Source organism: Cherax quadricarinatus, chromosome 4, assembly GCF_038502225.1.
Source record: "Cherax quadricarinatus isolate ZL_2023a chromosome 4, ASM3850222v1, whole genome shotgun sequence".
NCBI classification, from domain to species: Eukaryota; Metazoa; Arthropoda; class Malacostraca; order Decapoda; family Parastacidae; genus Cherax; species Cherax quadricarinatus.
Window position 1 is genome coordinate 64456293 of NC_091295.1, and position 72089 is coordinate 64528381.

General features: G+C 42.0%; 1 protein-coding gene across 1 annotated transcript; it reads left to right on the forward strand.

The window, feature by feature from the left end:
* Window positions 1–4820: 4820 nt before the first annotated feature.
* Window positions 4821–56955, forward strand: LOC128684493 (zinc finger protein 268-like). The gene is made up of 2 exons (XM_070097020.1): window positions 4821–5042; window positions 53929–56955. Exon 2 carries the CDS (start codon window positions 54319–54321, stop codon window positions 56230–56232), a length of 1914 nt encoding a protein of 637 aa, XP_069953121.1. The 5' UTR covers window positions 4821–5042; window positions 53929–54318; the 3' UTR covers window positions 56233–56955.
* Window positions 56956–72089: the final 15134 nt, after the last annotated feature.

Genomic DNA, 72089 nt, shown 5'->3' on the forward strand with positions numbered 1-72089 from the left:
TTAATCCGTTCCTGACACCCCAAAGTATTGAAAAAAAAAAATTTTACAGCATGAAGTATTAATTTTAATACACACAAACTGAAGAAGACATGCACAGTTACATGACAATTACCTTTATTGAAGATCTGGTGATGATTGATGGGATGGGAGGAGGGGAGAGTGTTGATCTTCTTAGTGTTTAGAAGGGGAATCCCCTTCCATTAGGACTTGAGGTAGCAAGCCTTTTTCCGGGGTTACTTCCCTTGTTCTTTTAATGCCACTAGGACCAGCTTCAGAGTCACTGGACTTCTGTCGCACAACATATCTGTCCATAGAGGCCTGTACCTCCCGTTCCTTTATGACATTTCTAAAGTGTTTCACAACATTGTCAGTGTACAGGTTGCCAACATGGCTTGCAGTAGCTGTGTCAGGGTGATTTTCATCCATAAAGGTTTGCACTTTAAGCCACATTTCACAGATTTCCTTAATCTTAGAAGTATGCAACTTCTTCAATTTCTCTATCCCCTCCTCCGAAGTAGTTTCCTCAGGTGTGGCCTCTTGCTGTTGAAGATGATCTAGCAGCTCATCAGTGGTTAGTTCTTCATTGTCCTCCTCCACCAACTCTTCCACATCCTCCCCACTAACTTCCAACCCCAAGGACTTCCCCAATGCCACAATTGATTCCTCAACTGGCATAGGATTCTCAGGGTTAGCCTCAAACCCTTCAAAATCCCTTTTGTCTACACATTCTGGCCACAGTTTTTTCCAAGCAGAGTTCAAGGTCCTCTTAGTCACTTCCTCCCAAGCCTTACCTATAATGTTTACACAATTGAGGATGCTAAAGTGATCTCTCCAAAACTCTCTTGGAGTCAGTTGAGTTTCTGAGGTCACTACAAAGCACCTTTCAAACATAGCTTTTGTGTACAGTTTCTTGAAGTTGGAAATGGCCTGCTGGTCCATGGGCTGCAGGAGAGGAGTTGTATTAGGAGGCAAAAACTTCACCTTAATGAAGCTCATGTCCCCAGAAAGTCGCTCTGCCAAGTCTGAAGGATGACCAGGAGCATTGTGTAATACTAGGAGGCACTTAAGGTCCAATTTATTTTCCAGGAGGTAATTTTTCACAGTGGGGGCAAATGCATGGTGTAACCAGTCATAGAAAAAGTCCCTAGTGACCCATGCCTTACTGTTTGCCCTCCACAGGGTGGCCCGGTGGCCTGGTGGCTAAAGCTCCCGCTTCACACACGGAGAGCCCGGGTTCGATTCCCGGCGGGTGGAAACACTTCGACACGTTTCCTTACACCTATTGTCCTGTTCACCTAGCAGCAAATAGGTACTTGGGTGTTAGTCGACTGGTGTGGGTCGCATCCTGGGGGACAAGATTAAGGACCCCAATGGAAATAAGTTAGACAGTCCTCGATGACGCACTGACTTTCTTGGGTTATCCTGGGTGGCTAACCCTCTGGGGTTAAAAATCCGAACGAAATCTTATCTTATCTTATCTTATCACAGCACACACAATTTAGCCTTGAGGACATTGTTTTTCCTGGGCACTCTGGGAGTTTCAGAGTGATACACCAATAAAGGCTTCACTTTGCAATCACCACTAGCATTGGCACACATCAAAAGAGTAAGCCTGTCTTTCATAGGCTTATGTCCTGGGAGTGCCTTTTCTTCCTGAGTAATGTACGTCCTGCTTGGCATTTTCTTCCAAAACAGGCCTGTTTCGTCACAATTAAACACTTGTTCAGGTTTCAGTCCTTCACTATCTAAGTACTCCTTGAATTCCTGCACATATTTTTCAGCCGCTTTGTGGTCCGAACTGGCAGCCTCTCCATGCCTTATCACACTATGAATGTCACTATGCTTCTTAAATCTCTCAAACCAACCTTTGCTGGCCTTGAATTCACTCACATCACCACTAGTTGCTGGCATTTTTTTAATTAAATCGTCATGCAACCTCCTAGCCTTTTCACATATGATCGCTTGAGAGATTCTATCACTTGCAATCTCAGTTTCGAAAACATAGTTGCACCTTTGGCAAGAACAGCTTCCTTGATTGCCGTTTTCTTGCCCACAATAGTAGCGATGGTTGATTGGGTTTACTATACAACCTGACCAGCTCGGAGACACGCACTCCACTTTCATACTTAGCAATGATCTTTTTCTTCATCTCTATAGTAATTCTCACCCTTTTTGCTGTAGGGTTGGCACTAGAAGCTTTCTTGGGGCCCATGGTGACTTATTTTGCAGGTGCAATCACTACAAAGGCTGTGATAATATGAAATGTTCCAGTTATATGTTTGGAAGCGACTGCGGTGGCTGGCTGGCTTGTAAACACTGGCACCCATGGGACAAGTGAGGCGCGCTCAGGCCAAAGTGGACGCGTCTCGAACGGAACGAATAGCATTGGTCGGGTTTTTTAGCACTAGTCGAGGCAAAATTTTTGCGTTAAAATGTATCGCTAGTCGGATTTATTGTTAATCGATGCCATCGTTGGTTGAGGGTCCACTGCACTAAATTTTAAGAACAGTTATTTGGATTCAATATTGCACTGGTAATTATACTAAAGCTTAATTGGTAGTACAAGGTTTTTAAGAGTAAGGAACTACAGTGGACCCCCGCATACTGTCGTCATCACATAACGTTCAATCCACATACCCCTCGCTTTTATCGCAAAAATTTTGCCTCGCATACCGCTCAAAAACCCGCTCACCGCTGTTCGTCCGAGACGCGTCCAATGTGCGCCCTTAGCCAGCCTCACATGTGCCGCCGGTGGCATTGTTTACCAGCCAGCCTCCGCGGTAGCATCCAAGCATACAATCGGAACATTTCGTATTATTACAGTGTTTTTGGTGATTTTATCTGCAAAATAAGTGACCATGGGCCCCAAGAAAGCTTCTAGTGCCAACCCTACAGCAATAAGGGTGAGAATTACTATAGAGATGAAGAAAAAGATCATTGATAAGTATGAAAGTGGAGTGCGTGTCTCCGAGCTGGCCAGGTTGTATAATAAACCCCAATCAACCATCGCTACTATTGGTGGTACAGCTGCTGCTGCTGCTGTACCACCGTCAGCTGCTGCTGCTGCTGCACTGTCAGCTGCTGCTGCTGCTGTAGCACCATCAGCTGCTGCTGCTGCTGCTGCTGTACCACCGTCAGCTGCTGCTGCTGCTGTAGTACCGTCTGCTGCTGCTGTAGCATCGTTTGCTGCTGCTGTAGCATCGTCTGCTGCTGCTGTAGCACTGTCAGCTGCTGCTGCTGTTGTACCGCCATCAGCTGCTGCTGCTGCTGCTGTAGTACCGTCTGCTGCTGCTGTAGTACCGTCTGCTGCTGCTGTAGCATCGTCTGCTGCTGCTGTATCACTGTCAGTTGCTGCTGCTGCTGCTGTAGCACCGTTGTTGGTGTGGCTTATTGAGAATACCAAGAAACAATTAACCCCAGAGGATTTGCCACCCAGGATAACCCAAAAAAGTCAGTGTCATCGAAGACTGTCTAACTTATTTCCATTGGGGTCCTTAATCTTGTCTCCCAGGATGCAACCCACACCAGTCGACTAACACCCAGGTGAACAGGGAAAAATGCCTGGAACTAGTGCTCATATTGGTGAATTTAAAGCCAGCAAAGGTTGGTTTGAGAGATTTAAGAATCGTAGTGGCATACACAGTGTGATAAGGCCTGTTATGGAAGAAAATGCCAAACAGGACCTACAGTACTCAGGAGGAAAAGGCACTCCCAGGACACAGTGTCTCATCAGTCATTGCTGCATCTTCAATAAAGGTAAGTGTCATTTATTCTTCATTTAGTAGAGTAGTACATGCACAATATATATTGTGCATGTACTACTCTACTATTGTGCATGTATCCTTCTCTTTGTGTGTAGGAAAATGTATATTTCATGTGGTAAAAATTTTTTTTTCATACTTTTGGGTGTCTTGCACGGATTAATTTGATTTCCATTATTTCTTATGGGGAAAATTCATTCGCATACCGATCATTTCGCATAACAATGAGCCCTCTTGCACGGATTGAAGTCGCTATGCGGGGGTCCACTGTACTCTAAGATAGTAAATGTGGTATTAAAACAGGTTATGGCAATTAAACAAGTAATGGTAATTAAAATAATGGCAAAAATGTTAAGAGTAAATTGTACTGATAGTAAAAAATGGTATTTGATAACAAATTTGTTAAATAAAAAATGGTATTTGATAATAAATTTGGTAAGTAATAGTTAATAGTATTTAAAAATATATGAGGTTGTAATATGGACAGAGAAAGTATTAATTAAGCAAATATTTAAGCAAACAATAGTAATTAAGGATATTATATAACATAAGGTGACTTATGCTTACTAGTAAAATCACATTACTGAGGTAGTTGATTTTTGATTACTAAGAGATTGTACTGTAAAATTTGTACAATAATGGAGCAAAACATACACTACACGTAGGCTTTTAGGTTGGACATTGTTTAGTTATTCTCTGTAAGATTAATGTCCCTGAGAAATCGTGATAGATGATTCTCGTTTGTGATTGTGTACAGTTGACTTACATTTGTTTTCCTAACTAGAATTTTCCCATCCCGTGTGAAGCATTGGTGTATTGTGTCATTATTCTCTCGCTTAAGTTTTCAGACTCTATACAGGAGGTTCTGACGTTTTTTGGTGAGACACTTGTTTATGTATACATCTTTCTATACTGTAATAGATGTAATAATTAAGTCTTTTTTCATGTCATGTGAGTGGAATCTAAGCATAACACTTTTTCTACCATTGGATCCTAGTAACCTGGCTTCCTTTATTTCTGACTCTTGTACTGTAACTTTTGTTTGGTCCTTAACCCGTAAACGGTCCAAACGTATATACAGTGGTCCCCCGCTTTTCGTAGTTCCCGGCAATCGTAAAATTCGCCAATCATAGGGGTATTTTCGTATAAACATGGACTCGCTTTTCATAGGTTGACTCGCGAGTCGTAGTTCGTCCGGGACGCGTACGCACGGCGTGAGCCAGGGCGGCAGCCAGTCTGGCATTGTTTACCAGTGAGCGAAGGTCCCCTCGCGTGCTCCAGGTAAATATTTCATAATATTCCATTTATTTTAGTGCTTGCAAATACTAAATAAGCTACCATGGCTCCAAAGAAAGCTCCTAGTGCCAAGCCTGTGGTAAAGAAGGTGAGAAATATGATTGAATTTAAGAAAACCATCATTGAACAATATGAAAGTGGTACAAGTGTGGCCGAACTGTCCAGGATGTATAAGAAACCCTACACAACCTTATGTTCCATAGTGGCCAAGAAAAATGAAATAAAGGATGCTGTTGTTGCAAAGGGAGTAACTATGCTGACAAAAATGAGATCACCAGTACTGGAAGAGGTTGAGAAGTTATTATTGGTGTGGATAAATGAGAAACAATTAGCAGGAGATACTCTTATGACTTCGTTTATTTGTGAAAAGGCTAGGCAGTTGCATGAAGATTTGGTAAAGAAATTGCCTGCAAATAGTGGTGAAGTGAGTGAATTTAAGGCCAGCAAAGGCTGGTTTGAGAGATTTAAGAACCGTACTGGCATACACAAGTGTGGTAAGGCATGGTGAGGCTGCCAGTTCGAACCACAAGGCGGCTGAAAAATATGTGCATGAATTCCAGGAGTACATAAACAGTGAAGGACTGAAACCTGAACAAGTGTTCAATTGTGACGAAACAGGCCTCTTTTGGAAGAAAATGCCAAAGAGGACCTTCATTACACAAGAGGAAAAGGCAATGCCAGGACATAAGCCTATGAAAGACAGGCTGACGCTAATGTTCTGCGCTAATGCTAGTGGGGATTTCAAAGTGAAGCCATTACTAGTGTACCATTCTGAAAATCCCAGAGTGTTCAGGAAAAAAAATGTTATGAAGAGTAAATTGTGTGTGTTTTGGAAATCTAATAATAAGGCATGGGTCACGAGGGAAATTTTCGTCGAGTGGTTCAGTGAAGTGTTTGGCCCTAGTGTGAAGGAGTATCTCCTGGAAAAGAAATTGGATCTCAAGTGCGTGCTAGTAATGGACAATGCACCTGCTCATCCTCCAAACTTGGATGACCTAATTTTCGAGGAGTTTGGGTTCATCACAGTAAAGTTCTTGCCCCCAAATACCACTCCTCTCCTCCAACCCATGGACCAGCAGGTTATTGCAAACTTTAAAAAAACTATACAAAAGCAGTGTTTCACAGGTGCTTGACTTTACCACAGACACTCACTTGACCCTAAGGGAATTTTGGAGAGAACACTTCAGCATCCTCCACTGCATAACCCTTATAGGTATGGCTTGGGAGGGAGTGACTACCAGGACTTTGAACTCTGCCTGGAGAAAATTGTGGCCAGATTGTGTCGACAAGAGGGATTTTGAAGGATTTGGGACTGACCCTAATGAGCCTATGTCTGTTGTAAAATCAATTGTGGCACTGGGGAGTTCCATGGGGTTGGATGTGAGTTTGGAGGATGTGGAAGAATTGGTGGAAGACCACAATGAAGAGCTCACCACTGAGGAGCTGCAAGAGCTTCAGCAGGAAGAGCAACACATCGCAGCTCAGAATCTTGCTGCAGAGGAGGAGGAAGAGAGATGGAAGAAGGTGCCTTCTTCAGAAATTAAATAGATTTTTGCTATGTGGGGTAAGATGGAAAGCTTTATGGAGAAACATCACCCTAACAAGGTTGTTGCGAGCCAGGTTGGCAACATGTACAGTGACAAAGTCTTGGGCCATTTTAGGGAAGTGTTAAAGAGATGCCAGAAACAGAGCTCTCCCCACATATTTTGTGAGACAGGACTCCAGTGACTCTCAAGGTGGTCCTAGTGGCATTAAGAAACAGAGAAGAGAAGCAACCCCACTCTCTCTCCTCCTCCAGTCTCCCATACACTAAGAAGAATCTCTAATAAAGGTAAGTGTTATGCTGTTAATGTTTCATTCATCATTTCCCATTGTATTGTTTATGTACTATATGTATATTTCATGTTAAAAATTTTTTTGTTTTAATACTTCTGGGTGTCAGGAACGGATTAATTGTATTTACATTATTTCTTATGGGGAAAATTGATTCGTAAATCGTAAATTTCGTTTATAGTAACGGCTCCAGGAACGGATTAATTACGAACAACGAGGAACCACTGTATACGTTTTTTCAACATTTGAAAGTATGTAAAAAAAGTAGAACTTCTTTTTGTATTTTTACATTTGAAAATGTGTAAAAAATCTTTGATCTACTTTTTTTTTTGTTATATTTGAAAATATGTAAAAAAACGTAGATCTACTTTTGTAGCACTAAACATGTGAACGTAGATCTGCTCGGACCATTTACAGGTTAATGATCTGAAGAGTACTTTCTTTACTGTTTGTTTGGTTCATATCACTGGGAAAAAGTGGACTGTTAACCCTTTGAGGGTTTTGGTCGTACTAGTACGTTTTACGTGTAGGGTTTTTTGACGTACTAGTACTCATAAATTCTAGCGGCCTCAAATCTAGTGGGAGAAAGCTGGTAGGCCTTCATGTGAAAGAATGGGTCTATGTGGTCAGTGTGCACAGTCTAAAAAAAGTCCTGCAGCACACAGTGCATAATGAGAAAAAAAAAACTTTGACCATTTTTTTTTAATAAATCAGCGACTTTGCAGTGTATTTTCGTATGGTATTTATTGTTGTATTCTAGTTTTCTTGGTCTCATTTTATAGAATGGAAGACATATTACAGAAATTGAGATGATTTTGACTGGTTTTACAATGAAAGGTGCCTTGAAATTGAGCTCAAAGTAGCAGAAATGTTCGATTTTTACCAAAATTTAAAAATAAACAAATCGTGCCAAGCGTGCAATACACGTCAACTGGTGAGTCTAATATTCTTTTACAAGTGCACCAATAATATTTATACCATTTTTTACACTAATGCAGTAGTCTGCATAACAGTAAATCTTATATTTTTTGTGAGAATAAAAATTCAAAGTGGAAAGCAAAAGGATATAAGAGGGCCCTTGAGACGTGACTAATGACTAGAGGAAATGTCATTTTAGTGCCAGGAATGTCTTTCTTGTTTATTCTGGACCCTATTCGGAAATTGGCATCTTTTGAAATTTGTGTGAAATTGGCAAAATTGCTAAATTCTGACCACTGTACTGGATAGTTGAATTTATAAATGGGTGGTTTCTTGAACCCATTCGATAGAAAAAATGGAGTTCTAGCGAAATATTCATGTTTTTTGTCGACTAGTACAGTGAAATTGGCCGAAAATGGGGCTCAAATTGGGCAAAATCGCCGATGCGTAAATATCGCCGAGACCGCTAACTTTGCGAGAGCATAATTCCGTAAGTTTTCTATCAAATTTCAAACTTTTGGTGTCTTTATGATCGGGAAAAGATTCTCTATCTTTTCATAAGAGAAAATAATTTTTTTTTTTTTTTTAAATTTGGCCGACCCTGAGAACGAGTTTCGGAGAGGGCCTGTCGACCCTCAGAGGGTTAATTATTACTGCGTCCGATAGTTTTTCTTACTCAGTTTTATCTTCTTGGAGAGCAAAGTAGTCGCTGAACTGGTTATCCAAGTTGTTCTTCCAGTCTTTTACTGCTTCTTCAACCTTTGTATTAAGAGATATTATTTGTTCTGTATGGCTGTCTATGACTGTTTGGATGGTCTTGCCATAGTTAGTCATTTCTGGTGTTGATAACTTTTGTTCAAGACTGAGGATTTTGTTCTCAAGTTGTGTCATCCTGGTGTCTTATTTAGTTAGGGTCTCTCGAAGATTCATATTTTCAATAACTAAGGTGGAGATGCATGACTTTAGGGTATCTGGATCGTTGGTCATACCTGAGGGACTACTTGGTAGGGTGAATCCGGAGAAGAGAGAGGTGGTAGAGGTGGAGGCAGCCATGTTTGGTGTTATTGTTGTGGTGTCGCCCTGGGCGGTGGTGAGAAGGGTGGTAGATGAGCCAGCGTCGACTTGTTGAATAGTCGATTTTTCGTTGTTTCTTACTGGCCTTGGTGCTGTTTCTTCTTGAGATTACGCCTCATAATACTACAGGAATTGTTGTAGTTAAGAAGAAGTTGTAGTTATACAAAGCTTAGGGTTATGTTATTCAGCTGGCAGCGGGGTGTTGCTTTGGGTTTGGGGGCAGTCTTCCTTTGATCTCTATGATTTTCGATTTGTAGGCTTCACTGTTGGTAATCTTTGGTCATTCTGGGTGCTACATTGGGTAGTGCAGTTTTGCTTGCAACTAGGTCATCATAGGAGCATTGGTGGCTCTGGTTGTTGGAGAAAAGTACGGAGCTTGGAGGTCGCTACTGTTGCTGCCGCTGTGATGTGTTGAATGTATGAGGTGTTAGGTGCTCAGGGAGCAGCAAGTGTTGAATGTGTGAGGTTTTAGGTGCTCAGGGAGTAGCAGGTGTTAAGTATTTGAGGTGTTAGATGCTCAGGAGGCAGCAGGTGTTGAGTGTGTCAGGTGTTAGGTGCTCAGGGAGCAGCAGGTGTTCAGTATGTGAGGTGTTAGGCATTCAGGGAGGAACAGGTGTTGAATATGTGAGGTGTTAGGTGCTCAGGGAGCAGCAGTTGTTGAGTATGTGAGGTGTTAGATGCTCAGGGGGCAGCAGGTGTTGAGTGTGTGAGGTGTTAGGTGCTCAGGCAGAAGCAAGTGTTGAGTATGTGATGTGTTAGGTGCTCAGGGAGCAGCAAGTGTTCAGTATGTGAGATCTTAGGCACTCGGGGAGCAGCAAGTGTTGAGTATGTGAGGTGTTAGGTGCTTAGGGAGCAGTAGGTTTTGAGTGTGTTAGGTGCTCAGGCAGAAGTAAGCATTAGTGTGTGAGGTGTTATGTGCTCAGAGAGCAGCAGATGTTGAGCGTGTGAGGTGTTAGGTGCTCAGGCAGCAGCAAGTGTTGAGTATGTGAGGTGTTAGGTGCTCAGGGAGCAGCAAGTGTTGTGTATGTGAGGTGTTAGGTGCTCAGGTAGCAGCAAGTATTGAGTATGTGGGGTGTTAGTTGCTCAGGCATAAGCAGGTTTTACGTTAGTAAGTTTTTATGCCTTTGTTTCATGTACAATTTTTTTACATTGATTTTGGCAGCACACTTATGTCATATACAAGGTACATTATAAAAATTTAATTACAGATAACCTAGTAAGTTACATATTTATATTATGGTAACTATTAATTTACGCCAGTACATTTGATACTTTCTGAATTGTAATGTCAAAAAATGTTACATTGTAACCATATTAACAATATAAGAATCATTTTCTGCTCATTCATATTCTTTGAATGGACAAAAGATGATTCGTATATTGTTTGTATGAAGACTGGCTTTAATGTGAATAGGCATCCCATCAATTTTCTTCAGCTTTATACAATAGGGTCCCACTTATACAGCAGGTTAGGTTCCAGGCTACCACCGGAAAGCAGACATTGACAGAAAACAGAACGCCATTTTTTTCCACTTATAAATGCATATAAATGCCAGTTAACAGGTTTACACTAACATATATTAAGTTAGCTATAGAACTAGGCATTACAAAACAATAAAAAGTAAAATACACACACAGTACATTCATTACCCCAAAATATTAGTAGTCTTAATGTAGGGTGAGAGATGAGTAGTGTTTATTGTAAGTCAGGTGTAGGAGGTATGGTAGCCCTCCAGGTCAACCCACCCACACATAATATACTGTGACATCTAAAGTGCCCTAGAGTGATAAAATGCATATGCAGTACACTCATTACTTACCTTTAAATATTTGTAGTCATAATGTAGAGTGAGAGGTGAATAAATGATATAAAAACAAAGTAACGAGAGAGAGAGAGAGAGAATGAGTAAATGAGAGAGGACAGACCCATAGAGTATGTGAACAAACAGATGAACACATCAGGTTTTGGTTGAATAACGTTCATTCCCATGTCTGTGAATCTTATACCATAAATAAAGAGCAACTCTCCCATTCTCATGTAACACCATTTTTAGAGGGAATAACACTCTGAGTGAAGGCATATGAAAGGAATAATTTTCTGCAGTTACCCCCAGTAATACTATTGTGCACACATTTTCTTTGGCATTGAACTAGAGAAAACATTATTTTTTCCAACAGTCTGACAAGACGACTGGAAAAACATCTCATATACATACAGTGGAACCTTGTTTTTCAGCCATAATCCATTCCAGAAGGTCGGCCTAAATTTGAAACAGCCTAAATTCAAAACAATATTTCCCATAAGAATTAATGTAAATGCAATTCAACCGTTCCAGACACCCAAAAATATTAACAAAAAATACATTTTTTGAAGATTAATTATAGTTTTACATGCACAAAACAATGAAAACTAAATAAAATAAATAAATGAACATTTAAATCACTATTCTTCTTCTTCTTCTTATGACCAGAGCTTTGGTAAGATGGGTAAGGAAGAAGGATGGGTAAGGATAGAAATATTGGAAAAGGGTGGCTTATGTAAGACAGGAGAGGAGGAGAGAGGGAAGACTGATGATTTTTTGGAAGGGGAATCCCCCTCCATAAAGACTTCAGGTATCAAAGCCCTCTCTGGGGCTTTGGTAAGCCTGTCTTTCATAGGCTTGTGTCCTGGGAGTGCCATTTCCTCCTGCATGATGTAGGTCCTCTTCGGCACTTTTTTTTTCTGAGAAAATCGCGTTTGTTTCAGCATTTTTCTTGCTACACTAGTGATCTAGTGTAGTTAGCCTCTCCAAAACTGTTTTCTCTTATACAACAGAAGGGGAAGCATGGGAAGCTATGGTCAGAGGGATAATTACTTTACCTCGGGAGTGATGGCGACCGCTCGCCATATAATGGCATATTCTATTCATTCTAGAATGTATACTATGTTTCTATGTTGTTTATTATGTCATATTAGATCAATTGTGATAGATAAATAAGCCGTAGAGTTGATATTAGCATAATAGTGAATAATATTCTGTCGCCTAAATAATATTAAATAATAATACAGTGGACCCCCAGTTAACGGTGGCATCGGCTAATGCCAAAATCGGTTAAAGGCATGTTTTTGAGGCAAAATATTGGCTCGGTTAATGCCCAATAACTTGGTTAAGGGCATTCGTCCTGAACGTGACCATGCGGCCTGAGCTGCAGCTGCCCATCCACTCCATGTAGTGTGCCATTCTTTACAAGCCAGTGAGGATGATTCGACACGTACATGTGATATATTTTGTATTCCATTGTTTTTAGTGCTTGTAACTGCTAAGTACGGCATGTTGGGCCCAAAGAAAGCTTCTAGTGCCAGCCTTGTGGTAAAGAAGGAGAGAAGCACAATGGAATTCAAGAAAAAAGTCGTAGCAAAGTACCAAAGTGGAGGAGGAAGAGAGGGGGAGAATGTGCCTTCTGCAGTGATTCAGTGATTCTATGATGTGTACGATACTAAAGCAGCAGGTATCGATAAAGCTATAATAATAATAATATAATAATAATGATAATAATAATAATAATGTTACAATGTGTAATTACAATTTTGATTTGCTAAGTACAAATTTGATTTGCTAAGTAGTGCCAGCTAGTGATAAAGTGTAGAATTAACAGTGTAGCAAGTAAGTTAAGCGAGTAAGCGATAGAAAAACGACATGAAAGTAACTCTCCAATGTTGATGGATGTGCATAGGGCCACTGAACATACGCCGCCCTACTACGTATCTTCTACCACCCTAAACCTCTGCCAGCATCTCCTCCATCAAACTAACTAATTAAACTAACATCTTCTCTAAGGTAAGTGTAAATATAAAAGTGTAGTATAAAAGTAAATATGTGTAAATATAAAAGGACCCCAATGGAAATAAGTCACTCTTGACTTTTTTGGGTTATCCTAGGTACTTTACACACATGCTGCTGTGTATGATAATCTATGTACATAACTGTGTTTGTGTATACAGGAATAAACTTATTTATTTATAAATTAAAATGTAAATATTTCTTATTTATAAATTAAAATGTAAATATTTCTTACTCATAAATTACGTACATTAAGTGTGAACAGTGGTGGTGGGTTCTGCTGCTGCCTCACCACTATATACGGCTTCTCTCAGTGGCCCTTATAAACCCAACAACAACACTTCCACCACTTACTCCTCACATACATTATGACATACATTATTTATTTTAGAGTATATATCATGTTTCTATGTTATTAATATTCTTTATTATGTCATACTAGATAAATTGTAATAGATAAATAAGCCATAGATATGATATTAGCGTCATATTGAAGCATAATGAACTCTCCTTCCTCTTGCCTCCTACGTGTCTTCCGTACACCAAGAGTCAATAAAGGTAAATGTGATGTTAAATGTTCATTTATCCATTTTATTAGTGCTTTATATTTATTTCTTATTGTTTCCTGTATGTATATTTATATTTAATCATTAAAAAAAATATTTTTTGTTAATACTTTTGGCTGTCTGAAACGGATTAATTGGATTTCCATTATTTCTTATGGGGAAAATTAATTCAGATAATGTCCAAATCGGTTAAAGCAAGCTGAGAGTCCACTGTACAGTGGAACCCTGAGTTTCGTATGCCCTGAGTATTGTACGCTTCGAGTTTAGAACCATTTTTGGGGTAAATTTTGTACCGAGTTTTGTACTCTGCCCCGTGTTTTGTACCACATACCGGAACTGTCTGCCTACCCACATCCCCTACGCAGGTGTTGTGAACCAGTCTGGCTTTGTTTATGCTTGAGTGACCACTAACCTGCATGCTCACTTAAACATTTCACAATTCATTGTGTTTGGTGCTCATTTATTAACCCTTTCAGGGTTGGTACCATACTAGTACATGTTTATAAAGGTTTATGGGTGGATGTCTTGGTAGCGGGGAGTAAATGATACGTCTTCGGAGGCTTCTTACTTTATTTGCAAAGTCGTGGTGGGTACACAGGCTTGTGTGTTGTGCCCATGGCCTGGAAGAACCGTGCCAATGAGGGAGAGAGGGAGTAGACTTGTCTGCTTCTAGGCCGCTGAGTGAGTAAGACCAGTGTCCCACTGACCTGGGCAGGCCAAGAGAGGGCAGCACCTGAGTGCCGTGAAATATGAACTAAGCTGGCTGTGAGGGAAAAGTTCAATAGATAGGAGTAGCAATATAGTAACGATAGTTTCATTGCCGGCTACTAGTTAAGGTAGGGTAAGTCAAGCTCCCGTTTTTCCCGCCTTTTTTTCCCCTCCCTGAAAGTGATCGTTTGACTGCCGGCTGCTTGTTAAGGTAGGGTCAGTCTAGCTCCCGCTATCCCTTCCCCTCCCTCTTCCCCCCCCCCCGAAAGGTGACGTGTGGGGCTCTGGTCAAACAGTAAATCACAAGACTCACAGCTCCCAACACTACTGTAAGTACATGCCTGCCTTGTATTCTAGTGGATTTATTGGTTAAAAGCTTCACTTTTGACCAATAATAAACTTAGTCCTTTCAGTCTTGCTCTAGGTTGACTGTTGTAATAATCACCACGTCTTTTGAGTATTGTACTTGCCATGGAGAGTGATTATTTAAGCAGTGGGTAACCTGTCTATCTTTTCAGCTTGGATGACAGTGAGGGTCACCTGTCAATCAACGAGAAGAACAGGAGACTGACTAACGTCCTGTGGATTTAATTACCTGTGCACCTGTATGAAATTGCAGGACGTAACCCCCACATCATTACAGCGGTAAAGAACCTGCTTTCCTGTCATCGGGATACTACTCACGGCGATACTCTGCGAAGAACTAGCCAGTGGTGGTCACCAACACCTGTGACCCCCCTCCCCCCACATCAGCAACGGCTACGATTTCAACAACAGTGTCACCAGTTATCATTTATATTTTTCATTTTTCATTTTCTTTAATGTAGGATTAATATTTCATATTTAAGTGTTTTATATTTTATATTTTCTATATAATAAAGTGTTTATGTTTGTCTGTTATTATTTCTTTTTTTATTCACTAATTTTCCTGAGGAGGAGCCAGCCTTGATAATACTGTCTGAAGTTGTTAGAGGGCTGAGTAAGCCTTCACAAGTGGCGACCTTGCCAGGATCAACTCTACTGAATCAAGATTCAACTCCATCTCGAATCTACCATTGGAACTTCAACGCTGCATACCACAGACGGTTACCACCAGCCATGAGTAATCATTCTCTATGGTAGGACTACAGTACAGGTATTTAAAAGATTTGGTGATTGTTATAGTCTCAATTTATTGTAAGTCAAGTCAGGCAGGATATAATATTTAATTCTGCCACCTAATTGTGTGTGAGCTTGAAACACTTTGGAGGATTAGACTCTAGGGACCCGAGATTTTCCAGTGACAACTTGTTTCATTGAGCTCTTTATTATATCAAGGGAACTGTCATAGGACACTCTTGATTTGTTGGTGAGAAGATTGGATGGTCAAGTGACCCCATTCTACTTACTGTTTGCTCAGGAGCCAGCATAGAACCCTTCGTTTTAATTAATACATGTTGTTTAATTGAAGCAGGGATCGAGCCCTCTGGTTTATTTACAGTTTGAGCAGAGCAGGAATTGAACCCTCCGTTTTCTTTAATACCCGTTTCATTTCCCCTGATAGTTTTAAGTTATTCTTGCAAGCATGGAGGAATACCAGTTTTGGATGAATGCTGGAAGTAAGTTAGGAATAACTGGGAAAAATTTAGAATCTTTCATTAGTACTAAGATCCAGGAAAGACTTAAAAGAGAGAGAATTGAGAGAGAAGAGAGACAGAAGGGGAAAGAGAAGAAGTAAAGGAGAGAGAGAGAATCAAAAGAGAAGAGAAAAAGGAGAAAGAGAGCCTTGAAAGACAGGAGAAAAAGGAGAGAGAGAACCTTGAAAGACAGGAGAAAAAGGAGAGAGAGAGAAAACCGAGAAAGACAGAAAGAGAGCGAGAAGACCAAAAAGAGCATGATAGACTTGATCGTGAGGAAAGAGCTAGAGAACGTGAGGAAAGAGCTAGAGAGCATGAGTTAATAGAGAGAGAAAAGGATCGCGAGCTCGAAAAATCTCACCTTGAATTAGAGAATAAAAAGTTAACTTTTACACAACAACAATTAGAGGAAGGAGTAATGGAACAACGGGCAGCCAGTGCACATATTCCAACACCTAATTTACCTCCCTTCACAGAGGGGGAAGACATAACTTCATACATTATCAGGTTTGAAAATACCGCTACCCTCTGTGAATGGCCTGCTGACACCTGGGCTACCAGGTTAGGAATGTTATTTTCTGGTACAGCCTTGAATATCTATGCAACTTTGTCGCAGGATATCATATGTAATTATAACCTACTAAAGAAGGCAATCCTTAAAGCATATCAAAAAACCACTAATTCTTACAGGAAAGATTTCAGGTATGCCACCTTACAGCCTGGCCAGAACTTTCGTTTGTTTGACTTTTGAATAGAGAGTTCAGGAATTGATCACAGTTATGAATCTCTTAGAGACTTCATGGTTGCTGACCAGTTCCTGACAGCTCTTCCCCATCAGATATGAACATTCATCAGAGAACGTAACCTGATTAAAGCTGAGGAAGTTGCTGAGGCTGCTGACCTGTATGCTGAGGCTCACAATTCCTATGAAGACCTAAAGGGATCGAACCCTAAGGGCAAGGGTTCATCAGACCTTAAGAAATCAAAGCCTCTAGTGGAAAGTAAAATGACTTCTTTTATTCCTGTTTGTCATTTGTGTGGTGTTATGGGACATAAACGTCCAGATTGTCCTTCTAAGAAGGTCCAAAAAGTTGGAAGATGTTTTAAAGACTGTAATGACCAAGCACCCTTCTGTTCAGGAACAGTTAATGGACTTAATGTATCTACCATTTTACGAAACACTGGATGCACATGTATAGTCATTTCTGATAAGCTGTTCCCTAACCTTAAAGAAACTCATTCCTCTGCTATACTTTCAGACTACTTGGGCCGTACGAACACTTTTCCTACCATCCGTTGTTACATTAGGTCTAAATGGTTCACAGGTTGGTCTGAAGCCGTATTAGCTCCCATCACTTCTTGCTCCGTACTAATAGGTAATGTAAAAGGTGCCATTCTTCCTTCTGAGGTTGACCTTTCATCACCAAAGATGGATATAAGTGTTTCAGATCCTCTTCCTGTAGAGTCAGAGAAGCCCCTCGAAAGTTCAGATGAGACAATGTCTCGCGATATTCATGTGGGATTAAAAACCAGTGATGCTACTCTCGAAAGCGAGGAAGTAGGATCACAAGTTCACTTGTTAGATGAAAGTGAAGATATCACCTCCGATACCATAAACGTCTTGACTAGGGCTCAGACCAAAGCCCAGGCTTCTCCTACTGTCCATCCTTTGATTTTCCCTGACTTTAAGCCTTTAGATATATCGAAGGACTCCTTTGTCAAGTTACAACGTAATTGCCCTTCTCTTCAGAATTGCCATAATGCCGCTAAACAAAATCAAGTTGTCCAAAGGAAAAACTTTTCATATAAATTTGAATATATAAAAGGTATTTTGTACAAGTCAGTATTCAAATTAAATTCAGATGAGATAGACTATTCCATCTTAGTTGTTCCAAGTCAATGCAGAGAGACTGTTCTTAAAATGGCTCATGACCTGCCAGTGGCTGGACATTTCTCGCATCGTAAAACCTTAAATAAAATTAGGGAAACCTATTTTTGGCTAAAAATGTCCTCAGATATCACTATCTATTGTAGATCGTGTAAAGTTTGCCAATTGTCATCCTCCCGAGGTACCAGGCGAGTACCTATGGTCAAAATGCCTATCTTTACGGTACCGTTTGAAAGAGTAGCTATTGACATCGTTGGTCCTTTATCTCCACTTTCATCTGGGGGACATAGATATATATTAACATTAGTTGATTATGCTTCGAGTTTCCCTGAAGACATACCCTTAAAGACCATAACTACAGTGGACCCCCGCATAACGATTACCTCCGAATGCGACCAATTATGTAAGTGTATTTATGTAAGTGCATTTGTACGTGTATGTTTGGGGGTCTGAAATGAACTAATCTACTTCACAATATTCCTTATGGGAATAAATTCGGTCAGTACTGGCACCTGAACATACTTATGGAGTGAAAAAATATCGTTAACCGGGGGTCTACTGTACTACAGAGGTGGCTGAAGCCCTTTTGTCCATCTTCTCCAGAGTGGGCATCCCTAGAGAAATTTTGTCTGACCGTGGGACACAATTCACATCTGACTTAATGCAACATCTATACCTACTTCTGGGAGTGAAGCCTCTCTTCACCACACCCTATCATCCCAGCTGTAATGGGAGGATTGAGCGCCAGCATTCGATTCTCAAGTCCATTTTAAGGAAACTTTGCTCCCTTAAACCTAAGGAGTGGCATCGTTACCTACCCTGTGCTTTGTTTGCCATGAGGGAAGTTCCCAGTGACTCTTTGGGGTTTTCACCTTTTGAACTTCTCTATGGTAGACAGGCCAGAGGCCCATTGTCCATCCTTCATGACTTATGGACTAATGAGGAGGTAAATGCTGAGGTTCAGTCTTCTTACCAGTTTCTCCTTGACCTTAGATCCAAACTTGAGGAGACCTCTGACATAGTTTCGAAAAACCTAAGCTTGTCAATGGACCAGTACAAAACCTATTTTGATTCCAAAAGTCAGAGGAGAAGTTTTAAAGTAGGAGATGAAGTTCTTGTACTTTTGCCTATCAAGTCAAATAAATTATTAGTAGCATGGAAAGGTCCATATAAAGTATTAAAAATTTGTGGGAAAGTTGACTACCTCATGGAAGTCAAGGGGAAACCTAAGCTTTATCATATCAACATCCTTAAGAAATATTACCGAAGAAATTCGGTTAACTTCCTTAATAACTTTGACTTAGTTTTTCCACACGAACTTGATAAGACAACTGAAGAATGTAAAGTGTGCGTAATTGACACCTCTAACTTAGACCATGATGAACTACATGACTTGGTGACTCTTGACCACTCGGACGCAACCACCATTAATATTAATGAATCTTTGGATGACCATAAGAGACATGAACTACTTCAATGTGTTAGTAACTTTTCAGACGTCTTTACTGATGTTCCAGGTGTTACCTCCACGGTAGTCCATAAGATTGACTTAGTGACGGACAATCCTATCAAACGAAAATTATACCCGGTTCCAGTTCACCTTAGGGATGCATTTGACCGAGAGGTAGACAAATTATTAAAACTAAAGATCATTGAACCTTCAGTATCTTCATATTGTTCACCAGTAGTCATGGTTAAGAAGGAGGATAATTCATATAGACTTGCTATTGACTTCAGAGGCCTTAATGCTATAACTCGGTGGGATGCTGAGCCTAAGCCCTTAATAGATAGCGATCTACACAAATTTTATGACGCTTCCTTCTTTTCAGAGATTGATATTGCGCAAGCATATCATCAAGTAATGTTAGATCCTTCTTCTAAGCAGTACACCGCTTTTCCTACACACCAAGGACTGATGCAATATAGAACTATGCCCTTCGGTTTGGTAACTGCCTGTGCTACCTACGTGAGACTGATGAGAAAGGTCTTGGGTAATATGCCAAATGTATCAGTTTATTTTGATAACATTTACGTAATGACATCTACGTGGGGTGAACATATCCAAACATTAACATCAGTTTTGCGTAGGTTACGCTCACATGGCCTCACTGCCAAGCCGAAGAAATGCTTCCTTGGGTATAACAAGATTAGATATCTTGGACTGATACTTTCTAATAACTCTCTGCAGCCTCTCCCCAGTAAGATCAAAGCTTTATTAGAATTTAAATTCCCCAAAACCAAGAAGCTCATGCGAAGCTTTCTTGGTTCTGTAAATTTTTATGCACGGTTTATCCCGAACCTTACTGATCTTACAGGCATCTTATCGGACTTCCTTAAAAAGTCTGTGAAGGAACCTCTTGAACTTTCCGATGTAGCTCGGGAAAAGTTTAATGAGATTAAAAGTATCTTTTCGAAAGACCCTATACTTAAGATTCCAGATAAAACATTTTGTATGAGAACTGATGCCTCCAATACTGGCTTAGGTGTGGTGTTACTACAATACCATGATTGTACTCCCTTCCCTGTATGCTTCCTAAGCCGGAAACTCCTTCCCGCAGAAACAAGATACTCCACAATAGAAAAGGAATGTTTAGCCCTTGTGTGGGGTATCTCCAAACTTAAATTTTATTTGCTGGGAAAAGAATTCATTTTAGAAATGGACCACAAACCTTTGATATACCTAGAAACTTTTAAGGGAACCAACAGTCGCCTCTTGAGGTGGACATTGGCACTCCAGGCTTTTAAGCTCCATATTGTGTATATCAATGGTTCATCCAATTATTTCTCTGACTGGTTAAGTCATGACAGTCAGTAGAAGATTTGTTGCCTTTCGCGACTTCCACATATTAGAACTTTTTCCTCGCCTATTCTTCTTATACTCCTTGACTATAAGTCTTGGTATGGGGGAGTGTGAGGTAAAAGTTCAGTAGATAGGAGTAGCGATATAGTAACGATAGTTTCATTGCCGGCTACTAGTTAAGGTAGGGTAAGTCAAGCTCCCGTTTTTCCCGCCTTTTTTCCCCCTCCCTGAAAGTGATAGTTTGACTGCCGGCTACTAGTTAAAGTAGGGTAAGTCAAGCTCCCGTTTTTCCCGCCTTTTTTCCCCCTCCCTGAAAGTGATAGTTTGACTGCCAGCTGCTTGTTAAGGTAGGGTCAGTCTAGCTCCCGCTATCCCTTCCCCTCCCTCTTCCCCCCCCCCCCCCGAAAGGTGACTTGTGGGGCTCTGGTCAAATAGTAAATCACTCGACTCACAGCTCCCAACACTACTGTAAGTACATGCCTGCCTTGTATTCTAGTGGATTTATTGGTTAAAAGCTTCACTTTTGACCAATAATAAACTTAGTCCTTTCAGTCTTGCTCTAGGTTGACTGTTGTAATAATCACCACGTCTTTTGAGTATTGTACTTGCCATGGAGAGTGATTATTTAAGCAGTGGGTAACCTGTCTATCTTTTCAGCTTGGATGACAGTGAGGGTCACCTGTCAATCAACGAGAAGAGCAGGAGACAGACTAACGTCCTGGAGACATTCCATTTTGGATTTAATTACCTGTGCACCTGTATGAAATTGCAGGACGTAACCCCCACATCATTGCAGCGGTAAAGAACCTGCTTTCCTGTCATCGGGATATTACTCACGGCGATACTCTGCAAGGAACTAGCCAGTGGTGGTCACCAACACCTGCGACCCCCCCCCACATCAGCAACGGCTACGATTTCAACAACAGTGTCACCAACACCAGACACCCCTATATATATTAGCGTTGAATTCAGTTATCATTTATATTTTTCATTTTTCATTTTCTTTAATGTAGGATTAATATTTCATATTAAAGTGTTTTATATTTTATATTTTCTATATAATAAAGTGTTTATGTTTGTCTGTTATTATTTCTTTTTCTATTCACTAATTTTCCTGAGGAGGAGCCAGCCTTGGTAATACTGTCTGAAGTTGTTACTGGGCTGAGTAAGCCTTCACACTGGCAGACAGCATAGGCTGTCTGTGCAGACAGTGCAGGCTGTCTACATTTGCTAGGCCACGTACCTCGCATCATCCTGACGTGACAATACTGGTGGTAAAAAAACTCGGTCTCTCTCTCGTAGGAACAGGGCACAGAACACAAAATAAAAAACATGTATATACATATGGACATGGGAAAAAAACTTCGTACAGGGAGGGAAGAAAAAAAACATGTGGGATGTGTTGAACAGCGTGGTCATAGGCAGTGAGCGTCGATGGGCATCACTGCACGCCTTCCTGCGTCTGGACAGATACTGCAACACGGGAGACATCGCTGCGGCTGAGCTGTGACGTAACGGGGTATGGTCTCCTCTAGAACGGTGAAACAGTCATCATAGGAGTCACTGCAGGTTTCACCCAACCTGGGGCATGACATGCTGGTGCCCTCGAGTGAGGTGTCGTCAAAACTTGGTAACTGGGCAGGACTTCTGGCAAGTGACTCAGCTCACTTCTTGACTGGTTCTGTCACTGGGCTGTCACTGCCGGCGAGCGTGGAGTGAGTTGTGGAGCGAGTCATGGCAGAGACGACTGGGCAAAACATCTGGGAGTCGTAACATCATACACCAGACTGCAGTGATCAAGCTAGCAGTCAAAGTGACATCATATTTGTGCAGGAGCTCACTGAAGCTAGTGACACGAGGCTGACACAGCGCCTGCCAACAGGGCTAACTGCAGCTTGATGAGTGTCATTCTCCCGGCAGTTGGAGTTATAGCAGAGGTTAGTCCAAGTGTCCCCAGACTTGTTTCTCTACATATAACTGCACTCTGAAGGTCTGGAGGTGAAGTGAAACAAATCTCAATGGGAATTGTAGCATGTACGATTCTGCAGAACATCTATGAGCTACAAGCATAAGAGCTTTCTGTACAAGGGGCTCATATGCTCATGGATGATTAATATCAGCTGTCAAACATGCTGGTTACACCGGGTGACAGGCAACAAAGTGCTACATGGGTCTGGCCGCAGACCTGTGGTCGACACACAGCTGGGCTCTAGAACACACGGGACGCAGGGAAAACTTTACACACACCCACGGTACATGCAGTACAACATGGCTTAAACTAGCAAATGATGCTTTTCTGTGCACAAAATTGACACTAAGCCATACACTAACACGTGAGAATGCTGACTGAGAGGAATTAATTAACACACAACATATATCTTCTCTCAATCTTCTCGACAATACTGACATAATTACTGAAACACTCGATGTGACGTGTAATGTCAGGCATGATGTCGTGAGGTAACATCAGCAGCACTGTGACGTCAGCAGTCATCTCGAGGTGACGTCAGCAGACATCTTGAGGTGACGTCAGCAGACGTCTCGAGGTGACGTCAGGCAGACATCGTGATGTCATGAAGTCGGGCAGCAGCATCGGTGACGTCAATGTGATGCGGGCAGCAGACCACAGCATATGGTCTGGGACATCTGGCTTGGTAACTCACATGGCTCATAGGTCCACGTGGCTTCATCCACACCCCATGTGGTGTCGGGATCCACGTGGTGTCATGATCTACGTGGCATGCTGATCCACGTAGCTTTGAGTGGCCTCGGGCACTCAGATACACAGCTCTGGCAGTGAATTCACACGGAAAACAGCAGAAAACACAGCAGAGGGAGTGGGCAGTGGTGAGTGTATGGTAGGCTGGTGAGGTGTGAGTGTACAGCAGGGCGAGCGTGGGCGAGGCAAGGAACGGCCACTTCCTCCTCTCCCACCCACAAACACGTGGAGAAACTCACACTGGACGCAGAAATCACCACAAAACTCGCCTCTGACTTGTTGAAATAGCCGAGCAGAGCTGAAAAACAACAGCAACATACAAGTGATGCTGAACATGTGGCTTGAGAAACAGCGTGGGATGCTGTAGCATTGGGTCACTGGGACACCACTTCCAATTCTCAAAGAAATTCGGCAAATTTCAGCTAAATCCTGCTTGTACCTGTGTCTGGATGCTGAAATGTGCAGACATGACATCAGGATAACTCGTTGAGAGACAGATGCTTGTTGTGTAGGGTGATGAAGTGAACAACTTCATTCCTTCCTCTCTTCCTATCCCCGGCAAACATAACTGCTGTGACCACTGCTGTCCACCAATGTTTTATAAAGGTTTATTGGCAGATGTCTTGGTGGCGGGGGAGTAAACGATACGTCTTTGGAGGCTTCTTACTTTATTTGCAAAGTCGTGGTGGGTACACAGGCTTGTGTGTTGTGCCCATGGCCCGGGAGAGCCATGCCCACGAGGGAGAGAGGAAGTAGACTTGTTGTCTGCTTCTAGGCTGCTGAGTGAGTGAGACCAGCGTCCCAATGACCTGGGTAGGCTGAGAGAGGGCAGCACCTGAGTGCCACGAAATATGAACTAAGCTGGCAGACAGCATAGGCTGTCCGTGCAGACAGTACAGGCTGTCTACATACAGCTTACATGCCAGGGTTAGTGCCGTACTAGTACAAGTAAATTCTAACGGCCTCAAATTAAGTGGGAAATAGCTGGTAGGCTTAGATATGAGAGAATGGGTCTGCATGGTCAGTGTGCGCAGTAGGGAAAAAAATTGGGCATCCAGTAGTGCATTGTGGGAATACCATTGTAGTACACCTTGTTCGCCATGCCTCGCAGTAAGAAACACTTCACTCCTCGGAGAATTGGGACACTTTTGTTCCCCAGTGACAGTTCTAATACAGATGGAAGTATCATTGAAGATGACTTTTAAGGTTTTCAGCAGGTTGTGACCGAAACTAATGACCATAATTCTAGTAATAAGTGAGGAAACTCCAGATGACCCTCAACCTTCAACCTCTGGTGCTGGGCCATCTTGTTCATGTTCAGTTGTACCAGAACGAGAGGAAACTCATATTATCCCATATCCAGGACTCATTTGTGAGCAATGGTGATGATAGTGATAGTGAACATGAACTCCAAGCTCTTGAAAACAGTTCCAGTAGCGAGAGATTTGAGAGGGACCTGACCTCCCAAAATGACCTACGTCTCGCCTCCTGGCGCTATATAAGGCTCCATCCTGTCCATTCAACTTCATATTGTTTCAGACTTCGGAACAATGCTCTTCTCAAGACTGAGGGACTGACGAAATGTAGGCGAAATGTTTCAAAATAAAGATACCTAACCATTGCATATGTGTCTTACCTAACAACCTGTCGGTATTTTATACCATTTTAATGTTCAATCTGTCAGACACTGCAACACAAGGGAATCTTTGTACAGACCTGAAATCAACTTCGACAACCTCTACTAGTGAGAACAGCTGGATTTGAGAGGGACCTGACCTTCCAAAGTGACCTACATCTCACCTCCTGGCGCTATATAAGGCTCCATCCTGTCCATTCAACTTCATATTGTTTCAGACTTCGGAACAATGCTCTTCTCCAGACTGAGGGACTGACCACCTCAAAACTTTAAGGGTGATGGACTGATTACATCGTCTTCAAGTCTCTTCTGCTTCTATCAACTTTTCTGTACTCGACTGAAGAAGCCTACTGTGTAGGCGAAAAGTTTCAAAATAAAGTTACCTAACCGTTGGATATGTGTCTTACCTAACAACCTGTCGGTATTTTATACCATTTTAATGTTCAATCTGTCAGACACTGCAACACAAGGGTATCTTGGTACAGACCTGAAATCAACTTTGACAACCTCTGCTAGTAAGAACGGCTGCATTTGAGAGGGACCTGACCTCCCAAAGTGACCTACGTCTCGCCTCCTGGCGCTATATAAGGCTCCATCCTGTCCATTCAACTTCATATTGTTTCAGACTTCGAAATAATGCTCTTCTCCAGACTGAGGGACTGACCACCTCAAAACTTTAAGGGTGATTGACTGATTACATCGTCTTCAAGTCTCTTCTGCTTCTATCAACTTTTCTGTACTCGACTGAAGAAGCCTACTGTGTAGGCGAAACGTTTCAAAATAAAGATACCTAACCATTGCATGTGTGTCTTACCTAACAATATGTGTCTTACCTAACAATCTGTCGGTATTTTATACCATTTTAATGTTTAATCTGTCAGACACTGCAACACAATGGTATGTAAAGTAAAAGGACACAAGTGCAACTAATGTGACATTTTATTGTGGCAACGTTTCGCTCTCCAGGAGCGAATAAAATGTCACATTAGTTGCACTTGTGTCCTTTTACTTTGCATATTGTCGGTAATTCTACCAACTTTATTACAACACAAGGGTATCTTGGTACAGACCTGCAATCAACTTCGACAACCTCTACTAGTGAGTACGGCTGGATTTGAGAGGGACCTGACCTCCCAACATCTGCGTTCTTACCTCTTCTAGTGACCTACGTCTCACCTCCTGGCGCTATATAAGGCTCCATCCTGTCACTTCAACTCCATATTGTTTCAGACTGTGGAACGATGCTCTTCTCCAGACTGAGGGACTGACCACCTCAAAACTTTAAGGGTGATGGGCTGATTACATCGTCTTCAAGTCTGTTCTGCTTCTATCAACTTTTCTGTACTCGACTGAAGAAACCTACTGTGTAGGCGAAACGTTTTGAAATAAAGATACCTAACTGTTGCATATGTGTCTTACCTAACAATAAAATCATTAGCTAGATAACCCCAATCAAGATTAGACAGGTGTTCCCTAAGTCCATTATAATCGGCAGAACGAAAATCAGTGATTTTTACTGTATTATCATTATTCTTGCATTCCCAGTTAATGCTAAAAGTGATGGATTTGTGATCACTTGCGCCAAGCTCTTCAGTGATCTCCGGATTATTCACGAGTGTTTCCTTATTTGACAAGACTAGGTCTAGCAAATTATTACCCCTGGTAGCCTCTTCAAGGGGGGCTCCTTGGCGTGGTGAAGAGGCTCTTGGTCTGAGGAATTAGACCTATCGGTCTTCTTCCTCAGACCGAACCTAATTACCCCCCAATCTCCCCTCCCCTATCCCATCCTCCCCATCCTCCCCTTTTTCCTTTCCTCCTCCTCCTCCCCACTCCTCCCTTTTGCCCTTCCTCTTTTTGTCCTTTGGGATTTCTCCCACAGGCGCGCTAGTTCCTGGGTAGGAGAAAGGACACCGGGGTCCATCCCATTCCGTTGAGGTTTCTTGGCGGTGGCGTAGTTTGCCGTGGAATCTGGATTGCCTAGGGATGTCCCGATCCCTCTCCGGTATCCCGGAGTAGCTTTGGGTGTCTTTTGGGCGACGGGTGTAGCTCTGGAAGCCACCTTTCGGATTCCGGGGGTGGTGGCTGAAGGAGGTATGCTTTGTGGCGGATATCCGGCCGCCCTCTCTTTTGTCCACCGAGGTAGCTCGGCAGATGTGAGGTTGCTATCCCAGATTGCTGGTTTACTGGCATGAAGGGTAGGGTATGGCACGGGTTCCATGCTGCATCTGCGCTACTAGCGGTGTCGAGTCCTCTTGGGCGCGGAGGGAGATTTCTGGCCCTTTCATCCCTCCTAGGAACTATCCCTCCCCGGTCCCCCCTTTTTTTTTCTTTTTTTTATTTTTATTTTCTTTTCTTCTTTCTTTTTTTTTCTTAAAAACAAAAAGAAAGAAGTAACCTAACCATGGCAGCCCTAGTCCATGAACCTGGTACCCCCGGGCCCCTTCTTGATACCGCACCCCGTTCTGACCCCGCCTCGTCTTTGGACCACTCTTCAGACATTCCTCATGCCTCTGTACCTATTGCCGGTGCTGTTTCCTCACCCGCTTCAGGTACTGAGGCCTCGACTGACTCCTTCGATTTATCAGACCTTCGCTCTCCTCTGACTATGCTTCCGGCCTCTCCCTCTACGGTGCGGCAATTTTCAAATCGCCGACCCGTTCCACGTCGGACCAACTCTGGTCCCACGCCTAAACGTCAACGACAATTACCTGCTGATGATACTTCTCCACCTTCACCTTCTCGTTCTTCTCAGAAACGATCGACACGTCCTTCACTACCTTTCCACGCTCAGTTTCAGACTGAACAGTGGACTAAATTCTTCACTTTACGACCAACTTCCTCTACTGCCTATCTTTCTGACCATAGTATTGGCAAGGCACTCCTACGCCATGTTGGTAAAGATATTTCTTTTCATGCTCTTAAGAGCGGTACGCGCATCATTACCGTACAGAATGCTACCCAGGCTCGTGAGCTCTCTCGTCTTTCCCATATAGATACTGTTCCTGTCACCCTTGAAAAACATCATTCCCTCAATTCTTGTAGTGGTACCGTTATTCTGCCCCATACCATAGTTCAACAAAATTTCCAGACATGTGGCACCGACATTCTAGAACAGCTGGAACTCCAAGATCTCCCAATCCTCAAGGTAGACACTTACGTTCTTCCTGCCCGTGGGCGGAGACGATACCCTAGCAATGTGGCTCGTTTAACTTTTGACAGCCGAGAACTCCCATCCTCCGTTTATATAGCAGGACATCGGTTACAAGTTCGAAAGGTGATCCCTACACCACAACAGTGTAGAAATTGCTGGCGATTTGGCCATCCAGCGAAATATTGCAGATCTATCGCCGAATGCCCAGTCTGTGGTGCCGATGACCATTCTAATACGTCTTGCAATCGATCTCCCTCTTGCCTTAACTGTCATGAGGCTCACCCTTCGTACTCTCGCCGTTGTCAGGTCTATTTAAACGAGCGGGAAATCCGTTACCTCAAAGAGACAGAAGGTCTCCCTTATGCCATGGCAGTTTCTCATCTCCGCCTCCAAGGGAGACTCCCACGTGTTTCTTATTCCCGTGTTTCAAAACGTCCCCCCACTTCTGGTATCCCATCTTCTACACCCACCTCTGTGGTTACCTCTCCCATAATCACTCCTGTATCTAATCCTTTTGCTGTCCTCGGCTCAGACGTCCCTACTTCAACGCCTCAGTCTAATCTCGCTTCTTCGAGTTCTCTCTTACAAGCCTCAGTATCGACGAGACCTCGTACGACACCTCTTCCCAATCGTCCCTCTACTTCTCAAAAGTCAAAAAAAGGTCCGGTAACACCTCCTACCCATCTTCCACCTCCTCATTTTACCCTCCCTGTCTCTGTCCCTAGTTCTTCCCTTCTCACTGGCTCAGTTACAAGTGCAGAGGTTCACCCTCCTCCTCGTAATGTACCTTCCTCCCCTGTTCCCTCCCAAGTTTCTTCCTCTTCTGCCACCTCCCAGGTTCCTGTCTCTTCTGTCCCCTGCCACACTTCTCCAGTTCCCTCCACCCTTTCGCCCCCCCCTACCTTGGTACAGTCCAATACAGTTCCAATCTTTACTCATCCTCCCCCTACCATTCCCAATATTGTCTCCCATACGACATCTCTGAATTCCGAAACACTTGAAGCAATCTCTGAATATATTGCAGAGACCAAACCATCAATGGACACTGATCCACCTTCCGCTCTTCCTCTCTCCTCTGCTCCATCTGCGCAACTCCTTTCTTCACAGCGCACCGTTCCTTCGCTGCTTGAACATTTTCCACTGCCTCCGCATGTGGACTTTTCTAACCCTTCTAGTCCGTAGGAACCCTTACCTGCGGATTTCAAGTATCCTTATCATTGCCAATCATGGCCTTTTTACAGTGGAATATACGCGGCCTCAGGGGTAATCGGGGTGAGCTTCAGATGTTACTCTCCCAGTTTGCCCCTGTTGGTGTTTGCTTACAGGAACCAAAATTACACTCTGCTGTTATTTCTCACATCTCAGGCTATAATTTATTGTATTCTTCAGATCCTTTTCCTGATGGGACCTTTAATGAAAGTGCCCTTCTTCTCCGCACTGATATTCCGTACCATCAGCTATTTGTTCATACTTCGCTGCATTACACAGCAGCCCGTATCCACTTACATAGGTGGTATACGCTCTGTTCTTTATATCTCTCTCCTTCTCGGGCATTATCTATTCCGGATTTTGCCTTCCTTGTTTCGTCATTACCGCCACCGATTCTGTTACTTGGTGATTTTAATGCCCACCATTTCCTCTGGGGAGGGTCTCACTGTGATTCCCGTGGAATTCAGTTAGAGGCTTTTCTTGCCACCCACCCCCTCCATGTTTTAAATACAGGTACTCACACCCATTTTGATCCTCGGACTCATACTCTCTCTTGCATCGATCTCTCAGTTTGTTCTTCCTCCGCCGCATTAGACTTTACTTGGTCTGTTCTCCCGGACTTACATGACAGTGATCATTTCCCAATCATTCTTACTTCCCCTTCATATTCGCCACCTCTTCGCACCCCACGCTGGCAATTTAATCGGGCAAATTGGAACCTTTACTCACACCTGACTGTTTTTAAAGAGGTTCCTTCTTCGTCCTCCATCGATGAGCTTTTACACCTCTTCTCGTCCTCCGTTTTCACCGCAGCTTCTCATTCTATACCCCAAACTTCGGGCAGGCATTCTCAGAAATGCGTGCCTTGGTGGTCTCCTGCTTGTGCTCGTGCAGTACGTTTGAAACGCGCTGCATGGGGCAGGTACCGGTACAATAGAACCACAGAGCGACTCCTTGATTTTAAACAGAAGCGTGCGATCGCTCGCCGTGTCATCCGTGACGCTAAACGCACTTGCTGGCGAGATTATGTCTCCACCATCACCTCTGTTTCCTCTATGAGTGCAGTCTGGAAAAAAGTACGAAAACTGAGTGGTAAATATTCTCCTGACCCGGCTCCTGTTCTGCGGGTTGCCGGTGTTGATATAGCAAACCCACTAGATGTTGCCAATGAAATTGGCAATCATCTGGTCCGTATTTCTCAGGGACTCCATCTATGCCCCTCATTTCTTTCCTCAAAGTCTGCCAGAGAGTTAGCACCCTTGGACTTTTCTTCTCTCAGAGAAGAACAGTATAATGTGCCTTTTACACTTCAAGAACTGGAGGCAACACTCTCAGCTTGTCGATCATCGGCAGCTGGGCCCGACGACATTCATATTCGTATGCTACAACATTTACATCAGTCAGCCCTTGCAGTCCTATTACGCCTTTACAATCTTATTTGGTCACAAGGAGTTCTTCCACAGCCGTGGAAATCCGCCATTGTTCTCCCTTTCCGCAAACCAGGCACTACGGGACATGAAACCTCCCACTATCGTCCCATTGCTCTTACCAGTGCAGTTTGCAAAGTAATGGAACGTCTAGTAAATAGACGTTTAGTGTGGTATTTAGAGACACACAACAGTCTCTCCACTCGTCAATATGGCTTTCGTAAGGGACGTTCTACCATAGACCCCTTACTGCGCTTGGATACGTATGTTCGTAATGCCTTTGCGAATAACCACTCAGTTATTGCCATATTTTTTGACCTTGAGAAGGCATATGACACAACTTGGAGGTATAATATTTTAGCCCAAGCCCACTCCTTAGGCCTTCGAGGCAATCTACCATCCTTCCTTAAGAACTTTTTAACTGACAGGCATTTCCGTGTTCGGGTTAATAATGTGCTCTCCCCGGACTTTGTCCAAGCTGAAGGTGTCCCCCAGGGATGTGTTCTGAGCACAACACTTTTTCTCCTTGCTATTAATGATTTGGCCTCTAGTCTTCCATCAAATATTTGGTCATCACTCTATGTTGATGACTTCGCTATTGCCTGTGCAGGCGCTGACTGTCACCTCCTTACAGTTTCTCTCCAGCATGCAGTCGACCGTGTTTCCAATTGGGCCACCACACATGGGTTTAAATTTTCCAGCACTAAAACCCACCAAGTCACTTTCACTAGACGCTCTGTCATCTCTGATCATCCTTTGTACCTCTATGGCTCACGTATCCCTGAACGTGATACAGTCAAGTTTCTGGGCCTCCTCTTTGATCGTAGGTTATCCTGGAAACCTCACATTACCTCTCTGAAGGCAACTTGTCACAGCCGGCTGAACCTTCTTAAAACCCTTGCTCATCTTTCGTGGGGAGCTGATCGTCGAACCCTCCTTCACCTACATTCCACCCTTATTTTATCGAAACTTGATTATGGTGACCAGATCTATTCAGCGGCATCTCCTGCTACTCTCTCTAGCCTTAACCCCATTCATCACCAAGGATTACGTTTATGCCTTGGTGCTTTTCGCTCTTCCCCTGTCGAAAGCCTCTATGCAGAAGCGAACGTTCCATCCTTATCCGATCGCCGTGATGCCCATTGCCTGCGCTACTATGTACGCTCTCATGATCTCCGCAATCCTTCCATTTATAGAATGGTCACTGATATTAGTAGACATTCTTTATTTGTTCGCCGCCCCTGCTTACTCCGTCCCTTCTCTCTTCGCCTTCATTCGCTCTTGTCTTCTCTTCAACTACCACCTTTCTATGTACATGTAGCATCTCACTTTTCCCTACCCCCCTGGGAAGTTCCAGCTGTTCGAGTCTGTTCTTTCTCCCTCCCTTGCTCGAAAGCCCAACTGTCTACGGTCGCTTCCCGCTCTCTTTTTCTTGACCACTTTCACTCTCATTCTCATGCCATTGCTGTGTACACAGATGGCTCTAAGTCTTCTGACGGCGTAGGATTCGCAGCAGTGTTTCCGGACAGCGTCGTACAAGGGCATTTACTATCTTCAGCTAGTATTTTTACTGCTGAATTATATGCCATCCTTACAGCACTTATCCGTATTGCATCTATGCCTGTGTCATCATTTGTGGTTGTCTCAGACTCCCTTAGTGCTTTACAGGCTATACAAAAATTTGATACACCTCACCCCTTAGTCCTCCGTATCCAACTTTGGCTACGCCGCATCTTTACTAAGCATAAAGATATTGTTTTTTGTTGGGTCCCTGGTCATGTTGACGTACAGGGCAATGAACAGGCAGACACTGCTGCGCGGTCAGCAGTACATGACCTACCAGTTTCTTATAGAGGTATTCCATGTACGGACTATTTTGCTGTAATATCTTCCCACCTTCACACCCGTTGGCAACAACGTTGGTCTACTATGCTCGGCAACAAACTTCAGTCTATTAAACCGAGTATAGGTTACTGGCCGTCTTCTTATCACCAGTGTCGAGGTTGGGAGACTACTCTCTCCCGTCTTCGCATTGGCCATACTCGTCTTACTCATGGATATCTCATGGAGAGGCGACTTGCTCCTCTCTGTGAGAATTGCCAAGCTCCATTATCAGTCAGCCACATTCTGTTGGACTGCCCACTTTATCAACGAGCACGCAGAATTTACCTCTGTCGTCGTCTTCGCCCCGCTGCTCTCTCTTTACCTTCCCTTCTCGCTGATGGACCCACCTTTCATCCGGACTCTCTTATTGACTTTTTGACAACGACTGACTTACTTCACAAATTCTGATACTTTCAGCCCTTTCTACTTGTATCTCTTGCTACCCTCTACCCCCGTACTATCCCCTGCCCCGCTGTTTTCTGTAACCTGCTGATCATCCCCCCTCCCTCCTGCCATCCAATTCCCTTGCTTCCTTCCCTACCCTGCAGCGCTGTATAGCCCTTGTGGCTTAGCGCTTCTTTTTGATTATAATAATAATAATACCCCTGGTAGGCTCTGTTACGCTCTGCTTCAGAAAACAGTCCTGAACTGTTTCCATAAAGTCACTGGACTCTAGATTACCTGTCAAAGAATTCCAGTCAATTTGAGTAAAGTTAAAAGTTCCCTACTATGACTATGTTATTGTGTCTAGTAGCCCTAACAATTTTGTCCCAAAGAAGTCTCCCTCTATCGTGATCCAAGCCTGGAGGTCGGTATATTACACCTAGAATTAGTTTTTCTTCACCCTCTACGAACTCTACCCAAACAGATTCTGTTACTGCTCCATCTATTTTTATACCTGTTTTTGTGCAACAATTAATATTTTCTTGAACATATAATGCAACTCCTTCCCCCTTCCCATTAGATCTATCCACATTTAACCTTGGGTAGCTTTAAGAAGAGATTGGACAAATATATGAGTGGGAGGAGCTGAGTTTGATTTATGTCATTGGGTATGGGAGTAAATTCTTGGGTAGCTTTGTGTAGAGGTCATTTTGATAAGGACCTGCCTTGTATGGGCCAGTAGACCTGCAGTGTTCTTCCATTGTTATGTTCTTAGTGGGAGCGGCAGCGGCAGCGGCAGCAGCGACCTCCAAGCTCCTTACTTTTCTCCAACTATCAGAGCTACCAATGCTCCTATGATGACCTAGTTACTTGCAAAACTGCACTACCCAACGTAGCACCCAGAATGACCAAAGATTACCAACAGTGAAACCTACAAATCGAACACAATAGAGATCAAAGGAAGACTGCCCACAAACTGAAAGCAACACCCCGCTGCCAGCCGAACAACGTAACCCTAAACTTTGTATAACTACAACTTCTTAACTACATCAATTCCTGTAGTATTATGAGGCGCAATCTAAGAGGAAACAGCACCAAGGCCAGCAAGAAAACGCCGAAAAATCAACTATTCAACAAGTGTAGCCAGGAGGACGCCGGCCCAGAAACCACCCCACTCACCACCACTCAAGGCCACACCACAACAATAACAACAAACATGGCTGCCACCAGCCCATCCTCCCCTCTCTTCCCCGGAATCAACCTACCAAGTAGTCTCTCAGGTATGACCAACGATCCAGATACCCTAAAGTCATGCATCTCCAACTTAGCTATTGAAAATATGAATCTTCGAGAGACACTAACAAAACAAGACACCAGGATGACACAACTCGAGAACAAAATCCTCAGTCTTGAACAAAAGTTATCAACACCAGGAATGACAAACTGTGGCAAGACCATCCAGACAATCATAGATAGCCATACCCAACAAATAATATCTCTTAATACAAAGGTTGAAGAAGCAGTAAAAGAATGGAAGAACAACTTAGATAACCAGTTCAGTGACTACTTTGCTCTCCAAGAAGATAAAACTGAACAAGATAAACTATCGGACGCAGTAATAGTTAACAGTCCACTTTTTCCCAGTGATATGAACCAAACAAACAGTAAAGAAATTACTCTGCAGATCATAAAGGACCAAACAAGTGTTATTGTACCAGAGTCTGAAATAAAAGAAGCCAGGTTACTAGGATCCCATGGTAGAAAAAGTGTTATGCTTAGATTCCACTCACATGACAGGAAAAAAGACTTAATTATTGCATCTATTAAAGTAAAGAAAGAGGTATACATAAACAAGTGTCTTACCAAAAAACGTCAGAACCTCCTGTATAGAGTCAGAAAACTTAAGCGGGAGAATAATGACACAATACACCAATGCTTCACACGGGATGGGAAAATTCTTGTTAGGAAAACAAATGTAGGTCAACTGTATACAATAACGAACGAGAATGATCTATCACGATTTCTCAGGGATACTAATCTTACAGAGAATAACTAAACAATGTCCAACTTAAAAGCCTACGTAGTGTAGTGTATGTTTTGCTCCATTATTGTTCAAATTTCATTGTACAATCTCTTAGTATTTAAATAATCAACTACCTCATTTTTTGATTTTACTAGTAAGCATAAGTCACCTTATGTAATTTTCTTATTTACTATTGTTTGCTTAAACATTAGCTGAATTGATACTTTCTCTGTACATATTACTACCTCATATTTTTTTAAATACTATCAGTTGATATTACCTACTAAAATTAATAATTATCATTCTTACTATAATTTCAATTTAACCCTTTGAGGGTCGACAGGCCCTCTCCGAAACTCGTTCTCAGGGTCGGCCAAATTTCAAAAAAAAAAAAAATTATTTTTTCTTATGAAAAAATAGAGTATTTTTTTCTAAACATTATAGGCTAAACAAAAAAATTTTAGCGTCAATACTTACCGAGATATGGAGGTGTGAAATTTCCCAAAATTGAACAACATATGGTAACATCGCCGACTGCCGTCACCCGGTATTTTTCTATTTACTTTTTTATGTACTATTTTCAATTTTTTTTTCAATTTTTCTTTTTCTGAGTAACTTTTATGGCCTCTGAGGCCAACATGATCAGTATTTTGTAAGTTATTTCTTTTTCAATACTACACAATAAGGGCGTAAACACTGTTGTCATTATTTTGTTTACAGAAAATATTTACACAAACAAACAATATGAAATGTTGTTTATTACTATTTTTCTATATTTTATATACACATATACAGTCACAGGACATGTTTCTAGAAGTTCTGCAGCCTGTGGAACTCTTTGAAACATGGTGTCATGCACAGTGGAGTTTTGCACTCCTCACACATAAAACGAGTGTCTCTGCGTTGTCGTGGGCGTTTTTTTGTATGTGAACAGACGTAACACCTCTTCTGAGCCTTTTTCTTCAAAGCAGTAGCAGGCAGTTTTACCAGGAAGTGATCACCATGCTTCAGACGAGCAGGTAGTTGTTGATAATTTGGTGGGCGGTCAATTGCAGGTGCATTTCCTTGGTACTTGAATACTATTTGTCTGATGACAGACAAACAGAATTCGCCGTACTGTGGTTTGTTTCTGGTGCTCATCTTATACATATTATAAGCATTGAGCATGGAAATGTCCAGAAGATGGAAAAACAGTTTGATGTACCACTTATAACTCTTGCGAACACAATCAGCAAACCCAATCTGCATGTCACATTTGTCCACTGAACGCATGTTGAAGGTGTAATCAATCACAGCTGCAGGTTTTAGAATGGGTTCATTTCTCTCTCTATGCTGCCTGCCACTGTCTGCCATTTCATTAGGGTGAATTGATGACAACAGTGTGACATCTCGTTTGTCATGCCACCGAAATGCCATGATGTCATTGGCAGCAAACGCCTGCACCTCACCTCTGCGAGTGCCAGCATCAAACCTGGGCATATGTTTTCGATTTGCACGCACTGTGCCACACACATCTGTCATGTTCACTCGCAAAAAATCACTGAGTGAGGGGCTTGTGTACCAGTTATCTGTATATTATATATGCCCCTTACCAAGGTATGGTTCTATCATTGTTCGAACCACATCACCTGAGATGCCCAATAACTTCCTGGTATTTTGCAATGTATAACTTCCAGTGTACGCAATAATATCCAATACCAGACCACTGTAACAATCACAAAGCACAAACAACTTTATACCAAAGCGTTTCCTCTTGCTTGGTATGTACTGCTTGAAAGAGAGTCTTCCTTTGAACAGAATCAAAGACTCGTCAATTACAAGCTTCCTGAAGGGATAAAGATGAGTACTGAATTTCTGTTTCAGATACACAAACACATTCCTAATCTTATATAACCTGTCAGTTCTGTCAGGCCTGGTTTTATCTGAGAAGTGAAGCATACGTAACATTAGCACAAATCGATTCACTGGCATTATATCACTGAAACCTGGTGTTGCAATCAGGGGGTCTGTTGACCAGTATGATTTCACTTTGTGCTTATACACATGTGGCATAAGCATTATTGTGGCAAAGAAAAGATACAGCTCAGCCACAGTTGCCTCCTTCCATTGGTGTAGACGTGATTTTGGTGAAAGTATTGTGTTTGCCATGGTGTACTCGTAGTATGTGTTGCTTTCCATGACAATACTTTTCATCAGTGGTTCGTCAAAGAATAACTCGAAACATTCCAGTTCAGTGGCATTGTTCCCAAGTGCACAAGATGGCCATATTCCACTTTGGCTGCCATCAAACTGGTGGGGATTTGGAACAAAATTGACAGCTTCCTGCCAATCCCAGGTGCGGTCTGCTGGTGGGTACTGGACAATGACAGGTGGTTGTGGTTGTGGAGGTTGTGGTTGTGGAGGCTGGTGTGGTGGGGGAGTGGGGGATGGTGGCCTTTGTTCTAGATCAGCTGAGGCAGCGGCGTGGGTGGCAGCGTGGGTGGCAGCATGGCCCACTGCTGGTGCCTCACCGCCGGCACCACTACCACCACGCACATTTTCCATCCCAATTGCAACAGTATCTTCGTCATTTTCACTGTCTGTTCCTGTTGTACAGCCACGGGATGTACTCCGAGATACACTCCTTCCCCTTGGAATAGCATATGGCACACTTCCAGAGCGCATATATCGTCGTATATACTGACGCTTCACTGGGGAATATTGCACTTCACTATCACTACTGGAACTAGTTTGAAGAGCTTGTAGTTCATATTCACTATCACTATCATCACCCATGCTCTCATCTGAGTCTGGGATTTGGGAAAATAGAAGTTTCCTCTTGGGTTCTGGAACAACTGAACGTGAACACGAGGGCCCAGCACCAGAGGTGGAAGGCTGAGGGTCGTCTGGGTTTTCTTCACTATTACCGATATTATGGTCATTAGTTTCGGTCAAAACCTCACTAAAACCACGAAACTCATCTTCACTGGCACTTCCATCACTATTAGAACTGTCACTGGGGAACAAAAGTGTCCCAATTCGCCGAGGAGTGAGGAGCTTCTTACCGCGAGGCATGGTGGACATTGTTTACTAAGAGGGCATTCCCACAATGCACCACTGGGTCCCAGATTTTTTTTCTACCGCGCACACTGACCACGCAGACCCATTCTCTCACACCTAGGCCTATCAGCCTTTTTGCGCGAGATTTGAGGCCGCTAGAATTTATGCGTACTAGTACGTCAAAAACCCCTACGCGTAAGACGTACTAGTACGACGAAAACCCTCAAAGGGTTAATAACCATTACTTGTCTAATTACCTTTACCTGTTTTATACCACATTTACTATCTTAGAGTACTCTTAATTACCTTGTACTGCCATATAACCTCTAGAATAACTACCAGTGCAATATTGAATGAAATAAACATTACTTTTTCACTTTTTTTGTAATCATTGTTACTTACTAGAATTTTATTGAACACCATATTTACTACCAGTCAATTTTGCTTTTGTACATTAAACATTATTTTGTACTTCCCATAACATTTTGTTGCCAAGTTTTCAAGTTTGTGTATTCAACTCCAACCTTTATATTGTCCTTTGGACCTGTCTACCATCGTGCTATCATATTGTAACCAGGACATTACCATTATTCATTGTTCTTACCAGTCCATTTAATTTTGTTTACCACTACTTGTTTTTTTAGTCACTTTTTATTGTGTGTGCAATTAGTGTATATTCCAATTACTTTTTTGCAAGTACCAAAACTATCTTTTGCTAGCTAGTACCAACTACCTCATTTTTTTATTTACTTTTTATTGTGCAATAAACTGCTCAACTTATTTAATATTACAAATCAGATCTTACTCCTAAACCAATATTATCTCATAGTGACTATCTGTCCAATTAACTTGTTTACCATTACTTAATTGTAGTCCCTTATATATTTTTTGTACTTTATTTTAGCTTTATATAACTACCTTAGATCATATATTCGCAATTGTTAAACTAATCAAGGTGCTATTCTCAGGTGCTAAAGTTAATAAGTTCACTATTTTGCCATTATACATTATATTTGATTACCACTTTATTGTTCACCACAACTTATATTAGTCCCTTTTATATTATAATTTTATATTATAATTCTAACTTTAAAGAATTACCTTTAAAGTACTACCTAGTATCATATTCCCAAGCTCCATTATTTGATCATCACTTTATTTGTTCACCACAAATTGCTTTAGTCCCTTTTATATTGTCTCCTTTATTTTAGCTTTAAAAAACTACCTTAGCTCATTTTTTTACATTTGTTAAATAATTCAGGTGCTATTTTTTTTTTTTTAGCTTTAGAATATTTACTTTATTTTTTACTTAATTCTAACTATAGATTCACTACAAATCTTATGATTACAAGCATTGATCCTGATACCAACCTCTTATTTAATGACTTAAATGATTCAAACAGTTACTGTAATTACTACACAGCAGAACAATCAAAGGCACTTCTCAGAGCCAACAACAACATAACTATCTTTAACTACAATATCAGATCTTTAAGCAAGCATTATGACCTCCTAGCATTACTAAATTCCTTGCATGCCAATATGTCCATCATTACACTAACTGAAACCTGGCTAAAGCCTGATAGTACAGATGTCTATGCCATTCCTGGTTACACAGCCATACACAACTGTAGGCCAGACCAACAAGGGGGTGGCACAGCAATATACTACTCAGACCAACTAGAATGTATCACTAATACTTGCACAAGGGATGAACATGGGGAATATATAATAGCTAAACTCAAATCCAAATACCTACAAAAACCTCTCACAGTGATAAACATCTACAGAATTCCACAATCAAACATTAGCCAATTTAGTCAAAACCTAGGAAGTATGATAACTGATGCACGCATGAACAAAGATCACTTACTACTCTCAGGTGACTTCAATATAAATCTCCTGCAAGACCAGGACCCACACGTTACTGAATTTACAAACACAATGAGTAACTGCATGTTGCTACCAACAGTAACAAAACCTACAAGAGTTACAGAGACTAGTGTTTCCCTACTTGACCACATCTGGACCAACACCATATCCCCTTTAAAATCAGGCATAATTACAGATAATACCACAGACCACTACACTACTTTCCTCATAACAACTCTTGGTAAAATACCCCAAGACACTACAAAAGTCACCTTCAGACTTCACAATGAGGCAGCCATTAATAACTTCACAACAGCAGTAACAAACATTGACTAGCACACTGAGCTAGAAATCTATACAGATATTGACGAATGTTTTAATAATTTTCTAAAAAAGACCCAATACCTTTATAACAAGCACTGCCCTAAAAAAACTAAACAGATGACAGCTAAGAGACTGAACAGTCCCTGGCTAACACCCAACATTCTCAAATCCATAAATACAAAACACCGATATGAAAAACAGTACAGAATGGGTCACATAACCAGAGACCAAACAAAACGTTACTCGTCAATCCTAACCAGCCTGATTAGAAGGGCAAAAAAATTGTATTATGAGAACAGATTATCCAACTTACGAGGTGATATAAAAAAGACCTGGAAGACCCTATCAGAAATTCTGGGAACAAAAAAGATATCACGACATAGCAAAATAAAATTAGCAAAATCAGATGAACCCCAACTCCCACCAACAGAAACAGCAAACAGACTCAATGATTTCTTCTCCACTATAGGCCAAAACCTTGCCAATAATATCCCAAGCTCAGATACCCCACCAAATGACTACCTCACTGGCAACTACCTGAACACACTGTTCCTAGCTCCGACTAACCCATACAAAGTCTCCCTAATTATCAACGCACTGAAAAACAAGGCAGGAGATTTAAATACCTTACCACCCTTTATATACAAAAAAGCGTCACAAGTACTATCACCAATCATTGCAACACTCTTTAACAAATCCATTGAATCCTCCACCTTCCCTACAGTTCTCAAAATAGCAAGGGTCACCCCGATCCATAAAGGAGGAGACCAAACAGAGTTGAATAACTATAGGCCAATATCCAATTTACACCCTCTCTCAAAAATCTTCGAAAAATTAATTCATAAACGAATCTACTCCTACCTCATCTCCCATAACACACTCAACCCCTACCAATTTGGATTCAGGCCTAATAAAAATACTAATGATGCTATTATACACATGATAGAACATATATACACTGCAATAGAGAAAAAAGAAATTCCAATGGGGATCTTCATTGACTTACGTAAAGCTTTTGATACAGTTGACCATGACTTGCTCCACGTAAAATTGTCAAACTATGGTATTGGAGGGCACTCCCTCAACTACCTCAAGTCTTACCTCAGCAACAGAAGCCAATATGTGTACGCAAATGGGGCAAGCTCTTCCACACAACCAATTACAGTTGGTGTCCCACAGGGAAGTGTCCTTGGCCCTCTTCTCTTTCTCCTATACATAAATGACCTACCAAATGCTTCGCAATTACTCAAACCCACACTTTTTGCAGATGACACCACATACGTCTTCTCTCACCCGAGCCCAGTCACACTAGCCAATACTGTAAACACCGAATTACAGAAAATATCTACCTGGATGATGACTAACAAACTTACATTAAACATTGACAAAACCTACTTCATTCAGTTTGGTAACAGAGCTACAGATGTCCCTCTTAACATAATGATAAACGGATCACCTATCACAAAGCTAACAGAGGGAAAATTCTTAGGAATCCACCTCGATAATAGACTCAAATTTCATACACATATACAACAAATTTCTAAGAAAATTTCCAAGACTGTAGGCATACTATCGAAGATACGGTACTATGCTCCACAGTCAGCCCTCCTGGCCCTGTATCACTCTCTTATATACCCCTATCTCACCTATGGAATTTGTGCATGGGGCTCAACAACAATTAACCATCTCAGACCACTAATTACCCAACAAAAGGCTGCAGCTAGAATGATAACAAATTCTCACTACAGGCAGCACACTCCACCAATATTCAATACACTAAACCTACTCACCATACAAAACATCCATACTTATTACTGCACCTATTACATACATAGAACACTTAATTCTGATGTTGTTAGGTAAGACACATATGCAACAGTTAGACAACTTTATTCCGAAACGTTTCGCCTACACAGTAGGCTTCTTCAGTCGAATACAGAAAGTAGGCAGGAACAGTAGAGATGTGAAGACAATGTAATCAGTCCATCACCCTTAAAGTCGTAGAATTTGAGGTTGTCAGTCCCTCGGCCTGGAGAAGTTCAGTTCCATAGTCAGATAGTTCCTGACTATGGAACTGAACTTCTCCAGGCCGAGGGACTGACAACCTCAAATTCTACGACTTTAAGGGTGATGGACTGATTACATCGTCTTCACATCTCTACTGTTCCTGCCTACTTTCTGTATTCGACTGAAGAAGCCTACTGTGTAGGCGAAACGTTTCGGAATAAAGTTGTCTAACTGTTGCATATGTGTCTTACCTAACAACCTGTCGGTATTGTATACCATTTTGATGTTCAACTTAATTCTGATATTAACCCTCCCCTCAAACATCTCCTTGCCAACCTCAACAGAACACATGACCATAACACAAGGCACAGATCACTCTTTGATGTTCCTCGTGTCCATCTCACACTATGCAAAAACTCAATGCACATAAAAGGCCCTAAAATCTGGAATTCATTACCTGTAAATATAAAAGAAACACTACCTGTTTATAAATTCAAGTCTCTTCTCAAAGATCACTTACTCACCCAAAACCAAATAAATACTGAATAACTGAACCTTATAAATTGTATATCTTAAATGTTTCTCACAATTATATCACATAAATGTTAAACCTAAAACCCAATCTAACTTTATTATTTTTTAAATACACTACCTAACAGAATACTCCATACGACTGAATGTACAACAATGCATAAGAACATAAGAATGTAGGAACACTGCAGAAGGCCTACTGGCAGGTCCTTATCAAAACGACATCTACCTAAAGCTACTCAAGAAATAACTCCCGTACCCCTTAACACCAATCAAACCCAGCCCCTCCCACTCATATATTTGTCCAGTCTCTTCTTAAAGCTACCCAAGGTCCTAGCCTCTATCACCCCACTGGGAAGACTGTTCCACGCATCTACAACTCTGTTAGAAAACCAGTACTTACCTATGTCCTTTCTAAATCTAAATTTATCCAACTTAAATCCATTATTCCTGGTTCTTACCTGGTTCGACACCCTCAGTACTTTATTAATGTCTCCCTTGTTTATGCCTGTCATCCACTTATACACTTCAATGATATCTCCCCTCATTCTACGCCTCTCCAGAGAGTGGAGATTTAAGGCTTTAAGTCTATCTTCATACGGGAGGTTCCTTACACAGTAAATCATTTTAGTCATTCTTCTCTGTATGTTCTCTAATGAGTCTATGTCCATCCTGTAGTAAGGGGACCAAAACTGAGCAGCATAATCTAAATGAGGCCTCACTAGTGATGTATAGAGCTGTAAAATAACTTTTGGAGTTCTGTTACTTATACTTCTTGAGATAAATCCAAGTAATCGGTTGGCCTTGTTGCGCACACCAAGGCACCGCTGTCTTGGCTCCAGATTTCTGCTCACCATGACTCCCAAGTCCCTTTCACATTCTGTATGACCAAGCTCTACTTGACCTAGATTATAGCTTGCAACCATATGACCTGTCTTTGTAATACTCACTTGTGCTTTATAGTAATCTGTTTACATTAATGTTTTATCACTGATTTCATCATTGCTTAGTTAATCTTAAGTTAATTTTAAGCCAGCCCGTAATGCTATGCATAGTATAAGTGGCTTTGGCATGCTGCTCTTATCTGTATTTTTTTTTGTACCTCTGTATGTGTGCTCAAATTGTTAATAAATAAATAAATAAATTAATAAAGGACTTGCCTAGTATGGGCCAACAGGCCTATTGCAGTGTTCCTCCTTTCTTATTGGAGACTTGTTTGTGTGAGGGAGGGATGGCAAGTTTATTGTTGGAGAATATAAGAACATAAGAACATAAGAAAGGAGGAACACTGCAGCAGGCCTGTTGGCCCATACTAGGCAATTCATCCCACTAACAAAACATTTGCCCAACCCAATTTTCAATGCTACCCAAGAAATATGACAGTAATATCAACTCTAAAGCTTATTTATCTATCACAATTCAACTAATATGACATAATAAACAATATTAATAACATAGAAACATGGAATATACTCTAGAATGAATAAAATAAGTCATTATGTATGTCACGAGAGGTGTTGTGTTGTGTTGTTGTTGGGTATGTAAGGGCCACTGAGAGTAAGCCGTCCATAATGGTGGTGAAGGAGTTGGTTAAATGTTCACCAACCAACTCCTCCAATGTTGATAAATTAGGCACATGTGCAATTCTTTGGTATAAGAACATAAGAAAGGAGGAACACTGCAGGATGCCTGTTGGCCCATACTTGGCAGGTCCTTTACATTTCATCCCACTAACAAAACATTTGCCCAACCCATTTTTCAATGCTACCCAAGAAATAAGCTCTGATGTGCAAGTCCCACTCAAATCCAGCCCCTACCACTCCTGTACTTATCCAACCTAAATTTGAAACTACCAAAGGTCCTAGCCTCAATAACCCAACTAGGTAGACTGTTCCACTCATCAGGCGCTGTATAATCCTCCGGGTTTAGCGCTTCCCCCTTGATTATAATAATAATAATGTTCCACTCATCAACTACCCTATTTCCAAACCAATACTTTCCTATGTCCTTTCTAAATCTAAACTTATCTAATTTAAATCCATTACTGCGGGCTCTCTCTTGGAGAGATATCCTCAAGACCTTATCTTTATTAAGGAAACGTATCCTCCAATGTTGTTAGGTAAGATATCTTTATTGTAGATGAATGGTTCACAGAACCGACACATTGATAAATTAGACACGTGCAACTCTTGGGTATCTTTATTAAGGAAACGTTTTGCCACACAGTGGTTTCATCAGTCCATACACAGGAGAAGCTTGAAGAATAGGAGGAGAATGAGGTAATCAGTCCCTCAACCTTGAGTCGATGTGGTCAGTCCATCAATCTTGAGTAGAATACGGCATATGAGCAGAGAAGGAGCTTATAAACCGTAGGTAGGAGAGGTGCAACAGTCATAGGTGGTGTCACATTTGCCCAATGTGGAAGTAGGTCGTGCCCAAGGGTTAGGCAAGCAAAGAATTCCCAAGTATTACATAGTCATAGTAGGGGACTTTAACTTTAGTCAAATTGACTGGAATTTTTTGACAGGTAATCTAGAGTCCAGTGACTTTATGGAAACAGTTCAGGGCTGTTTTCTGAAGCAGAGCGTAACAGAGCCTCCCAGGGGTAATAATTTGCTAGACCTAGTCTTGTCAAATAAGGAAACACTCGTGAATAATCTGGAGATCACTGAAGAGCTTGGCGCAAGTGATCACAAATCCATCACTTTTAGCATTAACTGGGAATGCAAGAATAATGATAATACAGTAAAAATCCTTGATTTTCATTCTGCCAATTAGGGAACACCTGTCTAATCTTGATTAGGGTTATCTAGCTAGTGATTTTATTGACGATGATCATACTTATGATTATGAAGGGATCTGCTTTTATGATTGTTTTCTTAATAATGTACACCGTGCCCAGAGTATATACATTCCCCCAGAGAGATATTAGGTCTAATAAAAATGATCCCAAATGGGTTAACAGGAGGCTAAAGCATCTATTAGGGGAGAAAAGGGGAATTTATAGGCGCATCAGAAGAGGAGAGGTTAACCTTACTGACCAATATGTTCAGCTTAAAAGAGAAGTAAAAAAGGGGATTAGAAAGGCTAAACGTGACTATGAAATTAAAGTTGATAATGAATCAAAGACTAATCCAAAGGGGTTCTTTAAAGTGTATAGGACGAAGGTGAAGGAAAAAGTAGGACCTCTGAAAATTGGGAATGGACAGCTGACGGATAATGAACTGGAAATGTGTTCCTTATTTAATGACTATTTTTTGTCAGTTTTTACACAGGAAGATGTTAATGAGATTCCAGTAATTAACAATTATTTAGTTCCTGATGAATTTAAGTTAACTAATATTACTGTCACGAGGGACATGGTTATTAAACAGATAGACAAACTGAAGCAAAATAAGTCCCCGGGACCCGATGAGCGGTTTTCCAGGGTACTTAAGGAATGCAAGATGGAGCTTAGTCAGCCATTAACGAGTGTATTCAATGCGTCCATCCTTACCGGTGTTGTGCCAGAGTTGTGGAAGATGGCTAATGTGGTTCCTATATTCAAATCAGGGGATAAGTCCATTCCTTCAGATTACCGTCCAATAAGCCTGACATCTATAGTGGGCAAGTTATTAGAATCAATTATAGTTGACATTACCAGAAGTCACCTTGAAGAGCATAACTTGATAAATGAATCTCAGCATGGATTCACGAGAGGTCGTTCCTGCCTGACAAACTTACTGACGTTCTTCAATAGAACATTTGAGGCAGTTGACAGTGATAAGGAATATGATATTGTTTATTTGGATTTTAGTATAAAGCCTTCGATAGAGTACCTCACAAGAGACTCTTAAGAAAAGTGGCAGCTCATGGTATAGGAGGTAAAGTTCTAGCATGGATTGAGGCATGGCTTACCAATAGAAAGCAGAGAGTTACCATTAATGGAGTGAAATCTGAATGGGGATTAGTCACTAGTGGCATTCCACAAGGATCAGTTTTAGGCCCTCTCTTGTTCATAATTTACATTAATGACTAAGTAAGTAAGTAAGTAAATTTATTCAGGTATACACAAATACAGTTACATAGAATTATCATACATAGCAGCATATGTGTAGAGAACCTAGGATAACCCAAAAAAGTCAGACAGAGTGACTTATTTCCATTGGGGTCCTTTTACCTTATTATTATAATATAAAGGTTATAATATTTTCTTATTATTCTACAATGAAGATAACATCTTATTATCATACTAAAAAGACTATCTACTACACGAGGGTCATTAAGACTATCTACAATACGAGGGTCATTACTATGGATAAGGTTACTCCATTCATCTTTTCCAACCCCCATGACTGATTTCTTTCTTCATGGAATTGAAGAAGAAATATAAATATAATTATGGCAGCCTGTACCCCTCTAATGCCTGCCATTTTCACTCTTCGCTCTTTTACTCATATACAATAATATTTATTTTCCAGTCCCTAGTACACTTAGTATCTACTTTAGCAATCACACTGAATTACTAGTAAAATTTCCTCTTCAAAACCCTCTTCACTGCTCACTTTTCCCTTAACTTCACAAAACCCTTACAGTTAACCTCTTCAAAACCCTCTTCACTGCTCACTTTTCCCTTAACTTCACAAAACCCTTACAGTTAACCCCTTATTACACACTCCCCTACCCACCTCACTTCACAGTCTGGCTTCACCAATTAACTAATAACTCCTTTCCATTCTGGTAGACCAGAAAGGTTTAATCAATGGTTTTATCCTTCCAAATCCCCCTCAATTCCATTTATCAGGGGTTGTGTCGTGTTGTTGTCTCCTGACCTGGTCTGCTGACTCAGCCATTTTTAAAACTGAGGGGAGTAACGCCACCTGACTTTCCTTGAGTTTATAGATATATTTGGCTTTTTCTGCTATGATTCTCTCACTGTACACTGGTCAGCTGAATATAGGTCAGCTACTAAAACATTAACCTTGACTATTTAACTATTCACTTCTTTCCCACGACTGGCACTGAGGGATAACCGTCCTATACCTTGGCGTTTTGTACTGTTGATTTGACGATGTCTCCTGTGTTTCCCTCTCGTTAGCACTGGTACAGGTGATATGATGGTGGTACAGATATGATGCTACTATCAACAGATGAACGTCAGCAAAGATGAGAATTTCACTTCGCTAGTTGTACGTCTGGTAGTAGCTGCTGTTTGAATGCCGGTCAGCCATGTTTAAAGGCTCAAATCTTTCCCTCGTTTGGCACTGACGAAAAAAGTCCTACAGACCTGTCATTTCCTTGGAGATTTAGTTGATCAGGTTTTCTGCCATGTTGTCTTCCCGTTAAACACTGGTGCAGTTGATATGGAGGTCAGTTATTTAATTTAGTGGAAAACGTCTCGTGTCTGGTTCACGTCTGGCAGCAGGTCTGGTAATTGAATGCCGGTCCCTCTTCTGTCATATTTAGTCCATTTCGTTGTCGTCACCGTCAGTTTTTATGTCACTATAGTTTACTTGCATGTTGTTGCAGCAGTACTTGCAAATTTAGCCATCACTGGAGTTCGGATAGGCCCAGGGGACGGCAAGATATAGGAGCAGCCTTGTTGCTGCTTGCTGCGGCTGCAGCTGCAGGATGGTGAAAGGATGATGAAAGGATTACTAGTGACATGAGTAAGTTTGCTGATGATACAAAGATAGGCCGTATAATTCACTCTGTGGAGGACGTCAATGAACTCCAGGACGATTTGGACAAATTAATGTCTTGGTCTGAAAAATGGCAGATGAAGTTCAATGTGGATAAGTGTAAGGTACTTGCCCTTGGTAATGAAAATAACCCTCGAAGCTATAATCTAGGTGAAGTAGAGCTTGATCATACAGAATGTGAAAAAGACTTGGGAGTCATGGTGAGCAGAAATCTGAAGCCAAGACAGCAGTGCCTTAGTGTGCACAACAGGGCCAACAGATTGCTTGGATTTATCTCAAGAAGTGTAAGTAACAGAAGTCCAAAAGTTATTTTACAGCTCTGTACATCACTAGTGAGGCCTCATTTAGATTATGCTGCTCAGTTTTGGTCTCCTTACTACAGGATGGACATAGACTCATTAGAGAACATACAGAGAAGAATGACTAAAATGATTTACTGTGTAAGGAACTTCCCGTATGAAGATAGACTTAAAGCCTTAAATCTCCACTCTCTGGAGAGGCGTAGAATGATAGGAGATATCATTGAAGTGTATAAGTGGATGACAGGCATAAACAAGAGAGATATTAATAAAGTACTGAGGGTGTCGAACCAGGTAAGAACCAGAAATAATGGATTTAAGTTGGATAAATTTAGATTTAGAAAGGACATAGGTAAGTACTGGTTTTCTAACAGAGTTGTAGATGCGTGGAACAGTCTTCCCAGTGGGGTGATAGAGGCTAGGACCTTGGGTAGCTTTAAGAAGGGACTGGACAAATATATGAGTGGGAGGGACTGGGTTTGATTGGTGTCATGGGGTATGGGAGTTATTTCTTGGGTAGCTTTGGGTAGAGATCGTTTTGATAAGGACCTGCCTCGTATGGGCCAGTAGGCCTTCTGCAGTGTTCCTACATTCTTATGGTCTTATGTTCTTATTAAGATCCAAAGAAGTTGCAGTGTCTGACAGGATTGTAGATGAATGGTTCACAGAACCGACACGTTGATAAATTAGACACATGTCCAACTCTTGGGTATCTTTATTAAGGAAACGTTTTGCCACACAGTGGCTTCATCAGTCCATACACAGGAAAAGCTTGAAGAATAGGAGGAGAATTAGGTAATCAGTCCCTCAACCTTGAGGGACTGATTACCGTATTCTACTCTATGCCGTATTCTACACAAGATTGATGGACTGACCACATCGACTCAAGGTTGAGGGACTGTTGGCCCATACTAGGCAGGTCCTTCACAAATCCAACCCACTAACAGCATAACTGCTATACCCAAGCAATAAGCTTTGATAAATTGCTGAATCACTAAAGAAGACACCCTCTACCACCATCACTACCACCTTCTAACACTATTACAATGCTACCACCTTAAGAACTTAAGAATGGAGGATCACTGCAGCAGGCCAGTTGGCCCATACTAGGCAGGTTCTTAATCCATCCCACTAACAAAACATTTGCCCAACCTAATTTTCAATGCCACCCAAGAAATAAGCTTTGATAACTATCCACTCATTTGCAAGTCCCACTCAAATCCAACCCCTCGCTCTCATATATTTATCCAACGTAAATTTGAAACTACCCAAAGTCCTAGCCTCAATAACATAAGAACCAGTATTACAACTACTATTACAACTATTACCACTATTACAACTGCTACAACCATCTCTACCACCATCAACCACTATCACAACTGCTTCCACTCTACCACCACCACCTTCATATTTTTCTACAAACTTTTTCTTAAATTATATGTGTTTCTCACATTCTTTACCAAAGGGCTGGCACTAGAAGCTTTCCTTGGAGCCATGGTGACTTATTTAGCAGTTGCAAACACTAAAACAAATGGAATAATATGAAATATATCATATGAACTGGTGGGATCATCCTCACTCACTGATAAACAATGGCACACTGGCTGGGAAAGGAGTGTAAGGCGGCTAGGGGCTGTGTTTACCTGTCCCAGACGAACTACTATTTGCGAGTCAATCTACGATTAGTGAGCCCATGTTTATATGAAAATATCCCTATGATTTCCGAAATTTACGATTCTCGAGAACTACGATTATCGAGGGACCACTGTACAGTGGACCCCCGCATAGCAACTTTAATCCGTGCAAGAGGGCTCATTGTTATGCGAAATGATCGGTATGCGAATGAATTTTCCCCATAAGAAATAATGGAAATCAAATTAATCCGTGCAAGACACCCAAAAGTATGAAAAAAAAATTTTTACCACATGAAATATACATTTTCCTACACACAAAGAGAAGGATACATGCACAATAGTAGAGTAGTACATGCACAATATTTATTGTGCATGTACTACTCTACTAAATGAAGAATAAATGACACCTTTATTGAAGATGCAGCAATGACTGATGAGACACGGTGTTCTGGGAGTGCCTTTTCCTCCTGAGTACTGTAGGTCCTGTTTGGCATTTTCTTCCAGAACAGGCCTTATCACACTGTGTATGCCACTACGATTCTTAAATCTCTCAAACCAACCTTTGCTGGCTTTAAATTCACCAATATGAGCACTAGTTCCTGGCATTTTTCCCTGCTCACCTGGGTGTTAGTCGACTGGTGTGGGTTGCATCCTGGGAGACAAGATTAAGGACCCCAATGGAAATAAGTTAGACAGTCTTCGATGACACTGACTTTTTTGGGTTATCCTGGGTGGCAAATCCTCTGGGGTTAATTGTTTCTTGGTATTCTCAATAAGCCACACCAACAACGGTGCTACAGCAGCAGCAGCAGCAGCAGCAGCAGCAGCAGCTGACAGTGATACAGCAGCAGCAGACGATGCTACAGCAGCAGCAGACGGTACTACAGCAGCAGCAGCAGCAGCTGACAGTGATACAGCAGCAGCAGACGATGCTACAGCAGCAGCAGACGGTACTACAGCAGCAGCAGATGGTACTACAGCAGCAGCAGCAGCAGCTGACGGTGGTACAACAGCAGCAGCAGCTGACAGTGCTACAGCAGCAGCAGACGATGCTACAGCAGCAGCAGACGATGCTACAGCAGCAGCAGATGGTACTACAGCAGCAGCAGCAGCAGCTGATGGTGGTACAACAGCAGCAGCAGCTGACAGTGCTACAGCAGCAGCAGACGATGCTACAGCAGCAGCAGACGATGCTACAACAGCAGCAGACGATGCTACAGCAGCAGCAGACGATGCTACAGCAGCAGCAGACGATGCTACAGCAGCAGCAGACGGTACTACAGCAGCAGGAGCAGCTGACGGTGGTACAGCAGCAGCAGCAGCTGACAGTGCAGCAGCAGCAGCAGCTGACGGTGGTACAGCAGCAGCAGCAGCTGTACCACCAATAGTAGCGATGGTTGATTGGGGTTTATTATACAACCTGGCCAGCTCGGAGACACGCACTCCACTTTCATACTTATCAATGATCTTTTTCTTCATCTCTATAGTAATTCTCACCCTTATTGCTGTAGGGTTGGCACTAGAAGCTTTCTTGGGGCCCATGGTCACTTACTTTGCAGATAAAATCACCAAAAGCACTGTAATAATACGAAATGTTCCGATTGTATGCTTGGATGTTACCGCGGAGGCTGGCTGGTAAACAATGCCACCGGCGGCACATGTGAGGCTGACTAAGGGCGCACATTGGACGCGTCTCGGACGAACAGCGTTGAGCGGGTTTTTGAGCGGTATGCGAGGCAAAATTTTTGCGATAAAAGCGAGCGGTATGCGGATTGAATGTTATGTGATGCCGACGGTATGCGGGGGTCCACTGTATATATATAGTCAAGCTGGTCCTAGTGGCATTAAAAGACAAAGAAGGAAAGTAACCTTAGAGAAAGCTTTGCTACCTAAAGTCTCTATGGAGGGGGATTCCTCTTCCAAACACTAACTCTTCCCTCTTTCCTCTTCCCTATCTTCCAGAAGCCAGCATTAGCCTTCAATAAAGGTATGTAAAAATTTACATAATTGTTAAAAAAATTATTTTTTTTGTGAATATTTTTGTCTGGAACGGATTAATTGTATTTCCATTAATTCTTATGGGAAATATTAATTCAGTTTTCGGCCATTTCGGTTATCGGCCGACCTTCTGGAGCGGATTACGGCCAATAACCGATGGTCCACTGTACATATAATAATAATACATGTATAATAATAATGTACTACATAATAATAATTATAATACACAGCTTCAAAAGACCATCACTAGATGGCAGTGATTACCACAACGAAGAGGGAGTGGTTGTGGCTGCCTCCACCTGTTACATAATAATAAATTTTATTCATTCAATAGTATATATCAGGTTTCTGTGTTATTTATATTGTTTATTATTTCATATTAGATGAACTGTGATAGATAAATAAGCCGTAGAGTTGATGATAGCGAAATATTCAAGGAGTATTTTGTCCTGTCTCCAGACAAACTCTCGTCAGCCGCCGCCACCACGTATATAATGACATATTTTATTCATTCTAGAGTATATATCATGTTTCTATGTTATTTATACTGTTTGTTATGTCATATTAGATGAACTGTGATAGATAAATAAGCTGTAGAGTTGATGATAGCGAAATATTCAAGGAGTATTTTTTACTATCTCCAGAGAAACTTTCGTTGGCTGCCGTCACCGCTGCCGACACATATATAATGACATATTTTATTCATTCTAGAGTGTATATCAGGTTTCTATGTTAATATTTATATTGTTTTTATGTCATATTAGATGAAGTGAGATAGATAAATAAAGTGAGATAGATAAATACATGTAAATGCAATTAATCTGTTCCACTGGAACAGATTAATTGCATTTCAATTAAATGAGGAAAATTGACTCTGCAAACAAGCAAATCCAGTTGTGAGCAAGGTCATGGAACGGATTAAACTCGCAAGTAGAGGTTCCACTGTACTTCTGTATCTTCTAACTAGTTGTCTTAAGCCTCAGTGAAAAACCAGAATATACTGTAGACAATATACAGTACTTATGTCATATTGTGGAGCTGTGAATATGAATGTCTTGGAAGTATAAGTTTTAAGAAAGTTTCAAATGCTGCTTATGTAAAAGTATTAATAAAATATGTGAAAGTAAACATAAGAAAACCCTCAGCACTTTATATTTTATTTTTATTAGGACATGATACATAGTTGTACAAGGTATTATAGTAGCTGGGCGTACATGTCGAAAGCCCCTTGTATGCAGAGCATTATGGGCAGGATAAAATTAACTTAAGACTATCTAAGCTATAACAGATTTAATGGTAAAAGTTACTGTAGACAATTTACAATATCAAGTACAATTGAGTTATTTTAAACAATGAATTTGAACATTTCAATTTTGAAGCATTATAGTTTTACAATTTTGTAACGTTACAGTTAGTAATATAACAAAATGATCAGTTTACTATTATGTAATCATATAATTTAATTATCAGATCTAATCAAATCAATGATCTGTAGTGTAGTAACAGTTCATATAGTCATTAGATGAATTACAGTGCATTCAAGAGAATGGATTATTCCATTAGGTAATGCTATAAAAACATAGTTTGATAAGGTTTCTCTAATTATGCAACTGGGTTGTGCTTACATGTATATCATCTGAAGATATATGTGTAAGCACCTGAAAGAGCTCAGGTTTTTCTTATTTTCACTGTGGTATTTTTCATATATTTGTAATCACACGTTTTATTGTCATTTATTATAAAAATTCATATAGTCTGAATTTGTGAATGCCAGTGAAGCTCAGAATATAAAATTTTAAATCCTATTAATCTGTTATTTTCTTTTCCAGCTCATCCTTGCCACTGGAAGAGCACCAGTGCCCAAGGATGTAAAACCAACTTAAGTGACAGAAATAATGCAATACAAATTTGTTTTAGCACTATCATACAGGACACTGAAGTGTTAGGAAATGTCAGGGTGTAAATGGAAGATATGCTATTAATTAAATTTGTATATTTACAATAATGCTGGAAGTCAATATCATTCAGCATAGTGTACCCAAAGAATATTTAATATTATTACTTAGAATCCTAGGAATATTCTTTACCACATCTATTTGGTCAGTATTTAGCATCTCATAGCTCACTTCAAGATAATGATTAGTACCTATGTATCAAGTGATTCATAAATATAAGTCATATTAGAGTCCAAATTTAAGATTGCCAGATCGGTCTTCACAATGTCTAAAATGCTTGAAAAAATATATGATCCAGCAGTGAGTGTTCCTGTGGAAGATACACCAAAAAAATTTTTAGAAAATTTGAGAAAATATTCTGGCGAATCTAGTTTAACAATTAGAATGAAAATTCAAAGTGGAGAAAAACCATATCAATGTTCAGAGTGTCTGAAAGGTTTTAAGCAGAAAGCAAACTTAATAAGACATATAAGAACTCATACCAGTGAAAGACCCTACAAATGTTCAGTATGTTCAAAAGCTTTTGCAAGAAAAGCTAATTTAATTATGCATAGTAGAATTCACACTGGAGAGAAGTCTTATCACTGCTCAGAATGTCTGAAAGGATTTTCACGAAGGTCTTATTTAAAAACACACACAAAAATTCATACAGGACAGACACCACACCAATGTTCAGAATGTTTAAAAGTTTTTTCAGAAAAATCCTATTTACAAACTCACATGAAAACTCACACACGAGAGAAATCATATCAGTGTTCACAGTGTGTAAAAGGCTTTTCAAAAAAATATTGTTTAGAAACACAGACAAAAATTCATACTGGAAAGAAACCATACAGGTGTTCAGTGTGTGCAAAAGGGTTTGCCAAAAAAATTAATTTACTAATGCACTTGAGAATGCATACAGGAGAAAAACCGTATCAGTGTCCAAAATGCTTAAAAGGGTTTTCAAAAAACACTTATTTCCAAACACATATGAAAACACATTCTGGAAAAAAAACATTTCTTTGTTTAGTGTGCCAAAAAGACTTTTTAAGAAAAGGCGATTTAGTAACACACACGAGAACTCATACAGGAGAGAAACCATTTCAGTGTTCAGAATGTCTTAAAGACTTTTCACAAAAATGCCATTTGATATTACATTTGAGAACTCACACTGGAGAGAGACCCTATAAGTGTTCAGTGTGCCATAAAGATTTTTCAAGTAAAGCTTACTTAGTAATGCATATGAGATTTCATACAGGAGAGAAGCGATATCATTGTTCAGTTTGTCTTAAAGGTTTTTCAGTACAATCTTCTGTTATAACACACATGAGAATTCATACAGGAGAGAAACCATACCAGTGTTCAGTGTGTGAAAAGAACTTTTCAAGGAAACATCATTTGGTATTGCACATGAGAATTCACACAGGAGAGAAGCCATATCACTGTTCAGTATGTTTAAAAAGCTTTTCAGTACAGTCTTCTGTAGTAACACACATGAGAACTCATACAGGAGAAAAACCATATCACTGTTCAGAATGTTTGAAAGACTTCACAATAAAGTCCCATCTTGTAATGCATATGAGAGTTCATACAGGAGAGAAGCCGTATCAGTGTTCTGAATGCTTAAAATCATTTTCAGTAAAATGTAACTTAGAAATACACATGAGAAGTCATACTGGGGAAAAACCATATAAATGTTCAGAGTGTCTGAAAAACTTCTCAAATAAGTCTGATTTAGTAATACATATGAGGATTCATACTGGAGAGAAACCTTATCAATGTTTAGAGTGTTTAAAAGGCTTTTCAGACCCTTCTCAACTTATAAGACATAGGAGAATTCATACAGGAGAGAAACCATATCAGTGTTCAGAGTGTCTGAAACGTTTTTCGGTAAAATCCCGTCTTGTATCACATACAATAATTCATACAGGAGAGAGACCATTTAAGTGTCCTCAATGTGTAAAAGAATTTTCATTGAAAGGTAATCTAACGAGACATATGGGTGTTCATACTGGAGAAAAACCGTTTCAGTGTTCAGAATGTCTGAAAGGTTTTTCAATAAAATCTCGCCTAATATCTCACATGATGATCCACACAGGCAAGAAACCATATCGGTGTTCAGAATGTTTGAAAGATTTTTCATTAAAAGGTAATTTAGCAAGACATTTAAAAATTCATTCAGCAAAAAAATTCTAATGTGATCAGTTTATCTGATTTTTTTTTCAATAAAACTGCTCAGAAAAGAACGAAGCAAAAAACAAAATCTATGGGAGTGCTGAGAGATTATAAAAAAAAATATTGAATCATTCTTGATAAACCACAAGTAAATTCGTACAAACATGTAAGTGTTCTGTTCCTTGAAATGGGACCTGTGTTGTTGAACTGATGAAAGGAGTTGCTTGTATTCCTGTTCTTGAATGAAATCTAAATTCTCTTCCATGACACAATTTAAAAAGATATTCTCTTAATACTCCTTTCGCATGCTATTTCGTTACTTTTTAACAAGTCACTGGGAACTAGCACTTTCCCGACACTACTCAAGACAGCAAGGGTTACACCAATACATATAGGTGGTGACCCCACAGATGTAAACAACTATAGGCCAATATCAAACTTACCATTACTATCCAAAATCTACAAGAAACTCATGCACAAGAGATTATATTCATTTATAACAGCACAAAACATACTCAACCCCAGCCAATTTGGCTTCAGAAAAAATAAAAGCACTTATGATGCAATTGTAAAAATGCTAGATCTGCTTTACACAGCACTGGAAAATAAGGAATATCCATTAGGACTTTTTATTGACCTAAGCCTCTTCAAGGGGGGCTCCTTGGTGCAGTGAAGAGGCTCTTGGTCTGAGGAATTAGACCTGTCGGTCTCCTTCCTCAGACCGAACCTAATTACCCCCCAATCTCCCCCTTCCCTATCCCATCCTCCCCTTTTTTCCTTTCCTCCTCCTCCTCCCCACCCCTCCCTTTTGCCCTTCCTCTTTTTGGCCTTTGGGATTTTTCCCACAGGCACACTAGTTCATACGTAGGGGGAAGGGTACCGGGGTCCATCCCATTCCGTTGAGGTTCTTGGCGGTGGCGTAGTTTGCCATGGGATCTGGATCACCTGGGGATGTCTCGATCCCTCTCCCGTATCCCGGAGGGTGGCTTTGGGTGTCTTTCGGGCGACAGGTGTATCTCTGGAAGCCACCTTTTGGATTCCGGGGGTGGTGGCCGAATGAGGTATGCTTTGTGGCGGATATCCAGCCACCCTCTCTTTTGTCCACCGAGGTAGCTCGGCAGATGTGAGGTTGCTATCCCAGATTGCTGGTTTACTGGCATGAAGGGTAGGGTATGGCACGAGTTCCATGCTGCATCTGCACTACTTGCAGTGCTGAGGTCCTCTTGGGCGCAGAGGGAGATTTCTGGCCCTTTCATTCCTTCTAGGAACTATCCCTTCCCGGTCCCCCTTTTTTTATTCTTTTTTTATTTTTATTTTCTTTTATTTTTTTCTTAACCCTTTGAGGGTTTCAGCCGTACTAGTACGTCTTACGTGCAGGGGTTTTTGACGTACTAGTACGCATAAATTCTAGCGCTGTCAAATCTCACAGGAAAAGGCTGATAAGCCTAGATGTGAGAGAATGGGTCTGTGTGGTGGGTGTGCGCAGTAGGAAAAAAATCTGGGACCCAGTGGTGCATTGTGGGAATGCCATCATAGTACACAATGTCCACCGTGCCTTGCGGTAAGAAGTTCCTCACTCCTCGGCGAATTGGGACACTTTTGTTCCCCAGTGACAGTTCTAATACAGATGGAAGTAACAGTGAAGATGAGTTTCAAGGTTCTGGTGAGGTTTTGACCGAAACTAATGACCATAATATGGGTAATAGTGAGGAAAACCCAGACAACCCACAGCCTTCCACCTCTGGTGCTGGGCCGTCTTGTTCACGTTCAGTTGTACCAGAATCAAAGAGGAAACTCCTATTTTCCCAAATCCCAGACTCAGATGTGAGCATTGGTGATGATAGTGATAGTGATTATGAACTACAAGCTCTTCAAACTTGTTCCAAGAATGGAGGAGGAGGAGGAAGAAGAGGAGGAGGAGGCAGAGGAGGAGGAGACAGAGGAGGAGGAGGCAGAGGAGGAGGAGGCAGAGGAGGAGGAGGAAGAAGAGGAGGAGGAGGAAGAGGAGGAGGAGGAGGAAGAAGAGGAGGAGGAGGAAGAAGAGGAGGAGGAGGAGGAAGAAGAAGAAGAATACGTAATGATAACAATAATACATAATAATAATAATACATAATAATAATACATAATAATAATAAGTAATAATAATAATAATATGTAATAATAAATGTTCACCCATGACAGTAACAAGATAAGGGGAGATAACATCTGATAAGTGCTGACGTTTGATGAGGGTAAATGAGGGTGCAGCTGATACCGAAAGATTAGATGAACATCGCCCTCCCTTTGTTTTTGCTGGTATACTAACATTTGTCTGTCTGTCTATTTGCCTGTCTGTCAAGCTCCCTGTCTATCCGTCTAGCTCTCTGTCTCAGAGAGCCACAAGACTGCGTCATCACTTTTACTCACATCTTCAAGCAGAGTATAGCACTTTGTCTGGGTTTCTTGGGTTATCCTAGGTAATTTATACTATGTATACTTGTATTTATGTGTACCTGTGAGACAGAGATAGACAGACAGATAGAAAGAGATAGAATGAGGGAGAAAGATAATTAGATAGAATGGAGGAGGGGAAGCAGCGTCCGACCCCATTGTTTTGACAGGCGGGAGGGGGAGTGAGTAATGAGACAATATGTCATTTTGACAGCTGCCGACTCCTGGTAATTTACACTATGGAGGAGGAGGAGAAGGAGAAGGAGGAAGAGTAGGGGGAAGAGGAAGAAGAGGAGGAGGAGGAAGAGGAAGAGTAGGAGGAAGAGGAATAAGAGGAAGAGGAATAGTAGGAGGAAGATTAGGGGGAAGAGGAGGAGGAAGAGTAGGAGGAAGAGGAAGAAGAGGAGGAGGAAGAGGAAGAAGAGGAAGAGGAGGAGGAAGAGGAATAGGAGGAAGATTAGGGGGAAGAGGAAGAGTAGGAGGAAGAGGAAGAGTAGGAGGAAGAGGAAGAGTAGGGGGAAGAGGAAGAGGAGGAGCAAGAGGAGGAGTAAGAAGAGTAGGAGGAAGAGGAAGAAGAGGAAGAGGAGGAGGAGGAAGAGGAAGAGTAGGAGGAAGAGTAAGAGGAGGAAGAGGAAGAGTATGAGGAAGAGTAGGGGGAAGAGGAGGAAGAGTAGGGGGAAGAGGAAGAAGAGGAGGAGCAAGAGGAGGAGGAGGAGGAAGAGGAGGAGTAAGAAGAGGAAGAGGAAGAGTAGGAGGAAGAGGAAGAAGAGGAGGAGGAAGAGTAGGGGGAAGAGGAAGAAGAGGAGAAGGATGAGGAAGAGGAGGAGGAGGAAGAAGAGGAAGAAGATGATGTAATAATATTTTTCCCTTGAAGCAAGAAAAAAAAAAGTCCACCCCATGACAGTGACAAGATAAGGGGAGATAACATCTGATAAGAGATGACTTTTGATGAGCGTAAACGAGGGTGGAACTGATAAGAAAAGATTAGATGAACATCGCCCTCCCTTTGTTTCTGCTGGTACACTAACATTTTTGTCTATTTGTCTGTCTGTCAAGCTCCCTGTCTATCTGTTTATCCATCTAGCTCTCTGTCTCAGAGAGCCACAAGACCACGTCATCACTTTTACTCACATCTTCAAGCAGAGTATAGCACTTTGTCTGGATTTCTTGGGTTATCCTAGGTAATTTATACTATGTATACTTGTATTTATGTGTATCTGTGAGACAGAGATAGACAGACAGAGATAGAAAGAGAGAGACAGATTGAAAGAGATAGAATGAGGGAGAAAGATAAAACACCATTGTGTATGACACCATGTTTCAAAGAGTTCCACAAGCTGCAGAACTTCTAGGAATATGTTCAGTGACTGTATATTGGTATATATATTATAGAACAATAATAATAAACAATGTTTTGTATTGTTTGTTTTTGTAAACAAGTTTTGTAAACAATATATTGATAATTATGTTTGTGTGCTTATTGTGTTGTATACAATGAGTGTATATATGTACATTGCACCTTACTTTGGTCTCATAGGCCACATAAGTTATGTGAAAAAATAAAATAGTGAAAAAAACAACAAACCTTCAAATACAAGTAAACCAAAGTTTACCGGTGAGCGGCAGTCGCCGCTGTTGCCATATGCGGCTCATTTTCTGCAAACTTCATGCCTCCATATCTCCGTAAGTATTGATGGTAAAAATTTTTTGTTTATCCTATAATGTTTAGAAAAAAAACTATTTTTTCATAAGAAAAAATAATTTTTTTTTTTTTGAAATTTGGCCGACCCTGAGAACAAGTTTCTGAGAGGGCCTGTCGACCCTCAAAGGGTTAAAGACAAAAAGAAAGAAGTAACCTTACCATGGAGTCCCAAATCCATGACCCCTCTACCCCCAGGCCCCTTATTTTTACCGCACCCTGTTCTGACCTTGCCTCGTCTTTTGGCCACTCTTTGGACACTCCCAAGGCCCCTGTACCTCTTGCTTTTGTTATTTTTTTTTTGTTACTCTTGCTGGTGCTGTTTCCTCACCCACTTCAGGTACCGGGGCTTCCACTGACTCCTTCGATTTGTCTGACCTCCGCTCTCCTTTGACTATGCTTCCGGCCTCTCCCTCTATGGTGCGATGATTTTCGAATTGCCAGCCTGTCTCACATCGGACCGAATCTGGTCCCACTTCTAAACGCCAACGACAATCTCCAGACAATGTTACTTCGTTACCTTCCCATTCTACTCGGAAAAGACCGACACGTCATGCACTCCCTCTCCACACTCAGTTTTGGACCACATAATGGACTAAATTCTTTACTTTATGACAGAGTTCTTCTACTGCCTATCTTTCTGACTATAGTATTGGCAAAGCGCTCCTACGCCACATTGGTAGAGATATTTTCTTTCATGCTCTTAAGAGTGGTACGTGCATCATCACAGTCCAGAATTCTACCCAAGCTCATGATCTTTCTCTTCTTTCACATATCGATACTATTCCTATCACTATTGAAAAACATCATTCCCTCAATTCTTGTGGTACTGTTATTCTGCCCCATACCATAGTCCAACAGAATTTCCAGACATGTGGCAATGACATTCTCGATCAGCTGGAACTCCAAGATCTCCCAATTCTCAAGGTAGACACTTATGTTCTTCCCGCCCGCGGGCGAAGACGATACCCTAGCAATGTGGCTCATTTAACTTTTGACAGCCGTGAACTCCCATCCTCTGTTTATGTAGCAGGACATTGGTTACAAGTTTGGAAGGTGATCCCTGCACCACAACAGTGTAGGAATTGCTGGCGATTTGGCCACCCAGCAAAATATTGCAGATTTATAGCCGAATGCCCAGTCTGTGGTGTTGATGACCATTCTAATACATCTTGCAGTCGACCTCGCTCTTGCCTTAATTGTCATGAGGCTCACCCTTTGTACTCTCGCCGTTGCCAGGTCTATTTAAATGAGCGGGAAATTTGTTGCCTTAAAGAGGCAGAAGGTCTCCCTTATGCTATGGCAGTTTCTCATCTCTGCCTCCAAGGGAGATTACCCAGGTTTCTTATTCTCAGGTTTCAAAACGTCCTCCTACTTCTGGGGTCCCATCTGCAGCCTCCTCTGCTGTTGCCAGTCCCATAGTCACTCCTGTATCTAATTCTTTTGCTGTCCTGGGCTCAGACATCCCTCCTCTTCAAGGGGGGATCCGTGCTGTGGTGAAGAGGATCTTGGTCTGAGGAATTAGACCTGTTGGTCTCCTTCCTCAGACCAACAGGTCTAATTCCTCAGACCAAACCTAATTACCCCCCAATCCCCCCTTCCCTATCCCATCCTCCCCATCCTCCCCTTTTTCCTTTCCTCCTCCTCCCCACCCCTCCCTTTTGCCCTTCCTTTTTTGGCCTTTGGGATTTTTTCCCACAGGCACGCTAGTTCCTAGGTAGGGGAAAGGGTACCGGGGTCCATCCCATTCCGTTGAGGTTCTTGGCAGTGGTGTAGTTTGCCGTGGAGTCTGGATTGCCTGGGGATGTCCCGATCCCTCTCCGGTATCCCGGAGGGTGGTTTTGGGTGTCTCTTGGGCGACGGGTGTATCTCTGGAAGCCACCTTTCAGATTCTGGGGGTGGTGGCCGAAGGAGGTATGCTTTGTGGCAGATATCCGGCCGCCCTCTCTTTTGTCCACCGAGGTAGCTCGGTAGATGTGAGGTTGCTATCCCGGATTGCTGGTTTACTGGCATGAAGGGTAGGGTATGGCACGGGTTCCATGCTGCATCTGCGCTACTTGCGCTGCTGAGGTCCTCTTGGGCGCGGAAGGAGATTTCTGGCCCTTTCATTCCTCCTAGGAACTATCCCTCTCTGGTCCCCCTTTTTTTATAATTTTTTGTTTTTCTTTTCTTTTTTTTTCTTAAAGCAAAAAGAAAGAAGTAACCTAACCATGGCAGCCCTAGTCCATGAACCTGCTACCCCCGGGCCCTTTCTTAATACTGCACCCTGTTCTGACCCCGCCTCGTCTTTGGACCACTCTTCGGACACTCCTCATGCTTCTGTACCTCTTGCCGGTGCTGTTTCCTCACCCGCTTCAGGTACTGAGGTCTCGACTGACTCCTTCGATTTATCTGACCTCCGCTCTCCTTTGACTATACTTCCGGCCTCTTCCTATACGGTGCGGCAGTTTTTGAATCGCCGGCCCGTTCCACGTCAGACCAACTCTGGTCCCATGCCTAAACGCCAATGACAATTACCTGCTGATGATACTTCTCCACCTTCTCGTTCTTCTCAGAAAAGATCGATATGTCCTGCACTCCCTTTCCATTCTCAGTTTCAGAATGCACAATGGACTAAATTCTTCACTTTACGACCGACTTCCTCTACTGCCTATCTTTCCGACCACAGTATTGGCAAGGCACTCCTACGCCATGTTGGCAAAGATATTTCTTTTCATGCTCTTAAGAGTGGTATGCGCATCATCACTGTACAGAATGCTACCCAAGCTCATGATCTTTCTCTTCTTTCACATATCGATACTGTTCCTGTCACTATTGAAAAACATCATTCCCTCAATTCTTGTAGTGGTACCGTCATTCTGCCCCATACCATAGTTCAACAAAATTTCCAGACATGTGGCAATGACATTCTTGAACAGCTGGAACTCCAAGATCTCCCAATCCTCAAGGTAGACACTTATGTTCTTCCTGCCCGCGGATGGAGACGATACCCTAGCAATGTGGCTCTTTTAACTTTTGACAGCCGTGAACTCCCATCCTCAGTTTATGTAGCAGGACATTGGTTACAAGTTCGAAAGGTGATCCCTACACCGCAAGAGTGTAGAAATTGCTGGCGATTTGGCCATCCAGGGAAATATTGCAGATCTATAGCCGAGTGCCCAGTCTGTGGTGCCGATTACCATTCTAATATGTCTTGCAATCGACCTCCCTCTTGCCTTAATTGTCATGAGGCTCACCCTTCATACTCTCGCCGTTGCCAAGTCTACTTAATTGAGCAGGAAATCCGTTACTTCGAAGAGGCAGAAGGTCTCCCTTATGCCATGGCAGTTTCTCATCTCCGCCTCCAAGGGAGAGTACCTCGTGTTTCTTATTCCCGTATTCGCCTCTTCAAGGGGGGCTCCTTGGCGTGGTGAAGAGGCTCTTGGTCTGAGGAATTAGACCTGTCGGTCTTCTTCCTCAGACCGAACCTAATTACCCCCCAATCTCCCCTCCCCTATCCCATCCTCCCCATCCTCCCCTTTTTCCTTTCCTCCTCCTCCTCCCCACCCCTCCCTTTTGCCCTTCCTCTTTTTGGCCTTTGGGATTTCTCCCACAGGCGCGCTAGTTCCTAGGTAGGGGAAAGGATACCGGGGTCCATCCCATTCCATTGAGGTTCTTGGCGGTGGCGTAGTTTGCAGTGGAATCTGGATCGCCTGGGGATGTCCCGATCCCTCTCCGGTATCCCGGAGTAGCTTTGAGTGTCTTTCGGGCGACGGGTGTATCTCTGGAACCCTCCTTTCGGATTCCGGGGGTGGTGGCCGAAGGAGGTATGCTTTGTGGCGGATATCTGGCCACCCTCTCTTTTGTCCACCAATGTAGCTCAGCAGATGTGAGGTTGCTATCCCGGATTGCTGGTTTACTGGCATGAAGGGTAGGGTATGGCACGGGTTCCATGCTGCATCTGTGCTACTAGCGGTGCTGAGGTCCTCTTGGGCGCGGAGGGAGATTTCCGGCCCTTTCATTCCTCCTGGGAACTATTCCTCCCCACTCCCCCCTTTTTTTATTCTTTTTTTTATTTTTATTTTCTTTTCTTCTTTCTTTTTTTTTCTTAAAAACAAAAAGCAAAGGAGTAACCTAACCATGGAGAACCCAATCCATGAACCCACTACCCCCAGGCCCCTTCTTGATACCGCACCCTATTCTGACCCTGCCTTGTTTTTAGACCATTCTTCGGACACTCCTGATGTCCCTGTACCTCTTGCTGGTGCTGTTTCCTCACCTGCTTCAGGTACTGGGGCTTCGACTGACTCCTTCGATTTGTCTGAACTCTGCTCTCCTTTGACTATGCTTCCGGCCTCTCCCTCTACGGTACGGCAATTTTCGAATCGCCAGCCCGTTTCACGACAGACCAACTCCGGTCCTACTTCTAAATGCCAACGTCAATCTCCTGATGATACTCCTTCGTTACCTTCCCATTCTACTCGGAAAAGACAGACACGTCATGCACTCTGTTACAAAAAACGCGATTCTAAAAGCTTAGAGATCTCCAGTGAATACTAGAAAGGACTGCCCTTCTAGCATCCAGCCTGTTACTGGGTTTTCGTAACAAGTAGTCAGTATCCTTGTCCAATTATCCATTAGAATTCAGTATGGTTCAATAGCGCTTTAGGCTTACAACTGGTAGGCTACTAACTAGAGAAATTAAAATTTAATAAATTTATTAAGTAGTAAGTTGTCTAGAGGTATATTATCAAAGTAAATTGAATCACAGCAATCAAAATAAAATCAATCTCTCGAGTTCAATATTATTGTGCTGAAAGCACATATCACATTTATAATTCTTAAGTACCGTCAGGTACATTAACATTTAATAAGATATTACAAATATGTACAAGTGTGAGTATGCGTGTAAGTGCTCTTAAGTAGTTAGCTATGTCTCAAGACTCGAATAAGACTTAAACAAGTGACTGACAAAGTCCTCAAATAAACTAACTTCTTGACCGACTGGCAACCCGAACAGTCTGCTTGAACAACAAAGAATGCTAAGCCCAATAGCAATGCAATATCAAGTGACTGCGACACAGAATCAGGAACAAGGAGATAATATAACGACACTAAGTAGGGACCATCTGCAGATCCTCCACAAAAGTTACAAAACTCCCATAATACTGAATCTATGTTCAGCATAGGAAAAACGCGACTGTGACAATACACAGAAACCAGTACAAAATTAGGTCAGAAGCTATAGCTCGGGACCTGAGATGTTCAGAGTGTCAATGTGACACACAACCTCAGTACAACGTCGAAAATCACTAAGTCTTTACAATGTTCTGTGAACAAAGTTCTACAGAACTAACAAGAATAATGAGACAGACAATCTGTCCAACCACCAAGCGAGTCTCCAGCAGACTGACTACTTCACGAGATGTGAGGACACCCCCCCCCTCGATCACGTGATAGCTACGTGGACAACTGCAGCTCAGAAGCCGGCAGTATAACGAGCGACAAGCGATAGTTACAGTAGTTTGACAATCAAGACTAACTGAGCACATTTTATATACATCCTAACAACATAAGCTAAATAACAATATAACAGTCAAATAATAATATAAAGTCATACATTTACGATTTAGCTATTATCGCAAATATAAGCAATATAAAATTAAATGAAAAGGTAATATACATTATATATACATAATAATCATTGTAACCCATTCAGGGGTTGCAACACACTCCCTCTCCACACTCAGTTTCAGACCACACAATGGACTAAATTCTTTACTTTAAGACCGACTTCTTCTTCTGCCTACCTTTCTGACCATAGTATTGGCAAAGCGCTCCTGCGTCATGTTGGTAGAGATATTTCATTTCATGCTCTCAAGAGCGGTACGCGCATCGTCACTGTCCAGAATGCTACCCAAGTTCATGATCTTTCTCTCCTTTTGCATATAGATACTACTACTATCACTATTGAAAAACATCTTTCTCTCAATTCATGTAGTGGTACTGTCATTCTGCCCCATACCATATTCCAACAGAATTTCCAGTCATGTGGCAATGACATTTTTGAACAGCTGGAACTCCAGGATCTCCCAATCCTCAAAGTAGACACTTACGTCCTTCCTGCCCGTGGGCGGAGACGTTACCCTTGCAATGTAGCTCGTTTAACTTTTGACAGCCGAGAACTCCCGTCCTCTGTATATGTCGCGGGACATCGGTTACAAGTTCGAAAGGTGATACCTAACCCGCAACAGTGTAGAAATTGCTGGTGTTTTGGTCACCCAGCGAAATATTGCAGATCTATGGCCGAATGCCCAGTCTGTGGTGCCAACGACCATTCTAATACATCTTGCAGTCAACCTCCATCTTGCCTTAATTGTAATGAAGCTCACCCTTCGTACTCCCGCCGTTGCCAGGTCTACTTAAATGAACGTGAAATCCGTTGCCTCAAAGAGGCAGAAGGTCTCCCTTATGCTATGGCAGTTACTTATCTCCGCCTCCAAGGGAGACTACCCCGTGTTTCTTATTCTCGTGTTTCAAAACATCCCCCCACTTCTGGGGTCCCATCTTCTGCAGCCTCCTCTGTTGTTACCCCTCCCATAGCCACTCTGGCATCTAATCCTTTTGCTGTCCTTGGCTCTGACGTCCCGACTACAACTCAGTCTGTTCTCACATCTTCGCGTCCTTCCTCACAAGCCCCAGTATCGACAAAGGGGACAAAAAGATACAAAACATCCAGGCCATGGGAAAACCTGGGTAGCCACAGCCACTCAAGAGGGAGAGGTTTTTTAGTGCCAGGAAGGAAAAAAAACTGGCAGGAAATGGCAGAAATCGTACACCAAATCCAGTCATTCCTGGAGTGGAACCACAGTCGATGGCCTCCACTCCAAACCAACAGATACAGATACTAATGCTGGAAAAAAAATCCCCCCCCAGTACCAACAATACCACCAGTCCGATAACATTCTTCTTTGCAAATATACAGGGTCTAAAGCCAGCAACAAACAACAAAATACCTTTCATCCGTGGACTGCTTGCAGAGGCAAAGGCAATGTTCGCGGCTTTCACTGAGACCCACATAAAGGATCACTTGGACAACGAAATATGGATCCCAGGCTACAACCTATACAGATGTGACAGAGTGAACAGGCAAAAAGGGGGGGGGGGTTGGCCTGTACATTGCAGAGTCACTTGTTTGCACAGAACTGCTTAATGCCTCAAATGATGTAGTGAAAGTTTTAGCAGTAAAGGTCGAGAACCAAAACCTAGTCATTGTGGTAGTCTACAAGCCTCCGGATGCAACATCCCAGCAATTCCAGGAACAGCTGTTAAAAATTGACCACTGTCTGGAAAATCTTCCAGCTCCTGCACCCAACATCTTGCTCCTGGGGGATTTCAACTTAAGGCACCTAAAATGGAGGAATATAGCAAATAATATTGTTGCAGTAATAACACCAGGAGGCAGCTCTGATGAAAACTCACACTCACACGAGCTTTTAAATCTCTGCACAAAATTCAATTTAAACCAGCAAATAATAGAGCCTACTAGACTGGAGAATACACTAGACCTCATATTCAATAACAATGATGATCTGATAAGAAATGTCACCATATCAAAAACAATATACTCAGATCACAACATAATTGAGGTTCAGACATGTATGCGTGGAGCCCCAGACCGACAAAATGAGACTAGTCACGAGGGAGCATTCACCAAATTCAACTTCAATAACAAAAACATAAAGTGGGACCAAGTAAACCAAGTCCTAACCGATATAAGCTGGGAAGATATACTAAGCAACACAGACCCAAACTTATGCCTAGAACAGATTAACTCGGTGGCACTCGATGTATGCACAAGGCTTATTCCTCTAAGAAAAAGGAGGAGTAGATGTAAAATAGAAAGAGACAGGTGCTCCCTTTACAGGCGACGGAAAAGAATAACAGAGCGGCTAAAAGAGGTCAATATATCTGAAATGCGCAGGGAGACACTGGTCAGACAAATAGCAAGCATCGAACTTAAGCTAAAAGAATCCTTTAGGAGTCAGGAATCGCGGGAAGAACTAAAAGCTATAAATGAAATCGAAAGAAACCCAAAATATTTCTTCTCCTATGCCAAATCAAAATCGAGAACAACGCCCAGTATTGGGCCCCTACTTAAACAAGATGGGTCCTACACAGATGACAGCAAGGAAATGAGTGAGCTACTCAAGTCCCAATATGACTCAGTTTTTAGCAAGCTGCTAACCAGACTGAGAGTCGAAGATCAAAATGAATTTTTTATGAGAGAGCCACAAAATTTGATTAACACAAGCCTATCCGATGTTATCCTGACGCCAAATGACTTCGAACAGGCGATAAATGACATGCCCATGCACTCTGCCCCAGGGCCAGACTCATGGAACTCTGTGTTCATCAAGAACTGCAAGAAGCCCCTATCACGAGCCTTTTTCATCCTATGGAGAGGGAGCATGGACACGGGGGTCGTCCCTCAGTTACTAAAAACAACAGACATAGCCCCACTCCACAAAGGGGGCAGTAAAGCAACAGCAAAGAACTACAGACCAATAGCACTAACATCCCATATCATAAAAATCTTTGAAAGGGTCCTAAGAAGCAAGATCACCACCCATCTAGAAACCCATCAGTTACACAACCCAGGGCAACATGGGTTTAGAACAGGTCGCTCCTGTCTGTCTCAACTACTGGATCACTACGACAAGGTCCTAAATGCACTAGAAGACAAAAAGAATGCAGATGTAATATATACAGACTTTGCAAAAGCCTTCGACAAGTGTGACCATGGCGTAATAGCGCACAAAATGCGCGCTAAAGGAATAACAGGAAAAGTCGGTCGATGGATCTATAATTTCCTCACTAACAGAACACAGAGAGTAGTCGTCAACAGAGTAAAGTCCGAGGCAGCTACGGTGAAAAGCTCTGTTCCACAAGGCACAGTACTAGCTCCCATCTTGTTCCTCATCCTCATATCCGACATAGACAAGGATGTCAGCCACAGCACCGTGTCTTCCTTTGCAGATGACACCCGAATCTGCATGACAGTGTCTTCCATTGCAGACACTGCAAGGCTCCAGGCGGACATCAACCAAATCTTTCAGTGGGCTGCAGAAAACAATATGAAGTTCAACGATGAGAAATTTCAATTACTCAGATATGGTAAACATGAGGAAATTAAATCTTCATCAGAGTACAAAACAAATTCTGGCCACAAAATAGAGCGAAACACCAACGTCAAAGACCTGGGAGTGATTATGTCGGAGGATCTCACCTTCAAGGACCATAACATTGTATCAATCGCATCTGCTAGAAAAATGACAGGATGGATAATGAGAACCTTCAAAACTAGGGAGGCCAAGCCCATGATGACACTCTTCAGGTCACTTGTTCTATCTAGGCTGGAATATTGCTGCACTCTAACAGCACCTTTCAAGGCAGGTGAAATTGCCGACCTAGAAAATGTACAGAGAACTTTCACGGCGCGCATAACGGAGATAAAACACTTCAATTACTGGGAACGCTTGAGGTTTCTAAACCTGTATTCCCTGGAACGCAGGAGGGAGAGATACATGATTATATACACCTGGAAAATCCTAGAGGGACTAGTACCGAACTTGCACACGAAAATCACTCACTACGAAAGCAAAAGACTTGGCAGACGATGCACCATCCCCCCAATGAAAAGCAGGGGTGTCACTAGCACGTTAAGAGACCATACAATAAGTGTCAGGGGCCCGAGACTGTTCAACTGCCTCCCAGCACACATAAGGGGGATTACCAACAGACCCCTGGCAGTCTTCAAGCTGGCACTGGACAAGCACCTAAAGTCAGTTCCTGATCAGCCGGGCTGTGGCTCGTACGTTGGTTTGCGTGCAGCCAGCAGCAACAGCCTGGTTGATCAGGCACTGATCCACCAGGAGGCCTGGTCACAGACCGGGCCGCGGGGGCGTTGACCCCCGAAACTCTCTCCAGGTAAACTCCAGACCTCGTACGACACCTAATACCAATCGCCCCTCTACTTCTCAGAAGTCCAAAAAATCCACATTGCTCAAATCTTCTTTGCCCCTTCCCTTCTTCCACCTCCACACTTTACCTTTCCAGTCTCTGTACCTAGTTCTTCCCCTCTCTCTGTCTCTATTACAAGTGTGGAGATTCACCCTCCTCCTCGTACTATGCCTTCCACCCCTGTCCCCTCCCAAATTTCTCCCTCTTCTGCCACCTCCCAGGTTTCTGCCTCTTCTGTGTCCCCCCACACTTCATCTCCAGTCCATTACACTCTTACCTCCCCCTCTACTTTGGTACAGTCCATTACTGTCCCAATCTTTACTCACCCTCCTCCTTCTATCTCCAATATGGTCTCCCATACATCTTTGAATTCTGAAACACTTGAAGCCATTTCAGAATATATTGCAGAGACTAAACCTTCAATGGACACTGATTCACTTCCTGTTCCTTCTCTTCCCTCTCCTCCATCTTTACAACCCCATTCTTCGCAACGCTCCATTCCTTTGCTGCTTGAACGTCTTCCAATGCCACCACACGTTGACTTTTCTAAACCCTCTAGTCTGTAGGTGCCTTTCCCTACGGATTCCTGGTATTTTCTTCATCGCCAATCATGGCCTATTTACAGTGGAATATCCGCGGCCTCAGGGGTAATCGGGGTGAGCTTCAGATGTTGCTTTCCAGGTTTTCCCCTGTTGGTGCTTGCTTACAAGAACCAAAATTACACTCTGCTGTTTTCCAACCTATCTCAGGCTGTAATTTATTGTATTCTTCGGATCCTTTCTCAGATGCCCCGGTGGCCTGGTGGCTAAAGCTCCCGCTTCACACACGGAGGGCCCGGGTTCGATTCCCGGCGGGTGGAAACATTCCGACACGTTTCCTTACACCTGTTGTCCTGTTCACCTAGCAGCAAATAGGTACCTGGGTGTTTGTCGACTGGTGTGGGTCGCATCCTGGGGGACAAGATTAAGGACCCCAATGGAAATAAGTTAGACAGTCCTCGATGATGCACTGACTTTCTTGGGTTATCCTGGGTGGCTAACCCTCCGGGGTTAAAAATCCGAACGAAATCTTATCTTATCTCTTATCTTATGGGACCTTTAACGAAAGTGCCCTTCTTCTACGCAATGATATTCCGTACTGTCAACTATTTGTCAATACCTCGCTGCATTACACTGCAGCTCGTATCCACTTGAATAAGTGGTTTACAATATGTTCTTTATATCTCTCTCCTTCTCGAGCATTTTCTATCCCAGACTTTACCTTTCTTGTTTCATCCTTACCACCACCACTTCTGTTACTTGGTAATTTTAATGCCCACCATTTCCTCTGGGGGGGGGGTCTCATTGTGACTCACGTGGCATCCAGTTGGAGGCTTTTCTCGCCACTCACCCCCTCCATGTTTTAAATACGGGTACTCCCACCCATTTTGATCCTCGTACTCATACTCTCTCTTGCATCGATCTATCAGTCTGCTCTTCCTCCACTGCACTAGACTTCACCTGGTCTGTTCTACTGGACTTACATGACAGCGATCATTTTCCAATCATTCTTACTTCTCCTTCCTATTCACCACCTTTCTGTAGCCCTCGCTGGCAATTTGATCGGGCAAATTGGGATCTTTACTCGCACAAGAGTGGTAGCCGCCTCACTCCCACACAGTGGATGATTTTCACTAAACTTGGTGTGTAAGACACATTGTGGCACCTGTGAGGGTAGATAACGAGAAGGAGGGAAGACCAGGTCCTTC

Coding starts and splice junctions, on each gene's coding strand:
- LOC128684493 (XM_070097020.1), top strand. CDS start 54,319: ATGTCTAAAATGCTTGAAAAAATATATGATCCAGCAGTGAGTGTTCCT.